Here is a 72,089-nt window from a genome sequence, read left to right as displayed (position 1 = left end):
GGACCCCTGGCTCAAAGGTCAAGGTCACAGTTGGAGGTCAATGATCAACAGTGCTTTTTTCCGGTCCAGTCCATAACTCTGCCATCCATGAAGGGATTTCAGTATTACTTGGTACAAATGAACCTCATATTAAGACAATGTGTCGTGCATAACTTTCAGACCCCTAGCTCAAAGGTCAAGGTCACACTTTGCAGTCAAATGTTTACGTTGCATGAACAGGGTCTGTTTCGTGTCCGGTCCATAACTCTGTCATTCATAAAGGGATTTTAATATTACTTAGCACAAATATTTCCCATGATTAGAGAACGCGTCATGCGCAACACCAAGAACCCTAGCTTAAAGGTCAAGGTCACACTTAGAGATCAAATGTCAAATGGTTTATTTTCCTGTAAGGTCTATAACTTTGTCACGCAAAACAAGATTTTAATATCAGCTGGCACAAATATTTCCCTGGATGAGAAAACGTGTCATGCGTAAAACCCGCAGCCTTAGCTGAAAAGTCAAGGTCACACCTGGAAGTCAAAGGCCAAAATGGATTTTTTCCTGTCCGGTCTGTAAACTGAACAATCCTTAAAGGGATTTTAATACTACTTGGCACAAATGTTTACCACCATGAGACGGAGTGTCATGCGCAAGAACCGGTTCCCTAGGTCTAAGGTCAAGGTCACACTTAGAGGCCAAAGGTCAGATACAAGAATGACTTTGTACGGAGCATTTCTTCTTTATGCATGGAGGGATTTTGATGTAACTTGGCACAAATGTTCATCACCATGAGATGGATTGTCATGCACAAGAACCTGGTTCCTAGGTCTAAGGTCAAGGTCAGACTTAGAGGTTATATGTCAAATTCAAGAATGACTTTGTCCGGAGAATTTCTTATTCGTGCATGAAGGGATTTTGATGTAACTTGGCACAAATGTTCACCATCATGAGGCACCCTTTCTTTTAGAATTACTTCCCTTTGTTATTACTATAAATAGCTTATGTTGTAACGTTTTTATTACTGGCTGTAGGAAAAATGTCAAGACCTCTTTTCTGTGGTACAACATGCATGTTACACTAGATTTTAGGTGTATTTTGACCTATCTCTTCCTAGTAAAGGGGGCCTCCGTGGCCGAGTGGTTAAGGTCGCTGACTTCAAATCCCTTTTCCCTCATCGATGCGGGTTCGAGCCTCACTCGGGGTGTTGAGCCTTGACACGTGAGAAAGCCATCCAGCTGGCTTACGGAAGGTTGGTGGTTCTGACCAGGCCTTCCTCAACTATCAAAGCTGGAAAGTCGCCATATGACGGTGCGACATTAAACCCAAAGAAATAAATAAAACTTTCTGGTAAAGAGTTTTGTGTAGAGTTATATATTAAGATTTTTTAGGATAAACTTCCCTTTGTTGTTACTATAAATATCAGTAGAGAAAATTAGGTGCCTTCAAGTAGAGGACTTTGTATTGCGTGGCAATACTTTATTCACTTGTTTTATTTTATTTTTGCTCATGTTGCTTGGTCCACTGTCAGGAGATACTCACTTTGCTTTCCGATCATTAACTAGAGAATACTTTGGCCTATAGTAGTTACATTTCATAGGATGATCACCTGTGGACAGTAGATGAACCATATTACTAAACATTTTAGGGGGTTTACCTTTATGGAAAAGGTCACTGTGACCTTCAGACTGAAAGATACTAGTAATTTGGAAAACTAGTAATTTGGAAACCAAACATAATTTGGGCCTGAATTAAAATTAGTCAAGCATCACCAGAAAAAAATGCCTTTGGTCATTTAATGATCTAGCCCCAATTTCATGGAAAAACTTAAGTAAGTGCTTAGTTAAGTCTGTTATTTCAAAATCATGCTATTGCTTAATTTATTAACAATAATGTTTTTTTTTTCTATAACCATGTATTTATAGCTAAATTATACTATGGTAGTAGTACTTATTTCAGTCACGCAAATATGATATTTCTGTTTAAACAGGATATAATAAATGAACTTCAGTATTTGCTTAGGTATATTTTTACCTCTATACTTAATTTTCTGCTCTTGTGCAAAGAAGAATCAGTCGTGTCCAGCATGATAAGAGTTTATTTAATAGTACCAAACAAGGCTTTTAGTTGTGTTATGAATCACATTTAATGATAACTCTAGTTTAAAATAGGACACAATTAATCATATAATTTGTATAAAGCAACTGGTTTGTTTGTCTAATTTACCAAAGTTTCTTAAGTTCATATAAGGCGGAGCTGTATATAGCAGATATAGTTCGACAAACCCAAAATGGCCTTGTTCAAATATAGGCACATCCCTACCACACATCTGATATTGAATAGATTTTGTATCCTTCTGTTTGATACACAATGAATTTTGTTTGAAAATCGAAGGTCTTCAGAGGTCAGTTTTTGATTTTGATTCTACATCATTTTTCTGACATTGGTTAGGTGTGCAATGTTGGTTTACTGTCAAAGAACCAACATATCATTTTTATCTTTAATAGATAAATGTTTTAACCTTTAGCCTGTTGGCGGCAATTGATTCTGCCTTTTCGACCAATGCAGACCAAGATCAGCAGGCAGGATGATCATGGTTTGCACTGTTTGCTATCCGGTCAGTGAATTTTCAGCGAACGCCCTTTTGATAAACAAGTTGTAATGCCTAAATTGAATGACGGACCAATCCATTTTAGTTTAGCATGGTAACGGTTAGTTTAACACTGCAATTCTATTAATTGTATATCATGATGATATGTAAGTTCAACATAAATTAGGTGTAGTCAGTGGAGAACTGATGATATTTTTCATCAGATTTATGTCTTTCTGCTTCATCGAATCTGTCAAAATCTTCATGTCAGTGTCTTGATATATCAATGCCAGCTTCATCGGAAAATAATGAAATTTGAATATTCAGTCATTTCGACAAATTTGTGAAAATTTCCATTGAAGTATGAAATGACCAAACCTACAAAACATTGAAGTTCCGCTGTGACAGGTGAACTGGAGTCATCAGTACTAGCAAATATTTCTCAAGGTCCTTTCAATGCAGCATCTATTAAATCATATATGTTCATATATCTTTGAAAGAGATTAGTCACCTTCTATAAAATCTGACAGTTCAGCTATGAAATGTCGGTTGCCAAGTTAGAAGCTGGCAAGAACTCCAATTATATACTTTGCTCTTTCAGCTGTTTCCTTTTCTCTGAAAACAAAATGAAAACTTGAATAAATTTTAAGATGATTACAGTTGTGTCTTATAAAGACATTTCCATTTTAAACAAACATACAATTATGTCTCATGAAAGAATGCTTTATTGCCAGACATGAAAGTTAGTTATCAAAATACCAAGATGTATGCTGCTACTTTAAATGAAAAGTTGGTGTAGAATGTTGTTTAAAGTGCGCAACAGTTGTATCATGATAAACCATGCTATATGCCAGATCTTTTCCTCAAAGTGGTATCAAAATAATACAAAGGACATGCTAAAATTAAGAAATCAATGACAGGAAATAAGAAAACTGAAAAGAAAATTGTTTGATGAGTGACCTTTGATTTTTTGGCGATAATATTTCTAAATCTATTAATTGCATTTATTACACAAAGGTTATGGAAAATAAAAGCATTTACTCAACAGGATCTTTGAAGATGAGAAGAAGGTTCCTTGCATCTTCCTTTGTCTTCTCACTGCTTATACGTCTAATGTTTCATTTTTTCCACAAGGAAATGTTGTATTTACGTTATCGTCTCGCTTTGAATGTCATTTCTGACAAAAGCTTTGTGTGGGTTCTTTTCTATTCACTTTTGTGCAGTGTTTTCTGTGTGTGTAGCACTAACCCATTCACAATAAAGCACATCAGTTCTTCTAATTGAGTCTTTACATCCCTTTTGTATATCTGTTGACAGAGTAAATATTTTTCTAATAATACTTGGTTGCAGAGATTCATTGTCAGTTACCTTTAGAACATTTTGACTGAAGTTTGTTAATTTTTTATTGGTTACACCATCTAACTGTTCAATATGTTTCTGGGCCATCAAAACCCAGAAAATTTGTAGACAGACAATTCCTGTTCCGAGTACAGTCTTCTTTATTTCTGCGTTGAAAGACTCGAACTGAAACAGCATCAAGCCTACTTCTGTTCCCAATTAGATACATATTCTGCGACATGCTGGAGATTGCGTATGTTCAGGTCTAGTCTTGTTACCAACTAGGTAACCTTTTAATTTTTTTATCATTTCTTTTTTATATTCTGACTGATCTTTCAGTGTTTTGAGAAGAAAAGGGACATAATGTTATAAATTTTGAATAACCTTAGGAGTTATCTCCTGTGAACAAAACACAGTGTCTGAACACAGACTAGTTCAGGTTCATTAAATTTTCAATGTAGATGTTAGGTGCAAATTTCAAGTCTTACCTAAGTAGCCTATAGACCATTATGAGGTCACTCTGATGTATTCCTTCAGTTAGCAATGTGTTAGATGATGAGAATGCTTCAAGTAAACATCTGGCAAAGATCCATATAGACATGGCACACTACATAACAACAGCCATGCTTTCAGTTCAGATACTTTCCAACTTTTCTGTGTTGTTGATATTTTACTACATACTCTGCTGATTCCATGAGATGGTGTTAATTACATATATTTTTCATCTACCACGTTTATATGATTACTTTTATAGAAGGGCTCTTGAGCATATTTGCTGTCGTTAGAAACGTTTCGATTTTACGTTCAAGAAAGGCATGCATGTAACCAATGACTATAAATTCCGTTTAGTTCAGTCATCCAAATAAAGAACAACACTTTTTCCCTGGAAACCATAGATGATTATTTGACCTTGACAGCCTTTCTGCTGTCCCCACTAATTTGTGCATGTGTTCTTGTCTTGCAGTTGTCAGAGTAAGGTAAGTGGTGTTTTTACCACTGACCGTGCAAAGGCGGTGCCCTACTGTGTTCCTTTGTTTGTTCGTTTTGTCCTCATGTGTTGGATATGTGTGTGTTCGCGTGTATGTGTATGTGTGTGTTTGTTGTGTGCACGTCTGCGAGCTGTGGGTTTCGTTTTTGAGAGGCTGCGTTTTTGGTACGTGGCATTCCCTGTTTGATATTTGTCTTTGTTTTCTTTTTCACAATGCCCTGAAGATCCAGGATTGGAAATTCAAGCATAGATTTATTATGAAAACTCTTGGTTGTTGTAAGTGAATTTAAGTGTATTTGAAACCATTGTAATACAGTTAAGTCATTAGTCCTTCACAATTTCTTTCAGAAAAACTGTCATTGCCAGCATCCCGACACCGTGCCATACACCAAAATAAAACATGTTTTTCTTTTGGAACCCCTGTCTTCAAGGTATTTCATTGTCTAAGAAATAGACTGACAACATAGAAACTCATGAACTTCCGAATGGCAGAAATTCATCTGTAAATCATAGTGTGAGGGAAATAGTTCCTTTTATAGAAAGGAAATTTCCTTCTTTTTTCAGTGTTTTAGGTCACCTGAGCATGAAGTACTCATGGTGAGTTATTGTGATCATGCGGTGTCCGTTGTGCGTCCTTCATCAATAATTTTATTTAAACAAAAATTCTTCCAAAACCAGTGAATGAAATTTAATGAAACTTGGCATGATTGTTCCTTAGGTGGTCTTCTACCAAATTTGTTCAAACGGTTTCACTTGGTTGGCTGCCAGAGCTGAACATAGAAACATCTTCAAATGAGTTGTCTTAATCTGCTACTCTGATTTTGAAATAATTTCAAACAAATGGTCCTTATGTAATCTTCTTTGCAATATGTATAATATTGGACACTTTAAAAACCTTTTTTGTGAACTTGCTGGTCCAATTTTAAAACAATTTCACACAAATGACCCTTGTGTGACCTTCTACCAAGATTGTTCAAGTTTTTATGTCAAACCTTTGAATGTTCCTTCTTAAACATTCACTATTTGAAAATATATTGTATTGCAGTAATATAGAGACCTTACCTTCGTGTACTTTGATTTTAGTAAATATAGTGGTTTTAACAAGTGCACCAGTAACGAGTAAAAATGTAAACAATGGACTCTGCCTAAGAATCATTGGAAAGAATGAATGAGAGTCAATCTTAATTATAAAACTAATTGACAGCCAATGCTAATGACTTCATGTGATAAAGAAAGGTATGAAGTTTGTAACTGTAATTTCCTACCGATTAAAATCCACTCGAAACTTGTAAAATATTTGCTTAAATTTGAAGAAAGCTCAGCTATTGCCGTTCACCTGCTGCCAAAGGTGCAAATATAAAAGAATCAGTGTAAGTTATATTTCACTGGTACAACCAGTTAGTAAGTTAAAAAAACAGGTCTGAGAAAATTGGGCAGTTTTGACAGATTAACCCTTATGAAGACGGACACGGTTGATTCTGATTTTGCGACTAGTGTAGATCATGATCGGCCTGCACATCCAGATCTGCACTGTTTGCCATTCAGTTAATGTCTTTTTTGGTACGTACCCGTTTTAACAGTTAATGGCACTGGCCTAATTGAAAGTGGGACAAGTTCATTATAGAAATTTAGTAGTGTAAGGCTTAAAATGTTGGCAAAATTAGATTTTTTTTTCTTTACAAGAAAATTGCCGTTAGCTAACAAAGTCAGTACGCCAATAATCCAGAGTACTCCAGGCACTTTGTTGTCCTAAACTTGTTCCAGTTCATGTAATATAGTTTGGTGGAGAATAAGGGTGCACTTACACTACCTAGCCATAGATCTGTTGTTATAGGAAAATGGTAGAGTGTCTGCCTTACACGTGACAGGTCCTTCGATCGAGTCCCGGTCAGAGTTTAAATATTTGTATTCTGTTACGGCATGTATTTCACTGTTCAAGATGTTCTATATTTTAAGCGAACAGTATAATGGAACAGCAAATCAAGTTCACTGCTGAATGTAAAATGAAATACACCCAATTAGAAAATATTTAATATAGTGTGTCCATTAAATGTTCCTGCTCTACATGTCCAAGAAGAGTATATTTCCTTGATCACAAAATGTTGTTTAATAAAAAAAATTAAATGCTCATAACTATACATGTCTGTGTAAAATATAAAAAATTGTAAATATATCTATTTTTGAGATATATATGGACATTTGCCTGCATTTTAAGCTTTTAAACTTCATACCTATGTTTTGAAAAAAGTAGGTGCTATAATCTCTACGTAATTTTGGTTACAGACATGATAGATGCTTCTATGCATGTTATGAATAAATTTATAAGAATAGTGCTGCTTCTGTAGTCTTTGACAAGGTTGTTTGACATATGAAGTTATTTCCCCAATGGACTCTTCTGTCTTTATCTTGTAACCTTGTGTCTAATATTCACACAATCTCAAGGCCTAGTAAGAGGACAGGTAAATAAAAGAGAAAAAGTCCGTTGTGTCTCTTTATGGTAGGGCTGCGACGATTACTTGGTTAATCGGATCGGATCCGATTCGATAAGTGGGTGAAACCAGTTTCAGTTTTACAAAACCGAAAATCTCAAACAATAAGCATTCTTTAGTGTATATGTAATGAGTATCTTTATTTACATGAGTAGTCCCCAAGTTGAATGATAAAATTCAGCAAAATATGACTTATGACAGCTAACAAACAATGAAGCGTTGTTCCTAATGAATTTGAAGTCAGCTGCCAGAAGTACCTAGATAAGGTCGTCAGAGAAAGGAGTACTTTCATACTGGCGGCTGTTTAACCGTTTTGAATCGGTTTCCAGTTTCCAGTGATTATCCAGTTTCAAAATTATGAAATCGTCCCAGTCCGACTTAGTGGGCACTTACGTGTATATTAGATAACAGGACATGTGCGGCTATAAGAAAACGCTATGCCGTGATTTCAAGTATTCAGTACGGAAAATATCATAACAGCTTATTCATATGGCTTTTTTGTCTCCAATTATTTATTCATTTAAAACATTTCGACCCTAATTATTTCTCAATTAAATAACATTGACCTATTCAGCTGTGGTTTATGGAGCAAGTTTTTTTACACAGTTGCAACTGCTAGCTGGCTTTTGCAATTGCTAGCTGGCTTTGGGGCTTTCTCCTTGCTCCTGCTCCTTGCAGTTTGAATATCTTAGTGTGGATGCCATTCTTATGCTCCTTGAAGTGGAAGCATATAGTCGCTGTTTCTTCCTTCTGTCAGTGTGTCCAACCATCCAGCAATTTCAAATTCAAGGTCACAGGGAACATGGAAATCCAACCAATAACCTGAGAACTATGTGACCCAGAACCTAAAAACTTCATGTGGTGATAGGACTTACAGAGTAGATGACCCTTAATGCTTTTAGGGTCACTATGTCAAACTTCATTTTCAACCTAGAACTTTCAAACTTTATAGGGTGATAGGGCTTACAGGGTAACCCCTGATATTTTTGGGGTTACTCGATCAAAGGTCAAGGTCACAGAGGCCTGAACATGGAAAACCGTTTCTGATCAATACCTTTAAAACTACTTGACCCAGAATGTTGAGCTTTTATAGGATGATTGGACATGCCGAGTAGATGATCTCTAATGCATCCAACTATCAGTGTCTCTTTGACTTTTGCTCCTGTCCCCTATTGACTACTTGTCTGTTACTACTATGCATTGGGGGAGACATCACTTTTCTACAAAGAAATCTTCTAATTGCATATACTGTAATCATATTTCGGGATACAGCCATCAGTTTTACCAGTATTTTTTCATGGATTTTAAGCCCTAACAGGAAAGAATGGTGGTGAATTATTAAAATGTTTATGTACATGTTTCACTTTTCAGTTTTACTTATAATCTATGGCATATAATATGCATGTGAATAAAACAGATCAAATTATAGAAGAGTCATAAAATCAGTATTGTACAAAATGCGGTATAAACTAAACATGTAAGACTACAAAGAAGAAAAATGAATTGGACCACCCGCACTAAACGACTCAAATATGGAAGGGAGACAACTCCAAAACTACAAATTCAAAAATAATGACAGAGTATATTCCCCAAAATACTACCTATAATTGAAAAATAAACCAGTGGCTTGGAAATACAGATGGAATCTCTATGGCGTGTAATGTGTTCCAACATTATATCTTCTATAATTATTGTCTATCTTTATATATTTATTCAATGTCTTGAAATATTTATTGTAAAACAGAAATATGTTTTCAATGTTTTCATATTTTTTTCTACGCTTTGAAATAATAATTGTAAAACTAATAATAGTCTGCAATGCGACAAAATATTTATTCGATATTTTCAATTTATTTATACGATCCTACAAAATACTTTTATGCAAAATAAAAAATATTTATTGTATATCACAAAATATTTATTCTAAAATTTAACATTTTTGTTGAATCCTACAAAATTTTGTTCGATGCAACAGTAATAATTTTGTGTAAAACGTAAATATGTATTGTATCTGCTTAAAATATTTGTTCGAAAGAATTCTTGGTAAATTGCTATATTGCGGCCAATCTGCGGAAAACTGCAGCGCATTTTATTAATATGCCCGTTTTTGAGAAAAACGGACGTATTAGCCTATGTGCTGGTGCGTGCGTCCGTCTATTCGTACTTCTGTCTGTCCGTCCGCCATAATTCGTGTCCGAAGCATAACTTTATAAACATTGACTTTAAACTTGGCATATAGGTAGATGACGATGAGACAATGTATAGAGCACTTAAATCGGCTCTTTAGGTGAAAGGTCAAGTCACAAACTGAGCTAAAAGGTCAAAACTGACCATCATATTTCGTTGTCGGAGCATAGCTAAAAAACCATGCAAGGTATTGACTCCAAATTTGGCATGTTTTTAGGTGACAATGAGACAATATACAGAGCACTTAAACCGGCTCTAAAGATCAAAGGTCAAGGTCACAAATTGAGCTTAAAGATGAAATTTGTAAGTTTAATTTCATGTTCGGAAAAAAACTTATTAACCATTCAAGGTATCGACTTCAAACTTGGGGTGTAGGTATGTGGTGATGAGACGATGTGCAGAGTGCTGAAACCAGGGTGGACAAGGTCACAGCAAGGTCAAATCTCCCCACCAAAGTTCATGTCCAGAACATATACACCCCCCAGTCCACAAAAAACATCTTTATTTTCATTTACACCTCATCCCATTCTACATTGTACCATCACCCCCAGCCCAACCAACCCCACGCCCCATCAATTATTTTGTCTCTTTATTCCCACTTTTTCAGTTAGCTTCTTGTCATTTAGTATTATGTCACATCCAAACCCTAAAACACTCCCACAGCCTGCATTTTTATTTAGTTTCTAGCTCTTAAGTAAACTGTCTCCTGTCACCAGCACCGCACACACACACATCCTTCTCCTCCTCCTCCCCTCCCAATCCCTCACATGTCCCGCCAAAATATCTTTAGATATGTGTCTTTAAATGTTGCTTCCTTCCTTCTCTAAAAAAACCTTTCGGGCGTATATTGCCCCGCTAGGCGAAGCTCTTGCTTGGTATATTTCTGTTATCGATGGTATGATCTATACCCTCTAGCGTTTTTTACTGATAAAATCAGTGATAAGCATAAAGTACATGTAATTGTTTTATCATCGAGGTAATAAGATTTGGCCGTATTACCGCAAAATAGGGATGTCCGCAAAATAGAAATTGACCCAGAATTCTTTCGAACAAATATTTTAAGCAGATAGAATGAATATTTATGTTTTACACACAATTATTACCGTTGCATCGAATAAAACTTTTGTAGGATTGAACAAATAATTTGAAAACATTGAATAAATATTTTGTCACATTGCATATCGTTTTTTAGTTTTACAATAAATATTTCAAAAGATAGAAAAATATATGAAACATTGTAAAATTATTTCTGTTTTACAATAAATATTTTAAGATATTGTATGAATATATAAAGATACACAATAATTATAGAAGATATAATATTGTAACACATTACACGCCATAGTTCTCCCTTATACCAGATATGAACAAACTAATGGAGAGTCCAATACACCAGAAACCAAAAACAATGATGCGATATAATTAACTTCTGTATAGTCATAACATTTAACTTTATACCCAAAACTGAAGCATGATAATACTTTTTGTATATATTTACATATAAAGTAGTTTCCCGAATCATCAATACGAAAAAATATCAAATCTTGAGAATGAGCTATTTAAAATTTGACATAGAATTTTACAAAACGGTGCTAATTTAACAAGTAAAAGCTTATCTTCACTATTTATGAGGTTATCAAGTTGATAAATATTAGAACGAGTAGTAAAGATATTGGGAATAAACTTCTTTCTAATGGATTTTAAATAACTGCATTCCAAAAGATATAGAGGATATTACATGAGTGGCTTTTCGTATAGAATTTATTAAACGAGTTGAATAAAATAATAAAATGCGAAGCTCTACCGAGCATTTTATCAATTTTATTCAACGAGTTTAATAAATTCAATGTGGAAAGTCACAAATGCAATATTCTTTTTTTATCAAATGTTAACCTTTCTTGTCGAAACATAAAAAATCGACTTTCTTTTACTATATAAACTAGACAATAAGACCGACGTCGCCTGCACTATAAATGACGTCGACGTCAAAACTTTATAACACTAGTGTATTATCAATTTTATTTAATGGCTTTATTACACTCCCGCGACGTCAAACATGTGATAAAATGAAATTCATCACCTAACACAGGCAGAGGTGGCAGACTGTCATAAACATCTGAACTAGTCTCAACATCAGCAGAATGCTGTAAAGCCTCTCCATTACAAACAATAACAGTCTCTTTAGTCTCAATCAACTCATTCTCCTTCCATTCCTGTATAAAACGTTCCAGTCCCAAACACCTAAACATGTCTTCTATGATGTCCACCTTCAGCTGGTTAAATATGTCGTCTGGGGTGGCAAAAGTAGTTGGAGTTTTTATACGCGCACTGAATATTACCATCACGGAAAAAACACTTTCCGGTATTTGTGTTACGACAGGTTTAAATTTGAGCCTCAGAGGAGTGAGATCATCTGTGATGTAAACCCCCGAAAATTTCATGTATTTCTTATTTTCATAATCAATTCTGACAGACCCTCGTGAAACGAATCGAACAATGCTCTGCTTCTTGTCACCACTCTTTGGCTTTGTAAAATGACATGCACTTATGACAGGTCTAATCAATACGCCTAAAGCTGAAGCAGGCTGGGATACTGAATTATCAAATAAGGATTGAGATCGTGTGGTATCAAACTCATCATCACTAACATTATGAGATGTACTGTTTAACTGCCAATCCTACCTGACTGAGATTGCAACCTTAGTAGTTTCATCCATGCTATATTTAATTAGGGGCATTTGCAATCGAGAGCAAACCAATACACTTATGTCCTTTCAAAAAATAGCAGCAAAACTTGTTTTAGATGAAACAAGAGAAACACCCACATCAATTTTTTTTAAGATATTTAACTGGATGACTTTTAATGAAAGAGTAGAATACAAAAAATCAATAATGATGTACAAGGTTGCTTACAATATTGCACCTTTTTATCCACAAAATATTTTACCTATGTATCCGAAATTCATAGTAAGTCCTTACGATCTAGTTATCAAAATAGTTTATATGTATCCAAATCTAACCTTGAAATTTTACGAAAATCCTTTACATATAGTTACAGGACAAAAACTTTGGAACTCTCTTCCAGAGCAAATAAAGCACTCAGGTAGTGTAAATAGTTTTAAAAAGAATTATCTAGAGTATAAGCAGAGGCTTAATAACAGATCTGATTCAGATAACGCATAACAGAACAAACTATGCAAACTTAATTATGGTACCGATCTACATGACTGAAATATTAAGTGTCTCAAATAATAAATTGCATAATCTACGATCAACAGCTCACAAATATCTTGTTTTGCGTATAACACCTCGTACAAATTATCTTAAAGATTCATTCTCGTACTTCAGCGTTAATATTTGGAATAAATTACCTGCTGAAATTCAAAAATAATATCAAACGACATTTGTTCATGTTACAATCCAGTGCTTAAAATAATTATATTATTACAGTTTTTACATATCATGATGTCAGTTATTTTATTATTATTTTGTTTTGCTGTTGTTCGCTTTTTCTCTTTAATAGTCTTATAATTATGTGAGTGTCTGTCGGATGGATGAATGGGAAGCTTCTAATCGTATTTAATACATTCATCATTGATATATTTATATATATATTTATTTTTTTTATTTTTTTATTTTTTTTTAAATATGATTTTGTGAAATTTATCGTAAATGTTTGTATACATGTGTATTGTTGTTGTTGTTAACTGAAGGCCATACTGAAAATAAGTTTACGTTTCATTTTCATGTTATGTACACTTAGTATGTTACCTTCATTAAATAAAGATTTTATTATTATTATTATTATTATTATTATTATTATTATTATAATGAAAAATCTAAAGACAACTTACTTGAAATATATCATCTATCGTCTACCTTTTTAGATCTACGTGGGGTGTTCCAAAAGTAATGTCACTTGTATCGGTTCGCCTATACTGCAAATGTTCTGATCATTAAAACTTGCTCTGCGCTTCAAAATACTCTCCGTCAGCCTGAATACACCTTTTGAGCCGGTCAATCCTCTTTTGGAAGCATTGTTTATACTCTTCTATGGGAACACCCATCAGATACTGATAAACAGCATTTCTCGATTTGTATCTCTTTCCAGACAGATGATATTTAAGTTTGGGAAACAGAAAATAGTCGCAGGGGGCCAGGTCTGGCGAAAACGGAGGGTGTGGAAGGACGGTAACCTTCTCTGACTCCAAAAACTCGGTCACAATGCGTGCCTTGTGAGCGGGTGCATTATCATGCAAAAGTCGGAGGTACTTAAGTCCTGTTTTGGGGCGGCGACTTTTGTAGTAGTTCTTCAATTTTCTTAGAACAACTTTTTTTATAGAATTTTCCTATGACCGTACTGCCTTTTGGTACCGGAATTTGAATGATTGGACCCTTATGAGTGAAAAAAAAATACATACAAAACCTTCTTCACCGTTCGTATTCTTTGGCAATACTTGGGCGTCTCGCATTTTTGGTGACCCAAATTCGGTTGGAATACTTCCGCTTTGGTTCAAAATAATAAACACAGGTTTCATTACCAGTAACTATATTATCAAAAACCTTTTTGCTGTATTTTAGGTACATGTTCAGAAGTTTTTTTGCCATTGTTACACGGGTCCTCTTTTGTGCATTTGTTAACAAATGGGGTATCCATCTTGCATTTATTTTTCTAGGTGTTTCTTCAAAATTCCATGAACTCGTGCTAACGACAAGTTTGTCAGTCGGGCCAGTTGCCTTACGGTGAATCGGGCATCCTTTTTTAGCAAACTGAGGATTTTTTCGATGTTACCTTTCGACGTAGTTGTTGCAGGACGATCTGTGCGAGCAGCATCTTTGATTTGCTTCTGTCAGGTCCTAAATTTAGCTACCCACCTACAAATAGTCCTGTGAGACATTTGACCCTCCCCATAAATGTCGCACACCTCACGGTGAATATCTACAAGCTTCATGCCGAGTAGCGACCTACCTTTTATGTAGGCCCTAATTTTAAGCACATTTTCAGCTCTTTTCTCAGTCATTTTGTGTAAAGTGTAATGAATACGCTATAAAGCAATATACACTGTACTAAGGTCAGTGAACGTTTGAGCGAGATATTTACCTATGTTATGATTCAGCGATCATTCTATCGACACGAGGTGGTTTTGTGTACACATGACACGATTTCCGCGAAATAAAACACAAATGACATTATTTTTGGAACAGCCCTCGTATTATAAAATTCAATTTGTCTTTCTGTATTCTGTGTCGTGTATATTGTTTGTAAATTATGTTTGAAAGAGGACCACAAGGAAGATTGAGCAAACCTCGACTGTGCTTTCCTCTATAAATAAAGTTATTTTTATTATTATTTTATTATTATTATTATTATCATATTAAAGTTTTGCATGCACACAGGCTTCTCAGGAATAATTAATCAAATGCTAACTTCACACATGTTTTACCTGGGAATTTTAACAGGTTTTTTATTCGTTAATTGTTTGGCATTAAAAATACAAAAACAAAAGTGACTTGTTCACTATGTTTACACTTTATTTCTTTTCTAATTTCATTATTTCTTCACCAATCCTAATCATATTTACCCAAAATGTGTATCTTGATTAAATGTTTAAAGGAGGTCAATCACATTTAATAAACATTTTATAACATTTGACACGTTTTGTTTGATTATTTATATATTAATTAAGGATCAAGGGGAGCGATGATCTAATGGTTAAGGTGTTGGCCGCTCAGTCCAGGGGTTGTGGGTTCGAGCTCCACTGGGGTCACGACCGTAAATTCTCACATGACACCAGTACTGGTTTTTCCAGGAAGCGGACTTGAAGGGTGGTTCCAATAAATCTGAAGCTTTCGTCACAATCGAGCTAAAACAACTTAGTATAAACTAATTAAGGATCAATCATGCCCATTACATACTAGATAGATATTATATTATATATTAATGTATGTTTGCATTTTATAGATATTTTGATATTTCAGCAGTTTTTAACTCGACTATTTGTTAGTTAAGGTTTTTATGAAATGGTAATATCTTGTATAAGATCAATGATATTTAATCAAACTTGGAACACTTGTTTATTATAACAGTCTATGGGCAAGAGTACATAACTCTGTCAGCTATTTTGTCTGAATTTTGGCCCTTTTCGGACTTGGAAATTCAGTTTTCGTACAAATTCACGTTTTGTCAAAACTATTTGACATGAGGCCTTGAAACTTTGAACACTCGCTGAACAGCATGATTTCCATCTTTTGGCAAGAGTACATAAGTCTGTCAACTATTCTGGCTGAGTTATGGTCCTTTTTATGCCTCCTTCAAAGAAGGAAGGGTATATTGTTTTGCAGATGTCGGTCGGTCGTTATGTCGGATGGTTATTATGTTGGTCGGTCCGTAGATCAATCCGTTTCCGGATGATAACTCTTTTTGTTTGTTTTGGGTTTAACGCCGTTTTTCAACAGTATTTCAGTCATGTAACGGCAGGCAGTTAACCTTACCAGTGTTCCTGGATTCTATACCAGTACAAACCTGTTCTCCGCAAGTAACTGCCAACTTCCCCACATGAATTATCAGAGGTGGAAGACGAATGATCTCAGACACAATGTCTTTTATCAAATCGTCACGGAGAACATATGCCCCGCCTGGGGATCGAACTCGCGACCCCGCGATCCGTAGACCAACGCTCTCCCTACTGATGATAACTCTAGAATACTTAAGCGTAGGATCATGAAAGTTAATAGGAATGTTGGTCATGACCAGTAGATGACCCCTACTTATTTTGAGGTCAATAGGTCAAATGTCAAGGTCACAGCGACCCGGAACTGTTAAACGGTTTCCGGATGATTACTCATGAACGCTTTGGTTTAGGATCATGACTGTAGATAGGGAGGTTGGTCATGACCAGCAGATGACTTCTTTTGAATTTGAGATCAGTAGGTCAAAGGTCAAGGTCACAATGACCCAGAACAGTTAAACCGTTTCTGCATGAAAACTCAAGAACACTGGGGCCTAGGATCATGAAAGATGCTAGGGAGGTTTTTTTATCATGACCAGCAGAAGACCCCTATTGATTTTGAGGTCAGTAGGATAAAGATCAAGGTCACATTGATCCAGAACAGTTAAACCGTTTCTGGATGATATCTTGAGAACGCTAGGGGCTAGGATCATGACAGCTGACAGGGAGGTTGATCATGACCAGTGGATGAACCCTTTTGATTTTGAATTTTGTAGGTCAAAGGTCAGGGTCACATTGATCCAGAATAGTAGAACTTTCTTGCCAAATAACTAGAGAATGCTTTGGTCTAAAACCTCAATTTATACGAAGGTCACTTGTGACCCATAATTATTGATTTGAGGTCAGTACGTCAAATATCCAGTGCACAGTGACCAAATGTTCCTTGTGCAGTAACTGAATGCATCAGGGGGGGGGGGGGGGGGGGGTGTATTTCGTGTTCTGTGAGCTCTTGTAGGACTTGGAAATCAGTTATATTTTCCATACCAGTCCATATTTTGCCTGACCAGTTTGTTTGTCATATAGCTACTTGTTACCATCATAGTCTACATATGTAGGCAAGACTACATAAGTAAAACAAGGACTGTAGCTCAGTTATGGCCCTTTTTGACATAGAAATTAGTTAAATTTCGCTTACTATTACATATTTTGTCTTAACTGTTTGATATATGGCTTTGAAACTTTGAGCACGTCGCACATTGCCAAATAGTGCAAGACTTATCCAAATTCACAAATACAGGTACACTGTTTGTCTTGTCTATTTTTCTTCTTTTATCTCTGGTACTAATTTGACCCAATACTTCCATCATTTCTTTGAATAGACGAGCGCAACAGACAACTCTTGTTAAAACTACACGTAGCTTGGAATAAATTTACCATAATTGTGCAGCCATGATCGGCAAAGGTGTGTAATAATAATTTTATTGACTTACATTTCTAATTTATTTTTATAAGTATTATAATGTTGATCTTGACCAGCAGATGACCACTTATTAATTTTGAAATCTGTAGGTCAAAGGTCCAGGTTACAGTGACCCGGAACAGTTACACGGTTTTTGGACGATAACTTTAGAACGCACGAGCCTAGAATCACGAAACTTTATAGGTAGGTTGACCAGCAGATGACCTCTATTGATTTTTAAGTGATATATGACCTATTTGTGTCGATTCACCGTAAGAACCAACTCACTCACTCTATTGATTTTGAGATCAGTAGGTCAAAGGTCAAGGTCACAGTGACCTGAAACAGTTAAACTGTTTCCAGACGATAATTTGAAAAATATAACAGATTTACTGAATGCATCAAGGGGGCATTTGTGTTCTACGAGATCTTGTTCAACTGATGTCAGTGTACTAGATTTGGCACCATACATGCACTAAAACAGTGCTTCCCTATTTCATATAACTGCTTACTTAAAAGGCATTTTAGAATTCAAATGATATATATCAGAACCAGTTTTGTGTATCCCCCTCCAAATCCAACAAAAACAAAACAAACAAACAAACAAAAATTAATTTGGGGTGGATTTGGAGTTGAGCTTGTTCATCCATATTTTCGTCTGTTCGAATTTATGTCATGCATACCGCTAAAAGAATTTGACCAAGAGTCATCAAACCTCACAGGATTGTTATTCAGTGAAGTTTTGCACATGGTGTTTTACTTGAGATCTCACACAGCCAGGTCAGATTTAGTCAATATATGCATAATAAGAGCCTATGTTTGTGTCTCATGTATGTAAGAATTATGTGACCAAGAATAACAAAACATTACAAGAATATTTTTCAGTATGTGAAGTTTTGTTACGGATTTCATTCAGTCAGACGAGAGTTATGGTCCTTTACTCAGTCAAAAATATACATAAAAGTCTTGCATGTAACTTCGGAGAATAGGGGTGGGGGGGGGGGGGGGGAGACTATTCTACTCGCCCCGGCGTTGGGGTCGGCGTCGGTGTCGGCGTCGGCATGAGCTTTCTTGGTTAAAATGTTTCGGCAACCTTTGTTTTTCTGTCATATATGTGTTACTATTGATTATATCTTACTGTAAGGTCACATAAACATTGTCCAGCATACAAACAAAGTATGTGCAGGGGATTGGCCCCTTATACATAAGGTCAAGGCCACAAGGTGTTATACTTAGGTTATTTTTAAGTTTAAAGTTTTTTTCGGCAACCTTTGTTTTTCTGTCATATTTTTATTACTATTGTTTATATCTTACTGTAAGTTCACATAAACATTGTCCAGCATACAAACAAAGTATGTGCAGGGGCTGGCCTATTATACATAAGGTCAAGGTCACCAAGGTGTTATACTTAGGTTATTTCCAATTTAATTTTTTCGGCAACCTTTGTTTTTCTGTCATATCTTTGTTACTATTGCTCATATCTTACTGCAACTTCAAATAAGCATTGTTCAGCATATAAACAAAGTATGTGCATGGGCTGGCCTATCGTACCCAAGGTCAAGGGCACGAAGTTGTTATACTTGGAATCATTTTCATGTTAACTTTTTTTGAAAGTATTTGTGATACTCTAAAAGATAATGACTTGAAACTAAAAATGTATCTTCATCATCATCATCTGCATGTGTGTTAACAATCACCGTAACTCTGGTTTGTATTTTGTGACCAAATTATATGCCCCTTTCAATATCAATGCTCAGTTTTTATGTGGGAGTAATATGCTCTCATTACATTTATGCAGTAACTAGCTGCTTCAATTAATCGTCTGTGTCGCTATTCTCTTTCCTCTTGACTGAGCGTCAGAAATATGGTACCTGTTATGCAAGCAGTTGTATAATTGTAAAATTCTCGGAAGTGTTTTAAGCCTGTTCTTTAAAACAACTTGCAGTTGTCGATGGAAAACATCTTGCGACGTCAAGAAATACAGAAATCTATATCATTTAAAGGAAACTTTCCTTTGCAAGAAACTAATTTAAAGCCTGACTGATTCCACTCCAAAATTTATCCAAAATAAACTCCACTCTAGAGACTCCACTCCTGTGACTCCACTCCAAAATTGAGTGCAGACTCCACTCCACCACTCCACTTCACTCCATGACTCCACTCCATATTTTACACGGTACCTTATAATTATTTATTTTTTTTTTGTTTCAAATCTGTAACTCTTTTTACTCTTATTTTATGCAGAATCTACATGGATGGTTTTGGGGAGTGTTTTGAAGCAAGCACCGTATCAGATTTTCAAGAGTAACGTTTATTTACTAAACATTAACCATATGCAGGCTTTATGAGACTGTTTTGGGGAACAACAGTTAAAGACCACACAAATAATTTGGACTACATGTCCAGTTTCCTTCACAGCATTTCTTACACTTTTTGGTGTTGCAGTCGACAGCCATATAGATTGTAAATTTAAGATTTGTATAAAAATGCCTAATATTGACGGTTTTCCATGCCAGAATTTTCTTGCAAAATATTGCATGCTATGTGATAAAACAATCGTTAACGTTAGAGTTCTTTTTCTTTTTTACTTTTTTTCTACGATGACCGTCTCCTAGGAGCCTGGTTATTCGATTCACCACAAAATGAGCATTTCATTTTTTTTTCATATATAAATATTATAAATAACCAGTCCTGTCAATCAAGTACATCTCGTCATTTCATAATATTAATCGAGCACAAACAGCGCGGAAACTGAAGCGGAAATGTAAGGCTGCGGTTTAACGGTTTTTATTGCCTTCGGCAGCACAGGTATAAATTGTTCGTTCATATGTGTTTCGCAGTTCTCGGATTGCAATGCTGCAAGGTAAATGAAAGAGAACATGTAAGAACCGTTTTATTTTATCACGTTAAATTTATTATTACAATGTGAACTTGCCCGATTAATAATTTTAATATATGAATATAGTAGAACCCATGATGTATAGTGTTTGTCAGTGAGCGAGTTGGATTTTACAGCGTATTAAACGGTAAAAGTCAAGTTAAAAACATCGTTAAAATATTGTTTATTTAAAACACGTAGAATTACGTACTATGTATGTTTCGTGTACATGAATTTAGAAAAGTGAATTTTTATGTATTTTATTGACATTACGACATTTTTACAATTGGACGCACTGTTTTCATTTACCGATATGAGGCTAAAAACTTACAATGATGTTTCAGTATGAACAATCTGTTACTACAAATTCTAATTTGTAATGTAGTCAAATTTTTAACACGGTGTCAATCCGTAAAGGATATCTCGTAGCGCATTTTACCGTGCCCAGCACCTCGAAGCGCAGGGCACAGGAACCTCATAGCTCAAAACAAACTAGGTATGATGGACTCCGGTAAACATGTTTATAAAGAAGGTAATACGATTTATTAAGACTCTCGCCATGTCTCATGGAACTTTTGATACGTTTATTTTTGTAGTATGATATGCATTTAATGCAACGAAGGGCAAAACAACGTTCTCTATCGAAAATAAATTGCCCAGATCACGGCGTATTATGTAAACCATGACAAATATTTGGTTAAAGTATAGTAGTTGCAGTATAAGTTTTTATTTATTCAGTGTAAAAGAGTTAAAAACAATTAACACAGTCCTAAATGACCATTCACACAAGTGCTCCATAAAACGAGGAAAAGGCGTATTTTATAAGGTACCTGTAATTTTAAATGCATGGGATACCTTTTCGCAAATGCAAATTGTTCAAAATATATTGCACAGGACTAGGTGTATGACACATGACTCCTTTAAGCTTCACACACAAAATTGTATAATTGTACACATAAATATTGACTTGACGTTATATGTTGTACAGAAAAAGTACTTACATACGCGTTCCTGAAAAATAAAACACTGATTTTCATATAAATATCTAGTACTTACATACTTTAAATGCGTTCTATATAAAGAGAAAATCGTCTTACAATTCTCTGTTTTTTTCTAACTTACAAAATCTTTGCTTCTGTAGCTGTTTTTTTATGAACTCATGTATTATACAAGCGCTATTTGGGTGTGTCCAAACTCTAACATACTGAAATAAACTTCCTCGAAAAATATAGATTTCTCATTCTCTAACAATAAACATTGTTTTATTTTAGATTAAATGTAAGAAAACGAAGTCCATTCTTTGGTTGCATAAACCAAAAACAAATGTCAAACTGGAAAAATAAACAGTTTAGAACGAGAAAATAGCTGTACGCAACCTATGAAAAGAAAAATGCAAAACCCATACAGTCGATGTATTTATGCAAAGTATCCTAAGAAAAAAATAGCATTGAAATTACTGAAAATACTTTCAAAAATTAACAAAACGGAAACGTTACTTCCCTCATCGGGAAGCTCTTGATATAAGATTTATATTAAATTATTCGTTTTTCAAAAAGTACCGATAAGTTAAGCAAATAACAAAAAAAAAACCTGAGTGGAAAGGGAATCTTATTATGGCTGAATACAAATTTAATGTAAATATGGACCGTTCTCCAGCAAAACCGGGCTTATTGACGTTCGTGACGTTATTTGGAAATTCCAGTTTAAAGGTTGACGTCATCAACACAGTGCGTCATCAACTTTTCAGAAAGTTTACAAACAACACGTGTGTAAATTAAATCGATTGTTTTCTTGTTTTTGGATAGATCTAGTTAATGATAATTAAATATGGATGAGGAGTTAGAGGTAAGAGTTTTCTTCTAAACCAATAGTTCACTAATAATGATTTGTGCATTGCTTTGTGCATTTTAGAAATGTGTAACTTACATTTGTTTACTTTTGAGACAGAAGTGACCTCAGAAAGTCGGTATCAGAAAACCCGACAAAAAGTTCAAAGATGAAGACCTAAGAAAGGAAGAAAATATAATTTTGTCCCGCTAGATATATCTATTTAGAGTTTTTTTCTCATGATTTAGCGTAAAGCATCTCGATCTACATCAGATTTCTACGATTCCCGGTGTCCCCACCCACTATATAAATTGCATCGTCAAGTTTCCGTTAAACGCTCGATGCAATTTGAGAGATTTATTTTTCATACAAAGACACCAGCTTATATGTTGTTGAGATCAATTGGCACGGCAAACATACAAAAAATAAATAAAAAATGTAAAAAGCAAAAATTTAAGCGGGCCGTAGCTGCCTTACGATATATTATGGTTATATACAATAAAAATCAGTTGCATAGCATCTACTGAGTCACTGGCCGAGCGGTCTAAGGCGCTTGTAATTACTGTTTCTTTTGGTAGTCAGACAGGCGTGGGTTCGAAACCTGAAAGAGGAATTTGTTTTAATTCTTTTTTTTTTTTACTCAATAAAATTACGATATTTCTATTATTCGAAAAATTGACTTTCTAGAACGAGAACTTTAAAAAAAAACAAAAAAAAACTCAATGAATGAATTTAAATAATTTACCATTTTTGGATATAGATTGGCTCGTCATTTAGAATCTAAATTGAAGTCATTCTTTTATCATCCGAAATTACATTTCTCTATAAGCACTATAACTCTATATATAGGAAAACAGTATTATGGTGAGTTATAAATCTTGCATCAAATTCTTGATCGATACAGTAGAAGAGAAATAAAGATTGCGACTAGATTGATTTACAATTCCTTGCTTATTGCACCAAATTATCACTTTTGTCCGAAGAAATAAAACACATTGAAATATATTCAATCATTTTCAGGAGCTGGAGAGTTTGTTTTTCCGAACATTTGGGCGGACCCCGAGTGCTACCCCATGTGTCTCACAGATGAGTGATTACAGTGATGAAGAGGAAAGTGATTTCGATGAACATATTGAGTTGGGCAGTGTAGCAGATGTTGACCAAAGAGTAAGGCAGTATCTGGATAGTTTACCAGCTAGCCATTCGGATGAAAGTGAGGAATCTAGCAACGAGAACGATGAAAATAGGACATCGCCATCGTTGGCTCAAGCTGACCCGGATTTGATTAGGGTAAGACAATTTAAGTCAGTTGGTTGTGGTTGCCAAAGAAACTGTCATGCCTGTTTTGAAATAGATGAGTTGCACGGACACATTCTAAATATTAGAGAAATGGAAAAACAAGATAAGGAAATGTACATAATGGCAACATTGGCTGATAGCAGAGACAAAGAAAACACAAAGAAAGGGAGGAAACGTGTTAGATTTAGACATGACTTCAAATTCCAAGGCAAGTTTGTGTGCAGAAAGACTTTTATGCTTGTTTTTGACATTGGAAAACACAGTCTACAGAACATTATGACACATGTAAATAAGAATGGTGTTGCTCCAAGGATACACGGAAATACTGGAAGGAAAACGGCAAAATCACTCGTTTTTGAGGACATTAAAAGATTGGTGCAATTTGTATCTAATTATGCAGATGACTATGGTTTTGCCACAGCCTGCAGCACCACGAGGTGGCGACAATATAGCACCAATTTATCTTACAAGTGAAACAACAAAGATGAATTTACATGAAAAATATGTGAACATGTGCGCGCAGTTAGAACCACCCTGTCGTTCTGTGAAGTATTCCACGTTTTGTAATATATGGACACATTGTTTGCCACATATTAGGATTGCTACTCCACGAGATGACGTGTGTGCCACGTGTGAAAAGATGAGAAAGGCCATTGTGGATTCGGTTACGGAGGAGGAAAAGATACAATCAACAAGCAACTTTCAGAACCATGTGATATATGCACAAAAAGAGAGGCAAGTCTATAATGACTGCATTAAAATGGCAAAAGAGTCCTACCAAAATGAAAACCTGGAAAAGTATGTACATTACACGTTTGACTTTTGCCAGAATGTTAGTATCCCTCACCATTCCAGACAAATGGGCCCCTTGTATTTTCTCACTCTGAGAAAAGTGCAGATTTTTGGTTTTCGGATCGATGGAATGCCTAAACAGTTGAACTTTCTAATAGATGAAAATGAAACTATTGGGAAAGATGGAACGTCAACACATGGGCCGAATGCAGTTATATCCATGCTAGATTATGCCATGAACTCGTACAGTACTGGGGAAACAAAGTGTGCCATACATGCTGATAATTGTCCAGGTGAGATTGTTTTACATATCAGAACGCGAATATCGGTAATAATAAAACAATATTAAAGGAATAAACGCATTTAAATCTATGTGAAGAAAAAGTTTATAACCACTTTTCAATAAACAGTAGAGCTACAGTTTTCAATGATTCACTTAGGTCTTATAAAGCTATACTAATTAGATTGATAATGCTTTATTCACGTACGGTGGCACAGAGGTGACATAGATGTTTTTTATATTAATACGTGCTTACGTAATAACTAATACGTGCGCACGTACTAGTACAAAAAACATCATCGCACATACTATAAAAAACATCTTCGTACGTAACAAGTAATACGTGCGCACGTACTATTACAAAAAAAAATCATCGCACATACTATAAAAAAACATCTACGTACGTATAAAGTAATACGTGCGCACGTACTAGTACAAAAGCATCATCGCACATACTATAAAAAAACATCTACGTACGTATAAAGTAATACGTGCGCACGTACTAGTACAAAAAGCATCATCGCACATACTATAAAAAACATCTTCGTACGGATGAAGTAATACGTGCGCACGTAAAATGTTTTACGTGCGCACTTACTAGTTTATAAAAAACATCTACCTACGCATAAACTAATACGTGCGCACGTAAAACCTTTTATTTGCTCACGTATTACTTTATACGTACGACAATGTTTTTTATACTAGTACGTGCGCACGTATTACTTATACGTACTAAGATGTTTTTTATAGTATGTGCGATGATATTTTTTGTACTAGTACGTGCGCACGTATTACTTTATACGTACGAAGATGTTTTTATAGTATGTACGATGATGTGTTTTGTACTAGTACGTGCGCACGTATTACTTTATACGTACGAAGATGTTTTTTAATAGTATGTGCGATGATGTTTTTTGTTCTAGTACGTGCGCACGTATTAGTTATTACGTGCGCACGTATTAATATAAAAAAAACATCTATGTCACCTCTGTGCCACCGTATTCACGGTAATTGATGTTGCAATTTAAGTTTTGAACATACCAAATTGACTTTCATTAATAATTAATGATTTGCATTACTAAAAATAACATTCTGTTCAACCGTTGAAGCCTTAAGCAAACGTGCATTAATGCAAATAAAAACTTATTTCCATGCTTTATTATTTCCAGGCCAGAACAAGAATCAGTATGTGATTGGATATTTCATGTGGCGTGTCATGACAGGAAGACACCAGGAGATCGAATACCATATGCAGATTCCTGGCCATGCACGCTGCCTTGTTGACAGCGGGTTTGCTTCTTTAAAGAAGCTTTACCGGCGCACCGATTGTGATTCCCTTGTTCAGTTGCAACACGTTGTTGATATGTCGTCTGCTACAAATGAAGCTGTTCGATATCCTGCTTGGCAATGGCGTGACTGGAAATCGTTCTTGGGACCTGTTATCAAACCAATGCGTGGGATAAGGTAGCTATGATATTTTACAAAGCCACTTGTGTCCATAGAAGCAGGCTGTATCAACGAAATGCTTATTTTGCAAAAAAAATAATAATTTGTACTGATTTTGTCCAAAAATGCTAGGTAATGGTAATCACGTTGCACAAGAGTGCGTTACAGAATAAGTAATTTATTGCAAAGCTGTATACATATAAAAAGCAAAGCATTATTTGTTTTCGATGACTACTTCATTTTCTTCTTCATGCAGGAAGTACCAGTACTTCAAGATGTCTTCTGACAAACCTGGTGTAGTAACTGTGAAAGAGAACAGAGACACAGATGAAACGGCTGTAAACGTGCTGCGGTCTCAGGATCGTGTATTTCCAGCAGACGACTTACCAACAGTTATCCCTGCCCATGGACTTACACGAGAACGCCAGGATTACCTTTATAAGGCCGTCAGACCTTATGTACGCCCAATGCACCAGGATAGCACGTGCCCAGCGCCTAGTGATCAGTAGTCGTTTGACATTTGTAGACACTTGAATTGGAATATATATGAGCCGCGTCACGGAAAAATTTGCCTTCGGGAATCTTCGAGGCTTTGCGACCAGCGTGGACCCGGATCAACATTAATTTTTGCTGTTATATTTACGTTGTTATTATAACAATATGTTTAAATATAATGTTAAATAGATGTGAAACTAGACAGACATTGTTTCTTTCTTGAAAGGGCAAAATCTATGAGACTCAAGAATTTTATATACAATTAGTTTTACTCCCATGTTTTGAAAGGGACTAACCCACACATTTTTGACGAAAATATTTTTCTTTCAAAAATCAGTATGTGTTTATTCTGAAAGTTGCTAGTGGCACAAACTAATTGAGATATGAATTTGTCAAAGATGTCCTTATGAATGACAAAATATATTGTGAAAACAGTAGTAAACCGTTGCAACGCTTTTCAAATAATGTAAACAAATACATTATTTTTGTGTTTTTACGGATATTTACTTCTTCTTTTCACCAACTTTATCATTTTTTCAATGTTACATATTCATTTTATTTCAAACTTGGTGAAAATGAATATGTTGAAAAAATCTTGGACAACTGTGGGTTAGTTACTTTAAGATCGCAATGATCACTAGATCTACATGTATATCAAAACGAAAGACGAATTACCATATATGTATCTTATACTGAATAAGACGTTTATTTTGACAGAAGAAATGTTTTCTCCTATAGTTATAGCCTGCAGAATAATGTTGAATAGTAATTATAACTGACACCGAAACACATTTTATAAAGCTCTTTACGACGTTATCATGACGTCATAACAGCGCATTTTTGACGTTCCTGCGCATAGCACCATGTAACTTTAAAACTCTATAAATAAAAAACTTATTTACATAGAATAAAACAGTTTTCACAGTCATACTTGTTTAAGCTTGATAAATTGGAAAATGTCAAAACCTAAAGATCGAAAAAAATGTCATTAAGCCCGGTTTTGCTGGAGAACGGCTCATATACATATCTGTTTTTACATTTCCGGTTCGGGAAGCTTTGAAAAAAAATATAAAAGTTAAATAACAATTTTGTTATGACATTAAAAACTCGGAACGATAGAAATTTAGGTAATGTATTTGACGCCATTTAATGACGACGCCATGTATACTCTGATGCACCGGGCCATGTGATGGAAGCAAGTCAAAATTATGACTTCGCTTCCCAGACGGGAAACAAGTTACTTTATACAGTAACAGGTTTCCAGTTCGGGAAGTAGGGAAAAGCCATAAATTGATTTCCCGCAAACTGGTTATAATTATGGAATGATAGGCCTCGCCACCACGGGGTTATTACATACAAAACACCATTTATAGCAACATATGAAATTATATGAAATACACGTCTTCTGTTGCGTATAAATGACAGAGGTGGTGCTAATGAAATTTAAATAGTTACGTGATTATAACAAGAGACAAAGAAATATTGAGTGTAGGAACTTCGCTTATCAATTTTTTGTAGTCGAAAAAACAACGCAACAGAATACAGTCAGACAGGGATAGCCCACGAAACAAATATAGCAAAATTGCATTTTCACAACTGCTAAAAAATAGAACTCCAGTGCACAGTTTTCGTCATTATGCACTGCTTATGATAATTATATGCGACCTTTCTGACGTCATTCAAGTTTGTAAAATGCATTATGTTACAACAGATGAGAAACTTGCAGTTTGTCCTTTAACTGTCAAATGTTTAGGGCAAAAACGTCAGTGCATGTTTCAAAAGAAACCAGAAAATGAATGACAATAATAACTTTGGCCAAAATGTCCACAATGCATAAATATCATCAATATCAAAACACTTGTACATTACACGCTTAAAAAGGACTCCCATACCATTGCCATTTCGTTTGAATTCAATTTGCATCTTGCTGTAGCTCTTCAAATGATAGCATGGATCGTTTATTATTAGTTAAGTATGTATACCGGGAAAAGCTGTCAGCACTAATGAGCTTGACGAAAACGTGACATGCATCGAAATTATGCGGAAAAATCTGCGTGTTCTCGGCTACTTCAGCTTACACCTGTCAATTGTTTTCACTGTTTTATGAAATTGAATTTTTAAAGTTTCATTTTAGCCATGTATTCATAAGAAATATGTATAGCTAGTTCCGTATAACTCCCGGACTTTTATTGTGAAAATACAGCAAACTTTTATTTACTACGTCTGTGGTTTTTGACAACTCGCTTGTTAGCTCACCAGAGCACAAAGTGCTCAGGGTGAGCTATTGTGATCGCTCACCGTCCGGCGTCCGTCCGTCCGTCCGTCCGTCCGTCCGTCCGTCGTCCGTCCGTCCGTCCACACTTTCCTTTAAACAACATCTCCTCCTAAACCAACAGACCAATTTTGATGAAACTTCACAGGGATGTTCCTTGGATGGTCTTCTCTAAAAATTGTTCAAAGAATTGAATTCCATGCAGAACTCTGGTTGCCATGGCAACCGAAAGGAAAAACTTTAAAAATCTTCTTTTCAAAAACCAGAAGCCCTAGAGCTTAGATATTTGGTGTGAAGCATTGCCTAGTGGACCTCTACCAAGTTTGTTCAAATCATGACCCCGGGGTCAAAATTGACCCCGCCCCAGGGGTCACTTGATTTTACATAGAAAAATCTTAAAAAATCTTCTTCTCGAAAACCAGAAGCCCTAGACCTTAGATATTTGACATGTAGCATTGCCTAATGGACCTCTACTAAAGTTGTTCAAATCATGACCCCGGGTCAAAATTGACCCCGCCCCAGGGTCACTTGATTTTACATAGGAAAACCTTAAAAAATCTTCTTCTCAAAAAGCAGAAGACCTAGAGCTTAGATATTTGACATGTAGCATGCCTAGTGGACCTCTACTAAAGTTGTTCAAATCATGACCCCCGGGTCAAAATTGACCCCGCCCTAGGGGTCGCTTGATTTTACATATGAAAATCTTCAAAAATTTTCTTAAAATAAACCAGAAGGCCTAGAGCTTAGATATTTCACGTGTAGCATTGCCTAGTGACCTCTACAACATTTGTTCAAATCATGACCCCAGGGTCAAAATTGACCCCGCCCCAGGGGTCACTTGATTTTACATAGGAAAATCTTCAAAAAATTTCTAAAAATAAACCAGAAGGCCTAGGTCTTAGATATTTGACCTGTAGTATTGCCTAGTAGACCTCTGCAAAATTTCTTCAAATCATGACCCCGGGGTCAAATTGGCCCCGCCCCATGGGATTACTTGATTGTACATAGAAAAATCTTCAATATTTTCTAAGAATAAACCAGAAGGCCTAGAGCTTAGATATTCGACATGTAGCATTGCTTAGTGGACCTCTACAAAATTTGTTCAAATCTTGACCCCCTCAGGGTCAAATTGACCCAGCCCCAGGGGTTACTTTATTGTACATAGGGAAATCTTCATAAATTTGCTTAATTATAATAAACCAGAAGGCATAGATCTTAGATATTCGATATGTAACATTGCCTAGTCGACTTCTACAAACTTTGTTCAAATCATGACCCCCGGGGTAAAATTGGCCCCGCCCCAGGGGTTACTTGATTGTACATCGGAAAATTTTCCAAAAAATTGCTAAAAATCATCAGTTTGACATTTGAAATATATTACTCTGGTGAACGATCCAGGGTCATCATGACCCTCTTGTTATAATTATGAGTTATATAGGAAAAAATACTTCAAAAATTATCAGATCATATTTCCTAGACTGTTTAATTATAATTACCTGATGACCCTAAGTGATGAGGGATCACTTAACTGTGACCTTGACCTACTTTCTTGTTTTTTAAGATACAGCCTTGAAATTTGGATGACATGTACCGTTTTGCACACCGATCTTAAACCCGACTTTCAGTTACCATGAATGTGACCTACTGACCTACGTTTTTAATATTTTAGCATCAGTTTGCCATTTGAAACATGTGGCTCATATTACTCAGGTGAGCGATCCAGGGTCATCATGACCCTCTTGTTTTTAATTGCGAGGCTCCGGTTCCTACGCTTCGGGGTACTGGGCACAAAAATTGCGCTATGAGGTATCCGTTATGAATTGACACCGTGTTGTCTGCGAGGTACAACGTAGTCGTGAGCCCTGAAATTGTGCATTTATGGTAAGTCATTGAATTTCACGTTTACATAGCAGGTTCTTTATTGATATGAAAATATTCTGTAAAATATAGTAAATAGTTATAGCTATTAAATCGATTTGAAAATATGTACCTGATACCGGTACGAGTAAAATATATTTAAACTATGTTTAGAAATTTCAGGAAGAGGCCGAATGCATTAATAAAACACTTCATCGCATGCCATTTTAGTCTGGTTATACAACGAATCTATGACATTACATCTTAAAATAAAATACGTATGTCCGCAATTCGTCTACTTAAGAATTCAAAGTTTATTTCATGACATTGGGTCGTTAGCAATATTAATGAGATATGTTTACAACATGGACCACCATGTTGTTTGGAGATGGGATTGAAGTGTATTAAAATGTTTGGGTCAATGTCAAATATCTATTAACAGAAAAGGTTTATTTTGCTACTTTGAAACTAGATCCACATACTTTTTCTAGGTTGAATTTTACATTCATAAATGGAACAGTTTAACGTTACTTTCTGCGATCAGAATTGATATACGGCAAATATACGATACTCAAAAAACAAATTGGAAAAAAAAACTGCTGATCACAACACATACAGGAAACTGTAACGAAAATGCTAAGAACGAATAATGTGTTGACGGCTAAGCACAGTCGCACAAAAGTAGAAATTGACCTACTGCTTTTTTGATGAACGAATTGGAAACGTTATTGCAAGCAAGCATATACAACTATTTAAAAAAATAGTTTTCATGTTCTATGATATTCATCTTGAATCGAGGTCAGCTTATTATCTTCCCTTGAAACGGACACTTCATATTTACATAAATGTTTGGGTCGAATAATTGACTTTTCTTCTACCAGGCCTGTCCTTTTCGCAAATGAGATGAATCTACACGTCACTTTTTCTGTTTTGACCAAATTGCGACTCAGGTAAGTATTTTTCCCCGCCCTTTTCTTTGATCTTTATTCTATTAAGTCTTTTTTTATCTTTGAAGTTAAAGTTAACTTAAATATTGATTTAAAAATACATTATAGCTATTGTTAATGTATAGTTTCAAGATAAATTTACATGACCAGTTAGCTTCTTTAACAATTAAATTAGCTGAGGAATCATAAATTATGGTGACTGCCATTTCAAATCGGAATAGGGTATGAGTAAGGTGAGTGCGATTTGCATTTTTTTTTTTTTTGATTTTTGGTTGCGGGATTTATCCTGCTACCAAAGTTAAGTGTATTTCTGACAATCATGTAGTATCTTTATTTGATTCCAAATCACATCCAAAGGAAGGATGTTCATGTGCTACACAAAGTAGTCCCATTCATGGACAATGCGGATGAATTATCAATGATCAAGTAGTTCTTATTCATCCTCTATCCATTCACACTGGTCATTTAGATTATATAAGATCTGTCAATGATTAGGTATTCCAGCCCATGGTTACATCTCTGACTTCCAGCTGTTCATGTAAGGTCAGGCAGAGTTTATCTTAGATATGAGGCACATTAGTATTTGTTTCTTATACATGTATATTTATAGATTTGCATTTTAAATGAAAATAATTCCTGCAAAACCCGCAACCACCAGACATCTCTCAAGGCTTTGATTTATTTAAGCATTCTACGTTTTTTAAAAAGAAATTTACTCTATTTTTTCACGATCTTGTTGTCTGCCTGGACGTGACTTGTAATTAAAAATCTGTGTTATTGTCTTCCTCATTTATGAGAAAAAAGTCTCCTGAGCTCGTTTTCACCAACATTATAAAATAATAAAAAAAGAAACATTAAAAGATAACTTGAAATTTTCTTTTCTTTCATATCATTACTGTGTTAACTCATATTGTTATACATGTCAAAACATCGTGTTTAATACTCTTGAACATTTACAGGCTGCTCAGAAAATACTCAGCATTATACGTATATTATGAATAAGATTAAGGCAAATCGAACATTTTGCAATCGTAAGTGTAAGTCAAAAGTTTATACATTCAACGGTCATATGTACTGACCTACCGATCGATTAATAGAAAACCGATGATTTTCAAACCTCGTGAATGAAATCGCGAGAAGACAAGTTCTTAGTGCATTGGTTGTGTATTAAAAAGAAACTTAACTATTAACTGACACATTCTGAACAGGAATATCAACAACAACACGTGTAGCGTTTGTTAATAGATAATTATTAACTTCCAACGTTTCGGCGTTAAGCTTGCATCAGGGAAGAATGACAATAAAAACAACGGACGTGACGTCCTTAAAACAACGTTGCGTGAAAAGGCGGTAAAATGTATACAGAGTTTAGATCTACATTATTTACAATGTTAACTGAATTCAAAATAACGTTTCTTTAACCAAATTTAACAAACATACCTAGAAATCGTCGGATAGTGTTTATATGATGAATGGGGCGGGGGGAGAGGAGGGGGGGGACAATTACGTAGTAGTGTGCACACTTAAACAATAGAAAGGCTGACACATTCCTCCTCCTCCTCCTCCTCCTCCTCCTCCTCTACTACAACAACAACAATGAGTTGCAAAGAATCCAAAATCAATATGAGGTAGTCAAAACAGAATGTTCGTTGTCAATTCTATTTCGTTTCATAAGAAGGGAAACCACTCTTGTACCGGTATTAACTCATTTCTATGGAGGATAAATACTTCTAACTCAATTTCCAAGGAGGAGGGACCCCTTAATTCACTAATTTTTACTCATTTTCTAGGGAGGAGGAATCCCTCAATCCCTCATTTTACCTCCTCCCAATGAGGAGGGACCCCTCATTCACTCATTTTTGCTTATTTTCTAGGGAGGAGGAACGCCTTATTTACTCATTTTACCTCCTCCCAGGGAGGAGTAGGAGTCCTTCATTCACTCATTTTTACTTATTTTCTAGGGAGGAGGAATCCCTCATTCCCTCATTTTACCTCCTCCCAGTGAGGAGGAATCCCTCATTCACTCACTTTTACTTATTTTCAAGGGAGGAGGAATCTCTGATTCAATTACTTTAAACTAGTTTTGACCACATTGGTTATTATTTCAAAAGACTGGATGTAAAATTGTATAAAGGAAATGCAGTTAATCCACCATACAAACAAAAAACACGCGCTTAAAAATCTTCAACAGGGCTATCATTCAATGCTGTTAAACCGCAACTTTGGTTTTATATAGAAAATAGCAACTGGACAAAGTGTTAAGGTTTCCATTCATAAAATTGACAATGTTTGTTTTGACCATTTTTCGTTTGATCTGGTAAAACAGATGTGTATTGGTTCTTATAGCACAGATATGCATAGGATGCTATTGTTGTGGTGACACACGTGTGTCACTCTTTCTATTGTTTAATTATACACATTTACTGTAAACTTGTTTGGGAATCTCTGTTGATAAAATTAATCATGCTACTGTTCAAGTAAAACAAATGTGTTAGCTTTTCTTTTATTTTTGGTAAAACAGTTGTACATCTTTTACTCAAGTAGAACACATATTTAAACTTTTTTTCTATTGTGTAAATGAAGCAGTTGCTCACATAAAGCTATTATTCATGTAACACAAGTGCACGGAAAGCTATTGTTTTGGTGACACACGTGTGTCAGCCTTTCTATTGTTTAAGTGTGCACACTATTACGTAATTGCCTCTGGATCCGCCCCCCCCCCCCCCCCCCCCCCCCCCCCCAAACATTCATCATTTATACATAATTTCCTATACTTATTTATATAAAAACAGAAATAGGAAGAAACAACAATATACTCGGCATTACCTATCTCTCTATACAAATAGTTAATTGTTCAGTTAATATCAAATAAAACTTTAGAATTTAAACCATCTGGATAGAGCGTTTTCAGTTTATGTATCCACACTGTTTCTTTGCAGAGACGATCAATGTCATTTCTTACAACATCGATAGGCATAAAAATAAGTCCTTTAAGCAATGATCTTGTAAATTGAAATGTGATGCAACCATTGAGGAAAAAGTAGAGTCAGTAATACTATTAATATCAAATAGGTGACTGTTCATGCGTTTTAATACAGGTTGCTTAGTTTGTCACACATACTGTTTGTCACATTTTTTTTCTGACATATTCTGAACACTCTTTGAAACATTTTTGAAAAGATCGAGCTCTATAGATCTACCTTATAATGTTTTATTCTACCTGTTCTTTTATGAACATCCCGGATACATGTTGGTGGACAAATTGAGCACGATTTCAAACTGTGTTGAAAGCCGTATGTTCATGCATACAATTGATGCATTTCATTTCTACAGATTTTAAGCTGAACGAGCAAAAACACTTGTCCAGTAGATCTAACAAGATCTATATATTACCTACTTTAAATTCAACGTTTTTTCTCGTTTCTTATATTTTTTAACTATTAGAATCTAGCTCTAGTTAATGTTCTAGGAATGGCAAGGAATCACTAATAATTAGGTCGATTTATAGATGTGGCTGAGTTGGACGTAATACATAAAAGTGATAATTACGTCACGTGTTGGACTAGGTTTCATGCATTCTGTTACAGGGATGTTATAGTGATTGTCACAAGTTCGTACAAATTGTTTCAAATGCTTTCAGTGTTTGTACTTCTAGTTGTGATAACAAACGGTTGCAGTGTGTGTCCGGTTAATCGCCGTTTAGTTCTTTCTGCTAATTGGGGTAACAGTGTATGCCATACCATCCACGGTTTCATGTACTTTATTAAAGAATCTTCGCAGTGTTTTTCTGTTAGTCGCAGTTTTGTGGATTCTGTTACAGGGTGTTTTCAGTGTTTGTCCTGCTAGTCTCTATTTCCTGCTGTAGTACTACGCCTCCAGGAAAGGGTTATTTGTATGACAACAGATTCTATCTCCCCTATAATGCACGAAGCCTACCTCGCCCAACCCGAACTCCAGTTACAACACCAGCAAATCCGGAAACCACACCGACGATAGTGAGACCCACCGAGGAGGATGAAAGACTGGCCAACGAGATAGGTGTCAAAGTTCCACCGGATGATTGTGTCATTTCCTGGGAAGATTTCATAAAATATGTAAGTTTAGTAGTAAATCATCCTTAGATAGTAAAAATCTAAATTTTCAATCAAGTACAAAATGTAGTGTCAGTCCTTTGTAAATTTTAACAGATACTAGAGCTGCTTTTGAGAAAAGCGCATGTCTCCCACATCTGCCTAATCATGTGAATAGTAAGTCTGTCTTTATGTACTCTTTACTCACAGAAAATATACCTTCGAAAGTTTTGGAGTAAGCGGCATGTCGTATAAGTGTTGGAGTAAGCGTGTTGGAGACAGAGTGACAGACACACGCACACACACACTGACGGGAGTAAATCAGTATGTTTCCCATACCATTGTGTTGTGGGAGGCAAAATAACTAAAATGTTAGAAATTCCTAGTTAGAACAACAACGCATAAATGAATAGTAAACCGTTCTATAAGCCTTAGAAGAAAAAAAATGATTTAAAACAACATTTTTCCTTTATATTTTATCAACAGAATTTAAACATGGTTGAATAAGGCATAGCATATTTTGTTAGGATCAAGACATGTGTTGTCTATATATAGTTACAGACTTTTTCAACTTTACTACCTATTTTAATATATTATTCTAAGACTTTATATATCATAATATCATGTCCCAAGGAACTAATTGACTTGTTTGCCATTTCCGTTACCTTTACACTTGCTTTACTATTTCGAACGGTCCGCAAGCTTAATATGTCATTTTCGTGCCACTTTAATAAAAATCAGCTGTGTCTCTATGTCTATTTATTACAACAATGTTGTGAGAAATATTTGTGTATCTGTTATTATTAGGTCGTGAACAGAGATTATATAGGCATATATGGTATCAACGATGACGACGCTCTTAACCCAGGAGTACCCTTTAAAGCCTCGATAAAATGGAATGTAGTAAACGAGACAACAATGCGAAGAAGAGTTAGTCTCTGGTAAGATTATTCCTTTTAAAGATTAAAACTAAATGATGATGTATATATTTAATATATATATCTGCATGTTATTATAGTACGTTGTATCTTTAGTTGTCAGAATTCAGAGTGTCAAACCATACCTTAGCAAAAAGAAAATTCAGTTTGAGTTGTTGGTTCCGGTGGATTTATGGCCATTAACTGAACGGTTTACATAGTCGTAATTAAAGTCTGAACAGGGTATATTTTTAACTTTTGAGTTTACCTATGCCACATTGTGAAGTCTGCAAGTGGCCTACTAAAATACATTCATCAGATCATGTGTAGAAATGAATGCATTTTACGTCTCAGTAAACTGAAGTAGTAATTACATAACCAAATTGCTCTTTACTTACTATACAACAAATATTGCCCTCATGAGACAAAATGACAAAATGTCTTGAAATTATTGTGATAAACTCGCAAAACTTTACGACTCTTTTATCCAACCTGTACGATGGCTAAATGGAATTAATACTCAGAGAAGTGTTTCCCAATAAATCCCTTATATTATGTGAAAGCGTAGGTTACCAATGGTACTTTTTCAGTTATATGACCTAACTATATTTCATAGTTATGGCAAAACTGTATTCCAGATACACAGCGCAAAGTTAATAGAAGTCTTGTGTTGACTCGGGTTTACTTCGTATTACCAGCACTGTGTCATAATTTTATATTTCTAGATTTAGTTGTGGTACTTTATGCATTTCTATGTAACTATGGGCTTATGCACAGAGTATATGTATTAAACAGTCAATTTGCTAGTTTTGAAATACTTTAGATAAAAATTATCTTCTGTATAATCAGATTTCCAATATTGCCATTTTTATTCCCACCAATCTATTTACATTTGAACAAATCATACGACTCATTTCAACAAGGCAAAAAGGGACTAGTATCAGATTTTGGCTAAACTAATTTTTCTTAGAATAAAAGTTTCACTATATTATGAACATAAAAACATGCGATTTTAAAAAACGTGAAATCAAGAGAAAATCACGACCGAGTCGTGAATCGAGAAACATTTTCCTGCCTTCTTTACCAATACACCACAGAGGAACATGTACTTATCCATGCTTAATATAAAGATTTATAATTTAAGGCAGTTTACCTCCTGTACCTCTTACAAACGCTTTTCAATTCAATACTAATAATTAAAATAAGAAAAAACAACTAATTCTCATGTTAGACGGTTGGTGAAAGCCCCGAGTAAAAATCCGTAGGCATTTCTAGTAAAATATCATGCACCAAAATGTTTGTTTGGATAAATGAAATTCAGTCAGAGTGGATACCAGGCTCAAATATCCATATTCAAGTTTTCGTGAGGCCCAAAAAATGGGCACATGATCAAAATAATAATAAAAGTAAAATGTTGTTTAAATTACAGATTAAGGTGAATTTTACTTAAATATAAAATAGAGTGGGAAAATTCAGCTATATAATTATACCCCCACAAAACGAAGTTTGGAAGGGGGTATATAGGAGTGATCTTGGCGGTCGGTCGGTCGGTCCGTTGGTTTTTGTGGTTTCCGGATTATAACTCATGAAAGCGTTGACCGATTTGAATAATTTTGGTACACAGGTGTAACATCAGAAAATACAGGTCAAGTTTGACTTTGGGGTCTGTAGGTCAAAGGTCAAGGTCACAGTGACTCGGAACAGTTAAATGGTTTCCGGATGATAACTTGAGAATGCTTGGGCCTAGGATAATAAATGTTGGTACACAGGTGTAACATCATGAAATACAGGTCAAGTTCGACTTTGAGGTCCTTAGGTCAAAGGTCAAGGTCACAGTGACTCGGAACAGTTAAATGGTTTCCGAATGATAACTTGAAAACGCTTGGGCCTAGGATCATATGTTTTGGTACACAAATGTAACATCATGAAATACAGGTCAAGTATTACTTTGAGATCAGTAGGTCAAAGGTTAAGGTTAAGGTCACAGTGACTTGTAACAGTTAAACAGTTTCCAGATGATAACTTGAGAGCGCTTGGGTCTAGGATCATAAATTTTTGTACACTAGTGTAACATGCTAAAATACAGGTCAAGTTTGATTTTGAGGCTAATAGGTCAAAGGTCAAGGTCATAATAACACGAAACAGTTAAACGGTTTCCTGATGATAACTTGAGAACTCTAAGGCCTAGGATCATGAAAATTGAAAGTGAGGTTGGTTATGATCAGCAGATGACCCTTAATGATTTTGGGATCAGTAGGTCACAGGTCAAGGTCACAGCGACCCGGAACATAACTTCAGAACGCTTGGGACTAGGATCACGGAACTTAATAGGGAGGTTGGTCATGACCAAGCAGATGACCTGTATTGATTTAGAGTTCCAAAGGTCAAAGGTCAGAGTGATCCTGAACATTTAAACCTTTTCAGAACAATAACTTGAGAACGCTTGGGCCGAGGATCATGAAACTTCATAGGGATGTTGATCATGACCAGCAGATGACCTCTATTGATTTTGAGGTCAGTAGATCAAAGCAAAGGGCAAGCAAGTTCAGCTTTGACACTGGCTTAGTTCTAGATCTATGACAAGGCCATATTGTGAGGGTATAATTCGTCACTCATGTGACAACTCTAGTTTAATTTAAGGTATAAATATATTTTCAAGTGAAATTAAACACTTAGAGGCCCTAAATTAGGGGTTCACCTTCCGACATTTACATGATGAAGTGACGTATGCCCTATGTTAAAATGTACGTTACATTCGTCTTAACATAAAATTGTGAAACGAATGTTTATCCTCTATTGTATCCAGTGCATATAGAAAACTAATGCTCATTCCACTTCCTTTGAATTTTCATACATAATTCATGAGGCCCCAAAGGGAGTTACACTCAAAATGAACATTTTAACCGGACATGCTACATATCATTTTTTTGCGATCAATGTAATATTCAATGAAATAGATATACTCACGCAGTCTTATAATGAAACATTTATTGTACTTAAGGATAACATGGTGTAAAAGCCATATTTCATATCTTGTAACTGGATGGTAATATTTAAATGAAATTTGGTCACTTTAAAGACATTCAAAATTAAAAACGTTTCACCGAGAGATTTTTCAAATTTTATCATTTTTGGGGGGAGATAATCAGTATTGAAGTTAACATGATGCCTATGGGAAATATATAATTTCTTTGATTATAAGAATCTGAACTTGAGTTTTGAGAAAATTTTACGGTAGAAAGCTGCATTATATGATTCTGATAAAAATATCAAAAAGAAATCTAAAATTCCCCGTAGGGGAGATAACTCATGAAAAACCAAAATTATCGGGGGAGGTAATCTAAAGAAAATTTTTGAGAACTTCTGTCACTATATAACTTGTCAATATGCACCTTATTTCTATCGTTTGACACTTTCAAAGCATACATTATCAAGGTGTATGTACGCTTTTGGTAAAATTTAGGACTATTACGGGTAGTCATCCGTAAACCTATTGTTTAAAGTAATTTTATTGTTTTTATTATTGCAACATCAATTCTTATATTAAGGTCTGAGAACACTAAATCCGAGACATTTGCAAAACGCATTGAACCAAGTGTGACGTAGCATTCCCTTTTGAATATTCATCCTTGTTCCAATTTCCCCTCCAACTCCTCCACCACCCCCTTTCTATCCTTTACCGCTTCCTCTCCCCTCTTTCTATATTTTGCATAAAATTAAAATGTACTTAAGCTTGTTCGATTTTTGAAGCAACTCGTCTGTAATATTTTTTCGTTACAGCTTCTTTTTGTGGGTCTACTTTGCAAATGTGTGGCTCTGGGCTGTGTTTATGGTGCTCTGCTTCCGATAAATCTACCCTTACCTATTACCAAAGAATAAATAATTGAGAATTTCAGGGAAAGGTAAAGCCAAACTAGTACACATACATGTCACTTCACTGCATTTCATTTTTCCTTATTTTCATTTAATTGTTACTACAATAAGAGTGCGTAAAATATCGGTTTAATTGTACTACTTTTTGAGACAAATATATAGTCAGATTGCCCAAATATGGAATACTGACCGATATATACACTCAAAAAAGTGAAAACGCAATATCATTTTTTGACAAATATTTAATTTTTGCAAAAATGTGTGTGTAAATATTTGATGAACATTGATACACATATAAAATTGCCAAACTTTTTAAAATCCAGTGCATTCGAGGAATAGTGAGAGCTATTCTTTTCATTGGTGTCGCCTTTGTTGACATCCTCATCTTCATGTAAGTTTTTATCTTAGCACCCAATGTATGTGTTGGATTAAAACTTTACATAAGGCCTTTGTGTCATCATAACTATTGAAAATAAAAAAGTTAGATAAATTTTGGCTGAATTTAATACAAAATATTATTCTTTTTCAACCTAGAAACTTTGGTAAAAGTTTAGCATGTACGTAAATAACAAGCTGTATTTCATTAGCTATAGTACGGTGCCCCTAAAGTGACATGTTACGCACTTTTTTTCCACTTAGGTAATGTGAGACTTTTTTATTTCGTTTAAACGAAATCATTTCGTTTAAACGAAATAACTATTTTGTTTAAACGAAATCATTTCGTTTAAACGAATTAGTTAAAACGAAATGATTTCGTTTAAACGAAATAATTATTTCGTTTAAATGGAATAAAAAAAGTCTCACATTAGTGGAAAAAAGTGCGTTACATGTCACTTTAGGGGCACCGTACTATAGGTATTTGATTAAAACCTGACATAGTGCTTCCAGACATCAAACCACATGAAATGACCAAGATGAAAAATGATGTTTATGTTTTGGACTGAAGAGGATTATACCAAAGGTCATACTTAGATTGTCCTAAAGAATGCATGTTGCATCTTTACCTTTTGAAAGTATTTTCAGAGTATAAGGCTAGACACAAAAAAATCACAAGACAAATATTCATTCTTGCATAAAAACTACTTTTTTTCATTGGATCCGCCCATGTATAAACGGGAGAAAAATCGTGTGCAAACAAGGCAATTCACGTGCTGTTAATACATGATATTTATTTTTGAAATGCTTTGACAGGGACATATGTATGTATTTTTGCGCACACTGATATTTGGCATCTGCGTCGTTTCTTCCAAAACAACCTCTTCTTGTAGCATTATAGATACAAGGTAATCCATAATGTGTTTAGCTGTATCAGTTTCCAACCCCGAACGTACTGCTCCCATCAATGTACGCACTAGCTTCTCTTAGAGTTCACTCCCTTTACGAAGCGTCTGTTCAGTTATTGAAAATAACTGTGAATAAATAAGTATCGCGTGTAACTTGTGCTATTGTTCGCTTTTAGGTATTATATTTATGATTTTTGTTAGTATCAGTCGGTATGTTTTTACCTGATTTTTTGCAGAATTCATATAATAAACCTTGAAAGCTAGTCACTACCCTCGTACTCATTCGTACTCTAAATGTGTTCGTACTCAAAATAGTTCGAATGTAAATTTATTATTCTTAAAATTGTGATCCTGTTAATCAAATTTTTAAGTTATGTGCAAAATTATGGGTAATATAACGTTTGTAATAAATAAAAATAAGAATAAGATGCTCAAAAATCTTCAAATCACGCTTTTGGTAGTGTTGTTGATATGTGTGCCCTGGTTATGGATATTTAAAACATGTTTACCGTTTAAAAGAACAACCAAATGGTAACTAAAAAATGTACCGGAATCGTAAAGTCTGAAATCTAAAGTATGAAAACAATGCATTAAGTCGTCGTGTAATGTTTTTTTATGCAAGAATAGCGACAATACACTTTTGTTTTATGTATTAACGTCTGCAGAAGCCCTTGGGATATGTTTGTGACCTCGGCCTCAAACAATCCCGCGGGCTTCTGCAGACCTTAATACACAAAAAAACGTGTATTATCCCTACATTAAGATAAGCTACTTCGGAGAAAATACCTCCCCCTCAAACAAAAACCCCATATCAGTGATTGTATGGGTGTGTACATAATAAATATTGCACTTAATATACATGAACAAAGTAAAATATATCGACAACGAGAACAAAACGGACACACAAAGGAACAAAGTGGAGCACAGATTTGAAACTGCCCGCTCGTGATAAATTAATGCACGGAGGGGCACCTGGTCTTCCTCTACCATTAAAGCTGGAAAGTCGCCATATAACCTATAATTGTGTTGGTGCGACGTTAAACCGCCCCCTCCTAAAAAACAAAACAAAACAAAACAACAACAAAAAACAACAACATATTTCGGCAATGATTCTGTTAACTTATAACTACTAATCAATCGGAATGATCATGAAATGTGAGTAATTTAAACCCCTTTTGAGCCTCATTATCGTTTTTCTTTAGTAAAAATAACTACATAAGAACAAATATTTAATTGCTGAAGAAATTATTCCGGTACATTTTATGGTGTACAACATATGGAAAAGTGGGCAATTTACCAAAATTTTTCGACGAACTTTTTCTTGACAATTATTATACAATAAACATGTCCCCATAATGATGCATTTCCATCATATTGTGTAGTAGAATGTCTATTACTCACCTGAATCTTAGATTCGCAACCTTACTGTCGTGGATTTTTCTAAATTAGTGTAAAAGCAATATACTACTAAATTATGGGATACCTATCTAAAATTTCAAATATGTTTTCAAAAACCATGTATGGGCCTCACTTTCCAAAATAATTAGTGTGATGAATATGTTTATTCATATTACAGGACATTTACACATTTTAACAAATGGAATTTTTCTTTAATTTCCCTTAAAATGGAGAAAAAATTAATTGTCCCCTTATGGGGCCTCACAAAAAAATAAAAATGGATTTTTGAGCCTGGTATCCACCCTGGTTAAATTTAAGAAACAATAACAAACGTTTTGAGGTATGATACCATATTGTATTAAAAATGCCTACGAATTTGATAACCATGCCTCTTTTCCCAGTAAGCCAACTGTCTATGTCTTTCTATAAGCTTCCTTATCAGATTTATAAACCCGTACGTGATATTCACATATACAGAAAACTGGAATCCCAGGTTAAATATAGATTGTTTCAACTAACTTCTACTTTGACTTTCAAAATGTTGAAAGCAAGGATCTGATTGGTGAAAGTGAATCTCAAAAGCATGTCGTCATATCCAATGCGTAGCGTTAATTGGATTTGATATTAGTCTGATTAGACTGTTACTTTTCCTAATCGGTGTACCGATAATTGTACCGGTATTAGAACAGAATAGAAATTGTGTCAAAATTGACCATTTCTTACAATAAAATACACAATATAACATCAGAACATGAATAAAACCATGAAATGAGGTGAGGGATAATCCTCTATGCAAGAAGAGTTCTCGAAAAGTACGGAAAACGCACCCTAATTTTAGAAATATTTTTAGCGACAATTATAATAACTGAACAAGAGGTAGTTTGATGATGGCGGCGTTATCTACGAGTACAAATAGTTTGTTATATAAAAATTGGAGAGAAAATGAAACTATACTCAAATACATTACATTTTGTATACCTAGTGCTAAAACGATTAATATTTAGAAAGGAAATGAGTGCATATAATTCAGGAATGAAGCTATAATTTTGCTACTAAATATATAGTCACGGAAACCACAGTCTAGATTTATTAATGTAGAAGATTAATTGATGCTGTAAAAAGACATAAATCGTCTGTACCCTATATTAAACAAGTTAATCTTAAGTAGTATTAAACAATTATTACCAACTGTTCAGGGAAGAACAGAAAATTACAAGAGAGTTTTTGAAAAAAGAAAAAGAAAGAAAAATATTTCGAGATGGATTCGAATAATGCACCGACATATTTTGTGTATAATATATAAATTGCAATAGAATACTTACCGTCTTAGCTACCAATCGACGTGGTGTTAATGATCATAATTCATATGTGTATTGCATAAACCAATATATCATAACCATCCAATAACCTAAATAGTCTTTATATTAAAGTGCAGTCACGGCAAACAGGGACGAACTATAAAACTTTAGTAAGGGATGCGTTCTTATGATTCAGCATGGAACATAGGAAGCTTCGTGGAGACCGATAGACGCCTCCATGTCACTTGCTCCAAGATCAGGGTTGCTGTATTAAAAAAGGGTTTTATCTTCTTTAGACGCTATCATACTATTTAGGTAACTTGCACTGAGGTCAAATGTCAGATGCATTTAAGGCGGCATTGCTTGGGTCAAAGTCATCGTTACCAAATTGGAAACAAATGTTTTAGCTCATTACTGCAGTCGGGAATGAAAAAATATATACCAAAACATTGTACATAGGAAGTTTGCATAGAGACTCGATGATTTTGTTGTAGCATTTTGTCTAGCTTAGGCTAATGTCATTATTATTAAATATAGGTAAACAATTATTACGTAGTTTATTAAACGTTAACGTTCAGTCATGTTTATAAGTTTATAAATCATTTAATAATGTGAAACATATTATAAAAGCATTGCGGTTGCCGAGGATCATGCTGTCATTTTCAAACAACCACAGAGATACGAAATACATGGTGTTTGATTATTAGCGAAAACTTGGGGTACTATTGCTCTTAGACTACTTTTTCTGTTTACATTGTTCCATAAACGACCGAAATTAATTAAGGAAAAACAACAAAGAGCAAAGTGGTCTAGAAGCTAGTTAAGGCTAAGTCAATACAAGACGACAAAATATGAAAATATATGTAATATTATTATAATATCAGTTTTAGATCAACTAAAATTTAGTGTCATGCTCCCCTATAATAGTTAAGCAATTTAACACCCTGTATAAATTATTTTTTTCACAATTTTTACCTTTTAGCTCTTTTCAGCTGTTTATTATTTTCAGTTTCATACACAGAGCTTAATACTTATCTTACACTGTGAAAATATAGTGTGATCTAAAGTTTAGTAAATACAAAAATTACTGTACATATTGCTAAACTAATTCAATTATATATTTGGGTATTAAGCGCACTATCTTGACCTCTACATGTCACTGTCAATCTTTAACAGCAAAGTACATGTATAAACTTATAATTCTCAATTTTCCTATGCAAATCATACCATTATCGAAGCACCAGAAACTATAGTTAATTTGTGATGGGTCTTTAAACAAAACGTAACGACGAGTAATAGGATGTTAATTGAGCTATGGCAGTTGTAAAATGGTTACGCTGAAGTAAAAGTCGCTTGAGTACTTGTCATAATCTGGTAAGTAGTACCATCTGCAGAATTAAAGAACGCGACCAACCTTACATTCATCAAGAGATAGACTACAAACTCATTCGTACATTGAACATATTTTGCACGTGTTCGTATGTAGGTTATCAGATTTAAATAGAGAAATTAAATAGCGTGTAAATTTAGCATCACTTGACAGCGATAACACAAAAAGTGCAATATTGATTGCAAAGTTGATAAATATAACATTGTGAAGAACTATAAATGAAAATGGTTCTGTTGGGGATACCATAAAAAGATGTTCTGATATTTCTACATATATTGTTTGTTTCAGGGACTCGGGTACAAACAAATGTTTGTTTGCTGATGGTCTGTTTAGGCGAGTGGATGAGTCACGTGCAATATTTGGTTTAATAAGCGGTATATGTATTTCAACTAAAGTTACAATAATAGATAAAAAGCAGAATGAAAATATATGTAATAATTCAATATTATGAAGTGAAACCAATAAACATTATGACTTCAGGATATACTGAAAATGAATATTAATAAATAGCGTCCTTGTATTGTAATGCGAAAATTAAGGAAATACAAAGAAATTACTTATATATTTTTCAATTTTTATATATCTATTTCAAATTTACAGATAACTATTTTATCTTTTAGGAAATATCTTCGCAACAGCCAATAGAAAGGACTATTTAGTGTGTGGAAAGGATTACATATACTGCATCTTTTTCATTTGCTTTGATTCACAAAACAACAGACAAGGCCGGTGTCATATTTCACAAACGGTATTATTGGTTAGGGTTAGTACCTTACTTGTCATTTCGCACAATCAATAAGAAATAATAGTCAAACATTATATGATTTTGTTAACAGTTATTAAAAAATATAACGTTGTTTCATTAAAAAGGACAGTCAAGTCATATTTTAAAAATGCTAATTCTGTATCTTCAAAAGTAATCTTGTGTTTTGATTAGGATCAAAGGGATCAACCACCGAACAGTGAAGGTGTTCGAGAACAACAAATCAGACTGAATGACATACCATGGACTAACATAGATAACGACTTTCAAAAGTGTTTTGGACAGACGTTTGTAGACGACAAGGATCCGCAAATTTTCTACACTTGGAAGAATCCATGTATGTATAGTTGTTGCATATCTTTTGCAAACTATTCTATTCATTAATCTAATACAATTTGCACTTTTCCTCATTAATATTCAATACAGTTTGGGACCGCCATAACTTAGGATGAATGCACATTATACAATTTCAGTATTGTGAGTTTTCTTACGTTTATATCTGGATAAAAAATAGGAGTGTGATCTGACAACGAAGCCGAATAACCTTTTTAGCACAATACATGGAGTATAACATGTAAATTTAAAGTGCAATATTACTGCTAGAAATATTCTAGACAAATTCCGTCGTTAACGTTGATTAGGATTTCTGGATGTTTTTTTTTCTTTGAAAACTGTAAGTGCTTTAGCTTTGAAACTTTGCTCCCTTGAGTTTTATCATCAGATTAGTTAGTTGACCAAGAATTTACAAAATTTGCATTATGTATTCACTACATTTCTTTAGTACTTGAATACTTTAAGCTATATAGCTTTGATACCTTGCATCTTTATCCATCATTATCATTTTAATATTATGTGTAAGAAGATTATGGCTCATCCGTTCAATGAGTCAGAATTATGACCCAGTCTGTTCTTAAAAGACTTGTATTTCTGGGTTTAAAACTGTGTTCAGGTCCTCTTTTCTTGAATACGATAAAAGGCTTACCATTGTTGATTATTAAAACTAACAGCCCTAATTTAAAAGACTTTTCCCAGAGAAAATGCTACTTCTCTCGCTTGCAATTTTGATAAAGCATTTTTTTACTAGTTTCATTTTAAATAATTATACTATGTGGACCTGTGACGAAGTTTGTAAAACCCTTTCCTTTTTATTGAACAACATTTACGTCAGGTTTGGAAATGCAGTTTTCAGACAAGTAATTGGTATTCCCATGGGAACAAATTGTGCACCCCTTGTCGCATATTTGTTCTTATATTGTTATGAAAGAGATTTTATGTTGGGCCTTTCTCCAAGTACACAGGCAGACATTATTACTACATTTAATAGTATATCACGCTATCTGGTTGATATACTTGATATTGATAATCCGGTTATTTTTTCTCAGTTGGTTGATACTATTTATCCCCGAGGGCTGCAGTTAAATAAAACTAACAACTCGGATACTACTGCTTCATTTAAGAAATAATATATCTCATCGGTGATTTGTCGCTGAATAAATCACTGTTAGGAGTTCAGATGCGAAGGAATTATATCACGAGGGCATAGCCCGAGTGATATAATGCTACGCATCTGAACGACAAACAGTGATTTATTCAAGAGCAAATCACTAAATGAGATATATTATTTCGATTCTAGCACGTTATCAAGGACTTTAAAGTACACCTTGTCGGCATGCAATAGATATTTGCCTGTTTTCAATCGGGTTCTTTTCCAGCGCGCCGTTACGCCGCTTGACGCTATGACGTAATAGTTGTGACGTCAGAACAGTGAATTGTTGTTTAATAAATCACTGTCTCCAGCCTTCTTTGTTTAATAGGAAAATGAATCGGATCGTGTTAGAATTCTAGATTTACATCTCTCTATTTACGACAATTTTATACATACCAAAATTTATGACAAGAGGGATGCATTTAATTTTAGTATTGTAAATTTCCCCCATTTGGATAGGGATGTACCCCAGGTTACATCTTATGGAATATATATTTCTGAGTTAATTCGGTTTGCAAGAACGTGTAGTCATGTTGAGGATTTCAGTGAACGTAACCAATATATTACAAATAAGCTTCTTAAACAGGGCTACCGTTATTATAATTTTTTTAAATACTTCGCTAAATTTTACAATTGTAATTCAGATTTGGGTTTAAAATAACAATTTAAAGAAACTTCTGCGTGAAGCTATACCCGTTTTTTACAGGGATGTGGTTTACAAACTAGGTCAGATTTTGAGTCATGGCAGTTTTCGCATTGTATTTAGTCATACATATATATATATATATATATATATATATATATATATATATATATATATATATTGATATGTATTGATTGGCAGATCAGTACCGTAATTGTTCAGATCATTTCCCTACATATGACATGTATTTACTATAGGTTTACATAATAAGAAACTTTCAATATTTTCACCTCTGAAGCCATAGTATAAAAGAAACTTTGAATATCTTCTTCTCTTAATCCATGCTAACCACATCATTGATATTTGGCATACAATATCAGGGTTCGATTCTCTAGTACAAATGTTCAAATTATTGCCCTAGGGTAAAAATGACTTAGTTCCCGAGTGTGACATTTATATACTATAGGCTCATATTTAAGAGATTTTGAAAAAAATTCTTTGAAACCTTAATACCTAGAGTTTTGATATCTGGCATTTGATATCAGGGATTGACACCCTAATTGTTCAAGTTATTGCCCCGAGTGCGACATGTAACGCTATGCTTCTTCATACTTTATTATTTCCAACATTTCCTCAATTAAAATGAATTGTTCTAGCTCTTGAAAAAAAACAGTTTCCATCGACCTGAAGTTGAAGAATATTTATTGATTACATAGATATGTTTTACTTAATGAATATTTGATATAACCTTTTACACACAGAAAATCAGGAAAAAACACGAAAACATGTATATCAAAATGAGAGAGACATGAAGTTGTGTATAATATAGTTTTACGATCACTTGAAATACCATTAAAATTGGTAAAATGTCATTTAATGTTTTCATGGGGATGCATGTTAGAAGTCAGGAAGTTGAATGGAATGAGTTAGACACAACGACTTTTAAGTTGTAAGATAGGAGTTATGACGTTAAAGGTATTAGTTCTGAAGTCAAAATTACTGAATTTCTAACTTATAACATTTTTACTTCTATCTGATACTTCATCACTTCTGACTTCTGGCCTCAAACTTTATAACTAACAAATGCAAATTTCAAACTTTATTATTTCTGATTTCTGATTTCCCACCTCAGTCTACATTTCTTTCGATTTTTATCTTCATATAAAAATCTAATATAACTTCCTTATCCTGTCACTTGCAGTATTTTCGACCCGATATCAGGGTGCCGTATATCTTTCTTGATATACCGTCAGTTGATCATGTGACCAGTGATATACGGTCAGTTGATCATGTGACCTTATGATCGATATTGTTGTCATAAGAAAATTTGCAACGAAACCATCATCATTGTGTTGGAAATGTCCGAACTAAGAAAATGAGTGGTCAAATAATGAGTTTTTATTCAAAAACGAAGAAGTTATTGCGATTTTGCCGGTAATCACGTCATTATATAAGTGACGTCATTACGAATATGACGTCATTAAAGCGGTTGTCGCACACTTATTTTTGTAAAATAAATTGCCAAATATCGGAAAATGAAGTAATGACAAGATAAATAGAATAATAGGTTAGTGCCTAAGATGGAGAAAGTTTATCTGGCTCGGCTCCGGACGTTATCAGGTTCGCCTTCGGCTCACCCGATAACCTCCTCCACCTCGCCAGATAAACTTTCTCATCTACGGCACTAACCTATTATTCTCCATTTATTCATTTTCTTTACGTTCCAAGCATTCAAACACACTTAAAACAATATTCTGTAAAAATGTTTATATCAGTGTTATGTTTTTATAGATTCTCCACGTGTGGATGATTGCGTAGTTTTAGAAAGGCTTACTTGATTATTCTGTAAAATATTAATATCGGCTTTTATGACTATATAGATTCATCATCCATAATGATTGTATAGTTGTATAGTATGCTTCGATATCAAATCAGTCGAATGTTTTTTTAATTTTTATAAAACTTGAACTTTGAAACGTGGCAAATCAGACGAAAAACTACGTATTACTAAGGGCTTTGTATATCTAATCAATCTACGTTTATTAAGATAATATCACACTGCTTTATCATTATCAGTAGGTTTAAATCAGTCGTAAAAAACAATTTCACATTTATTTCTGTTCAGCATGCGCAGTACCTGGAACAGCCCAGTTCGACGAGGGAGTCTTGGCAGGATAAACGTGACAGAATCGAAATAAACAACACAAACTATATGCAGGAACAATTTTAACCAGCCACATTGTCATTTAAAATGCACTATGCTGTAGTACTTTACTTTCCTGTGTAATAAAGGAATTCAACAGACATGTTTGATGTGATATGATTAAAATAGAAGTGGAAACTTCAATGGTCGCCAAATACGACAAAACAAAAATATTGCAGGCTAGGTTTGCCTGACGGTATTGTAAATGCTGTTTTCCACCCATGCCCTCTAGTCTAAACATTTACACACGGTACTGTACATGTACTAAAATGCAATTTGTACACCTCCGCATGTGTGTTCATACGCTGATGTGCTTGGAACCTTTAAAGATATACTAGAGTACAATTCCATGAAAAGCGGCGTATGATCCCTAATTAAAATAATTAATTACCCATAAACGAAAAAGGGGCCTCCGTGGCCGAATGGTTATGGTCGCTGACTTAAATCACTTGCTCCTAATCGATGTGGGTTCGAGCCTCACTCGGGGCGTTGAATTCTTGATGTAAGGAAGCCATCCAGCTGGCTTACGGAAGGTCGGTGGTTCTACCCAGGTGCCCGCTCGTGATGAAATAATGCACGGAGGGGCACCTTGGGTCTTCCTCCACCATTAAAGCTGGAAAGTCGCCATATGACCTATCATGTGTCGGTGCGACGTTAAATCCAACAAACCATAAACGAAAAAGCAACAATGCCGGAATCTAGAGAAGGGGTCCGATAGTATGGATCCTGCGTATCAATAGAACTACCTAAACATTGAAAAGCAGGCGCCATATCTAAAAGTCAGATTGGTACCACCCATGCAAACATTTGCAAGCTGGAAACGAAATAGCACCACTGACAACATAAATGCCATGTTGAATGATCTGAAAAGATTGAAATATTAAAGCTCTGATTGAATGTATGGGGAGACATTTCATGGCTGCCACAAGGCACAAACAACACTGCTGTTATAATGAAACAGAGATTGAAACTCCACAGGTCGTCCAGAAACGCTTCTGAAATGAATTAAAATTCCAAATTGTATGTACTAGCAATACTCTCGTTTAAGCAGCTGCCGAGATTGAAACTCCACAGGTCGTCCAGAAACGCTTCTGAAATGAATTAAAATTCCAAATTGTATGTACTAGCAATACTCTCGTTTAAGCAGCTGCGAGGGCGTCTCGCGAACAGACGCAATCGAACTTAAAATTTTCTAGTTTGTATTGTACACTGACTTTCTATTCTTCCAAAGGATCTTCTCATATGTCTCTTTCCCACATTATTATTCAATATAACGAATTTACAGCTTGAATAATAAACACATAATTTAACTGTTTGTGTAAACGATATTTCTCCCATTTTGTTGGCATACATCAAAAAAAATATTTTTCTACGTTTATCTTAAGATTTTGCGGACTTTACATAAATAGATCTATGCCAGATTATGATACACTTTTAATCATTGCCATAAATACATTTTTGTATCAATTAAAGAATGTCTTCGGAAGATCTGACTTCAATCTGGGATGTCTGGAAACTTTATACAGTTTCAGTCAAAATACCCCATCCCACCCATTAATCATCGTGCACCTTAGTTTCATTATTCTCTTCGGAATGACAAGGAATATAGTTAAGGTTCTGTCCAGTCGTCCGCCCGTCCTGGCAGTATTTAGGACATGTCAAGAGTACTTAAATATGACCTAATAGAAAAAGGGCAGTACTTTAGTGTCGTCTTGAGTAACGCAATAGTTATGACCATTATTTATTCAAATATAAATATATTTTACTTTCCAAACAATGTAGATCCATTTTAGCTGAATTATTTCAGACAAGAATGAAATATTTCGCCCAAACGTTGTAAATACCCAATTTTCTTAATGACACAAGTTAGAGTTATTGTCAATGAATTGAACTTCTTCATGACGGCCACTGGTCCTAGGAAAGACGTGTTTACATGAGATAGTTTGTTTTGAGATTAAGGTTCAATTGCATGTTCGGTTGCATCGGTCAGAAAGAAAACAAAATGAGATTTACTCAATAACTTCATTTATGAATACTACCACATTTGGTACTAAAATGAAAAAAGGGAAGAAAGAAATATAAAATTTTTCAAAGTAATTACTTGTTAATGTTTCAATGAAGCAATCATTTACCCTGGCGTATCTACGCACAAGCTGCTCTTCACAGCAAAAGTATATATTGGTATTTTGTGAAAGTGCCGAGTCATTCCCTAGATTCCCCGGGTACACTACAATATACCATAGGTTCAGCTTGGTGGTAAAAGTTTCTGGGCAAAGTAAAGATTACAGGGCGATAGGTTATGAGTCATGCTGCGTTTGATTTACATTCTTTGTATCAGATCAAATTTAAAATCCCGCAGGGTCCCGGAAAATGACATAAAAATTACGAATGCATTGGCGTTACTTAAACCTGAAGTAGTTTTATTTACTCTCTCAAAAGCTATCTTAAAGTGCCCTGTAGCGGCCATTACAAATTCCCCCCTTACTTGGATTCAGTGTTATATTTCTGGTCATTTGAAATAAAGGAGTCAATTCAATCTCTATATTTTAGTAAAATGATTTCCGCTTACACCATTGCTAGGGGCTTGAGGGGTCTTGAACTTTCCTTTACCTCTCATGAATAATTAATAATTCAAACCAATTTTGCTTGGTTGCCTTTTTACTTCCAAAAGCATTTCTTATTATAGATTTTATCATGTAAACAACTACTGGAAGTCTACTGGACTTTATATTTATTTTTGGTAAATCTTACTTATTTGTTTTGTTGGGTTTAACGTCGTATCGACATAATTATTTGTCATATAGCAATTTTTCAGCGTTGATGGTAGAGGATAACCACATGTGCCCCTCCGTGCATTATTCCATCACGAGCGGGCCCCTGATAGAATCACTGACATTCCGTAAGCCAGCTGGATGAGTTCCTCACTAAAAGAATTCAATGCCACATGTGAGGCTCGAAATTACATCGATGAGGGGCAAGTGATTTGAAGTCAGCGACGTTTGGTAAATCTTTGAACTTTAGTGTAATTAAACAAGTTCTATATTTTTTAAAATATGGTATACTTTAAAACGTCTTATAAGAGGCAGATTGTTTGTCTTCCAAACAAAAACAAACCAACGTGTTTTATTTTTCCTAAACTTCTTTTAAATATTGATTGTGGCTGAAAGGTTCGACAATTGGTTCGCGAATATGTCTGCAGTGACATGTTAATTGAATCACATTTAGATACATAATTTTTACTGATAAACCTTTAAGGGGACGCATATTGCTACATTCACAGTTCATACAGAAATGCGGAAGGGGTGCATATTCAAGAAATCGATGGTGGGAAAATAAAAAACATATTCCTAAACTGATACAATACTGATGGACACCTGTAATATTCAGTAGTTTGTGGATAAGGATGTGGTACTATGAATGTAATAGGAAAACAGAGGTCTTTGTGAAAGTACAGTCAACACAACATATTAAGCTTTTGTATAAGGAAAAAACAGGTTTTTTACAATAACAGTGTTCCAAATAATGTTGAAGGGATGAGATTTTCTTTCTAACACACCAGGTTTGCTTAAACATGTAAAAAACGCCACGTCATTTCAGCTCGGGATGGACGCCATATTTCTCATTGATAAAAATGTAAACAAAAAAATTAGAGTGGGATTAGCATTGCAAGGGCATAACATGACATTCTACACAATGAATACCTTAGAACAGATATCTAAGATGCTACACAGGTCAGGCGGGTTAAATGCATAATGGCGATCACTTGAAATTTATCTTGAAAAGGTGGTTAATTTTAGTTTATTTACATGGTTTTTAATTTTCCCACGACTTCTCGGCGATTCACTGCAAATGTATTACTGCGCCGGACGAAAGGTAACTCTAATAAACAACGGGAGACAACTCAGGTGTCAGCACGTGTACGATTTTTAAAAAAAACATGTCGATGATTATAATTTCTTATCAAATAATGAATCCTATTCAGATATTCGTCTTTAATATTAGAAAATTATTAATTTCTGTGGACATTTGTCAAAAAATATTACTTGCATTGGACTACTTTGCGCATCAAAGTGGTTTCCGCTTCAGTTGTGAGGCACTTCCGTTATACTTTTTGACAACAATAACAAAACACAAAATGAATCAATAAAGTCACTTATAAACCGACTGCTACTTAAATCAGTGTAAGTAAAGTTGTTATTACAACATTATACATGTTCGTTACGTTATGAGATAAAGTTTATCTTGAACTGCATAATCCATTGATTACGTTTAGATGATATTGCATTTACAACTTATTTGACCCCATTTTTTACGTGAATGACAGCATTCTCGTGCAACTCGTGCAAACAGAGTTATGAAAAGTATGGTGGAGAATTCAAGGACAAATTATAAATGACATTAAAGTGAGGATAACTGTATATTCGTCCAGTTTTGATCATTGACATGCCTGCTGTGTATTAGTAACTTTTGTGAACAAGATTCGAATGTTACTTTTGTACATATACACATTGATTGGACATCTCAACCAAATTTCATACCTTATTTTAGGGATTTTTAAGACAATACATTTTCAAAAGTTTGTTGAATGTGTTTTGATATTAAAGTGCATTGTAGTTCATGAATACCAAGTTAAAAATTAATAATGGCAACATTTCTAGGCCCTTATTGTAAGCCACTAGACTTCTGTAACGATAAATGTTTAATGTATTAAGGGGAATATACACTTTTAGTTTTGGAATGTGGCATTCCATGAACACCGTATCTTTTCTTATGCACTACTTTGTAAACAAACTAAATAATGTGTTTAAGCTTACATATGTGAAATGAAAAGCAAGACAGTGACCATATTTCACATTCTTATTTTAAATTAGAATCTGTAGGACATTGATAAATGTTTGGACAAGGTGAAGCACTATTATTTTCGCACCAAAAAGTCTTAATTGTTGACTTTGAATGTACACAATAAGTCTTATGTAATTCAACAATAACTTTCTTGTTTCAGTTTTCTCATTTTTATTTTAGTGAGCAATCCTTTATGTACTTATAACAGTTGAAACAGTATCCATTTCATGTACCAAAACCTTGTACTTTTTTGCAGGTAAATTTTATCATACCCCACCCACTTTTTTCTAATTTCAAAGTATGCGTCCCCTTAATTACAAATGAAGGGTCTTGAAAACTTTTTCATTTATGTCTAACAAAGCGGCAAAGGTAACTGACTTACAGCTTTAAGTAACTGCAAAGACAAAGTTAATTTATAACAGATAGCCGACAGTTTTTACATTTCTTCATATTACTACTTTTAGGCGATGTATTAAACCTGCATGTCGTTCGGGCTGTCCGTTTTATATTTATAAAATGATCACAAAATTGCACACTTCGAGAATATTCTGCTCTAGAGTGTAAGTGCCAGAGTGTATCTACTATACCAGTGCACACTATAACAATAAGAAACACAGAAACAAATAGTCATATGTTAATCGTTTTTATTGCCTGCTCATTTTAAAATTCCCTGATATACCGTTAAAAGTGTCTGTATTAAACAATACACCTACAGCACCGAGAAAAAATCCAACCCCGGCGCCCTTTTGCTGTTTTGTTTGTTTAGAGAAAACTTCAGAGCCTGGTGCGAATAGAAAATCATTATAAACAAATACAAATACAATATATTTATAAAGCGTTAAAATTATAAAATATTATATTGCGCTTTACAATTATATAACACACATTTAAAACATATACATGTACGTTCAAATATGAATAGGATTCTAGAACTTAGATTTAGACATATATAAATACTATTCTATACCATTACTGATATTTTGTATTTAACAAGGGTACACTCATTGTTCATGAAACTGACTAAACAAATGTGCTTTCAGTTTTAATCTAAAGCTGGCTTCAGACTGAATGTCTTTCAGGTAGCTAGGTAGATTGTTCCATCATTTGGGACCAAAGACGGCCATAGATCTGTCTGCTAATTTTGTTTGCCGTCTAGGGATGTTAAAGTTAGTGTTACTTTGTGATCGTAGTCTGTACCGTTGTCGAGTAGGTACAAACATTTCCCTCAGATATACTAGAGCTGTACCATAGATGACACGGAAGACTATCACAAGGATATTGAACATAACTCTAGCTTTAACTGGAAGCCAGTGTAATTCTTTCAGCAATTGATTGTTCATCAGCATTCATGACTACTCTAGCGGCATGATTTTAGACTCGCTGTATTTTGTTGATTTGGTAGGCTGGAATTTCGGTAAATAAACCGTTGAAGAAGTCAATGTGGGATAGAACCAATCCATGCACTAATGATTCAGTTGACTTTTGTGTGAGATGTTTCCGTATAGCCCTAAGGATTTGTAACTGTACATGAGCTATCTGAGACTTTTTCTAGATGTGATGGTCAACGTTGAGTGTATTGGTCATGGATACACCAAGGTCTCTGACATGATCGACGCATTTTACGTCACACCCAGCAAAGTTTAAACTTGTGATGTTCATTTTCGCTAAACTGTTGTCTGGTTCTATACAAACTAATTTCAGTTTTAGACTGATTAATTTTCAGTTTGAATGTTGTCAATCATTTTATGTTTTCATTAAGACAACTGTCAAGTTGTTGAAGAACAGTTGTCTTATTTTGAGAATTTCCCACTTGAATTTTTAAAGCAATCTTGTGGTCATCCGCGTATTCATAGAGATCGGCTAGATATTTCTGCACCACTCGGTCGAGAGCCGATATATACTGGGTAAAGATCACCGGTCCGGCACAAGAACCCTGCAGGACACCGAACCTCAGTGGTTCCGTGTCAGATGCTGACTGTTCAACTAAGACTTCCATTGTTCTGTTCGTGAGATAAGATTCTATCCATTTCAAGGGAGTGCTGTATATACCAAATTCATCTTGAAGGATTTGAATTAGTATCGGGATGTCGATGGTATCGGACGCTGCACTCAAATCGATCATGACCACGATTGTTACTTGATTTTTATATATGGTTTCCAAAGGAACATTATACATTTTGACCATTGCTTTTTCAACCCCGTGATATTTTCTGAGGGCACTTTGGTAAGCTGGAAGGAGATTATAAGCTTCAATATGCTTACTGATTTGGTTTAGTGCAGCTTTTTCAAGAATTTTGCGGAGGAATGTTAAGTTTGACATCGGACGATAGTTATGCAGTTCCAGTGGGAGACCTTTCTTCTTCAACAAAGGTTTAATATCAGCACTTTTCCACTCCTCAGGGAACACACTAGATAGCAGTGATCGATTTACAATTTCTGTCACAACGGGAGCAAGTCTTGAAAATGATCATGTTGTAGACTTTGATGCATATACAAGTTTCAAAATTTCATTTTCGGAAAGTGGTTTGAACGCAGTAAATGTATTTATAACCACAGGTGATTCAAATAGGAAGAATTACCATTGCTGGGTGTTTCAATTGGTATATTGTCAAGTTCATTTCTCAACTTTATTATTTTTTATCGACAAAGTATCGTAGGAAGTCATTTGCCAAAGATACTGCGCTTAGTAATACAGCTGTAATAGTCGTTTAGATACTGTCACCATTGTAACCAAACGCCACAAAATCATTCATCGTGCATAAAGAAATTTAATACATAGTATGACCCTTTCCTGAGGAACAAGAGCAAATTCAAGTGACATAATCTGAATGCGCGTCTGAACGTTACGTATTTGGTGTATTTTGTGTCTAAATTGTTAGGAATACATACCAATTACAGGTCTAATCTAGTCAGATTGACCACATTAAGAGCATCGCAAAACTTAATATTGATCAAATAGATCGAACTAAATCGTTGACTCGCTTTTTGTGCAAATAGTTACTTTACAGAGAAACATCGCATAACTGTATGACAGTCGTATTTGGTGTATTTTTGTGTCTAAATTGTTAGGAATACATACCAACTACAGGTCTAATTTTGTCAGGTTGACCACATTAAGAGTTAGTTTTTCGATGCTGGATCGCAAAACGTAATATGAATTAACTGAATCGAACTTAATCGTGGACTCGCTTTTTGTGCAAATAGTTACTTTGTAGAGAAACTTCACATTACTGTATGTAAGGATTTAAAATTGTAGCACGCCTTCTTTGTGGTATCGTAATGCAACTTTCGTTTTTTGGATGATGTTATGTAAACATTTTTCCCGAACTATCTATTTGTCAGTGTTTTTTTTTTTTTGTATGTAAAGATGGCATAGAATGTTAATTGAACTGTTGAATTTTTAAATTGTACCATATATCAAAATATCAAGCTTGTTAGTTGTTGAAAATAATCATACATTAGTGTTGATGATGATTAAATATGTTAGCTCATATTGTGCTTATCGATGCTTTGCATTGTCTAGAGCAGCTTTTCCTTTTTATTTAATCATTGTTTGCATGAATACTTATGTGTGACAAGCGCATTTGAATACTTCATTAGACATAAATGAACAACAGAGGTAGCTCTAGCGAGAGCTAAATACCCCTATTAGGAAATAATAATTCTTACTTACAGAAAGTTATTGGAAGATATTAAATTTTTATTGTTTCTGTTCGGACAGTATGATAAAAAATTTGGTATAATGATGTACTTGCCGAAGGGTGAAAAAAATGTGCAATCAGCCTGGAAATTTAGTAAGAGTGTTCTACTAACTGAGCTTACTGACTGTCGACGAATACCCAAATGTCGTAAACCACGCACAACCCACGCTATATTGAAATTTATGCTAGCATTTCGGGTGTGTTAGGAAACAATGTCAACTTGAGTTCGAAGCATATACAATTAAGGTCGAAAATGTCACACAGTAAGAACAATATAAAGTCAGTCAGGGGCTCGAACTCAAGACCGCTTTGTTACAGGTTGTATGTTCTATCGGCTAAGCTAACAGGCTGTCTTACACTTATTATTAATTTATGTGATTAAGTCTGTAGCATGCGGCCCCACAAAATGGAAAAAAAATCATCCTCGAATTCTAGAACGATGGAACTGAAAATTGTCTTTGTATTAAAATAAAAATCAGATTGCAATAAGGTTTTTTTTTCTTTCCCTCCTCTCTTCCCACATTACTTACAATACTTAAAAGAACAAATAAACGATATTCATGAAATGTTACATATGTTTCGTAACAATCTAAAACTTCTTGCATTTCTTTTTATATTTGATTTACATTCTGTGGTTTTGCATCCAATTTTCTGTTTTAATACTTTGTAACTTATATCCCGAATTATACACAACTTTTCTTGAAGTCTGCTGCTGTTCAGTCAGCAACTTGTCACATAGTCTTCCGGCAGTAAGTAAATCTCTTACCGTTAATAATTTATAAAGGAATTCGTTTATCAATACTTACCTTATGGATAAACAGCATGATGTAAGACTAACGCTATACTATAATGGTTTTGCCATTAGTAAATGCTTATGACATGGCTTTTCATTATCATATAAAAGAATTTTATTTTCCATCAAGAACTGTTTTAAGAAACATTACAACAACATATTTTCTTGTGTGTTCCGAACCTCTTTGTTAACGCACTAGTGGTGGAAATCATCATAATATCTGAAACTTAAGAAAGTAAGTAAAGCGATCGGCATAATGGCTGGGACGGTAAAATGTTCTCTAACATTGCAGTACGCGTTTACCTGAAGCAGGTCGATGTTGATAACCTGCAATCTAAAACGCCAATCAACACTTTTACCTTGTATCGATTGTAACAATTGATGACATGCTAAACAAGGGCTGTTCCGAAAATAGTATATGTACTATCTTTGCAAAAACTAACTGGAATAATGTGTAAGATAGACCAATGGAAAGGACCTTTGTAGTTTAAAAATGATGTGATAATCAGTTCTCTGTCTCCATGCTGTATTAAGTTATAGACGGACAAATGTCGCAAATATTAAACATGGGTTAAGTAATTTTTCATTTACATGGCTTTTAAAATGTAATATGATACATTGTTTGTTATTAAGCTGATTTTCATCATATATATAGTGTTGTTAGAGTAAAATGTCAAATAAAATGAAAACATGATATCTCTGACTCGCATGTTCTACGTGATTTTCTTAAAAGTAATAAACACACGTTTGGATTGCTTGAAACTTAATCTAATATTATATTTTAATTAAAAGAATAATTGCTGTTGTAATTTTGCTAGGTATTGGACACGTATAATATAGCAGTTCTTATATTGTCGTTATATGGATTTGGTTTAAAATTAGTAACATTGAAATATTCTGATTAATCGGTGAATTACCGTTATAAATAAATGAATAACGGTTTTTATGAAGCAACATATGAGCTGCAACACGAGATAACCAACATAGAGCGTTCAGAGTCTATTGCAATTACAGAAACCGTTAGCGAACAGCATGGATCCTGACCAGACTGCTCGGATGTGCAGGCTGGTCTGGATCCATGCTGGTCACAAATGCACTATGTTGGTTTTCTCATGGTACGGCTCATATGTGTTTTTGCTGCTGTGGATTGGCTAAAATTCAGTGCATGCAACATTGCGACGATTGAGTAGCTATAAATCTGTGCAACACAGAGATGCATACCCTTTCTAGTATTGTAGCTTCCACAATATAATTGAGATACAGGTCAAAAAGATTTCCTGCGGCCAGAAGCTATACAGACAAGAAATTGTTATTGATGTGGTGTATGCTTGACCACTCAGCCCAAAATGTGACGTATGGGTGAATATATCGAGCTTGTTTTTTATTATACCATAACGCTTTAATGGAGGAAATATTACTCAATTCTACATGTTTTACAAGCGGATCTATGAAATATGTATTTCTAAATTCTGAAAGTTATTGTTAACAGTATCCAACCTTTTTTTTACTATATTAATAAATTGTTGCCTTAAAATTATCTATGCCAGCTATATTGCAAACCGGCGTTCCATAAATACGATAAACCAATCGCATATCTGTAAACAATCACATGAAAACACCCACGTGCTACACTACCTTTTGCTTTCCAATATCCCAGGCCGCAGGTAATAAGACCAGACCTTGTAAGGAGAAAACGGTCGAGATTATTAAATTAATTTATAACAAATCATAGTAACAACCATATTAAGAGTCAAACGTACAAAAGCTGACGGAAATATAGGTATTTTTAGTTTGAGATAAATTGATATATTCTTGCACAAAATCTTTAATTTTTTTTTCATACTTCAAACATTAATATTAATAATAATATAATTTGTTTTTGTTTTTGTATTGAACAGGTTATACATATAGAATGAACATTTATTGATGTCAAACACTTGTTATTTTAGTCAATATAAAACATTGGATGAGAGACAAGTATGGACTTGATTTCAAAATATAGAAAAACAATTCATTTTTTTTTTCATTAGTCATTTCAAATTAAGCAGTTATTTCCGTTTCAGGTGTTCAGCTTTTTTTCTGAAAATGTGTTTGTAATTATTCGTGAGCATTGACGTAAAATAAATACAAGTTAAGTTAAGTGCGTACTTATCATTGTTTCAGCCATAGATAATAAAGAGGTGGGGATAGCAGAAAAGGATGCAACCCATTTAACTCATTTTCATTATGGGTTATTGTTGTTAACAGTCGTACTAAAGGTTTAAAGGTTCGTATGATAACTCTCCGTTTCTTAGCATGAGTATATGTTTGTGTACTGACTGGTGCTTTCTGTTACCAATGTATTCACTATTTTTAGTTACCGTCCGATCTAGGTAAAAGATTCAACCTCAACGCAACCACCAGTCACTTTCAAGATACTTTTTATGGATTTTGGGAGAAATTTTTTTTCGCCTAAAATGTCTGAATTAGTCCCTTTAAAATATTGTCTTGGTCTCCTTTGTTTGACTGTAAAATGATGTAGATACTTGCATTTCTGAGTTTTTCTATGGAACTCTTGTAAAATTACCATCATCGAAACACAAACGAATACAGTTATTCTGTTGTGGGTCTTAAAAAACTTTGTAAACTGTGTCGAAATGTTTACATCAATGCCATTCAGTAATTGTAAGAAAAAAACTTCTATTCAAACACAGATGACGCTCCTTGAAAAGCTGTTTTACTCATTAACCAGTTATACTACGTGTGCAGTAATGATTTCGTAACATGCTGTGTACATCAGGTGCGGATTGCATCACTATACTTTGATGCGTGAAATAATTTGCATGCTGTTTACATAAATATGTACGCCTCTTCAGTAATTACTTCCGCAGGTTGCATACGAATAATACTTTGTGACATGGTAAACGTTATTCATTTCCTTCATATTTAAACCTCCAGATCGATTTCCAATATTACATTACATGCTGTGTTTAAGATTAAACAGTTAAAACTCTTAAAACCTTGATGATTATTCAATATTTGACAGCTGCCTGTCAATACCAAATACAGGTACCGAGGTTAAACATGAATGTAAAAAGAACGGCAAAAACAGACACCCCGTGCAAGTTCCAAGACAGTCAATATATAATCTATAAATGTAAAATATAGTTTCTTTCAACTTGCTTAATAGTCACTGTACTGCCCGTAAACCTTCGATTGTTGGTGCTCTTGCTTCAGACAGTTATTGAGTACATTTGTGTAATAATGCATTAAAGGCACTGACCTCCAGATTTGCCTAAAAATAATCTTTCTCTCAAATTGAAGTTTGGTCATATTATGCACATTAGAGTTTTTGTTTCTAAAATATTATAAAAATTCCAAATAAAGAAAAAAAGATGACCTCGTCGGGAATCGAACCCCGGACCACCGCGACAATGAAGACGTTTTCCCGTCGTCGTAACCAACAGCGCTATTACGACTTCAAAATAGAGATATTTATTATCGAGTCAGTTTACCTGGAGTAAAAGCGTTACAAACGCTTTTCAATTTTCATCGTAAAAAATAGTACAAACAGCAAATTCTCATGCGTTTCCGTAACATATTGTCAGTAATTAAGTTTTAAAGCATTCTTAACAAATATAGCATTTATTTTCAGATATCTGAAAAACAATGTGTGTGTTGTCGAACGTTCTGGAGGCCAGTCCCTTTAAACGAACTCTTTTTATGATTTACTCTTTATAATCTGGTATTTTGTCACTAATGTCAGCGGGGATTTATTTTATTTACTGACTTGTCTAAATTGTTAAGGTAAGTAGGAGGTTGGCATACCCTTAACACGTTTAAACTCCCAGTTTCCCTTATATACGTTACTGACCGTTCCACGAACGGTGCCCTTAATTTCACCTTTCGTATTTCAGGTTACGCATATTATCTTGTTTTTGCTGGTGTTTCTTCCCTCTTCTTGCATTTTTACATTTTTACTACGAGCAAGCTTTGGTGCCCATTATATTCTTGGCCACCAGCTGTACCTGTAGTAGGGAGAACGCGGATTGAAAGCGCTGCTTTCTCTGTTGAATATTCATCCTTGCTTTCTTCCGCTTTCCCTAACACCCCTACCCTTTTATCTACCCCTTAAAACATTTTAGTAGTTTGAATATCATTAAAATGTACATGTTGTTGAATTTTTTGAAGCAATCCGTCTGCTATGTTTTCTCTTACAGTTTCTTTTTGTTGCGGGCCTACTTTGCGATGTATGGCTCTATGGCTGTTTGAGGTGCTCTGTGCTTCCGGGAAATCTACCCTTACATTTTTTATATAATTTCATCTAAATAATAGATATTCCGTCGATACATAACACTATAGACAGTTTCTGATAATAAGGTCAGCAATCAAACACATAGTGAAAAGTGACCACGCCATCTAAAGGTCATGTTTTTGACGGTTTGGAAATGATAGAGAACCATCCAATGAACTGTTCTATGAAATTACTCAAACATCGGAACAGCGATTTAGGAGATGGTGTTAAGGATTTGTCTATTCTCTTGCTATCTGTTTGTGTCATTTGTACACCTAAACGGGACATACAGGCCAAATGTTACCATTTTTTATCGAATTGTTTCAGATAAGATGACGTTAGAAAAGAATGTGAACGGACGACCGGATGCCGCTGACAATGGGCATCAGACGGTAAGAGACACAAAGGCTCATCTTGTGCAACTTGTGCTCTGGTGAGTGAAAAACAATAAGATATGATTACAAATACAGTCATGTTATACATTTCAATTCTAATTTCAATACAAGATAACGAAATAATACTTTTAAATTATTCATAAAATAAATAATAACGATTGTATATTTACACATTTCATATGTTACAAACAAAATACTGACAAAATATACTTCTAAACACAATGATTCTAATGATATGATAATATGGCATTGTGAATGTTCTGAAATGATAACTCATTGCTTTCTATTACAACGCTCTATGCCACCTCAATTAACACCGATATAATTCTCCTTACAGACCACTGCAGGAATAAGAACATCGATATAATGTAAGACTGCAGCATAAGGCATCCCTGTACACATGTTGCATACTTTTTACGGGTATTGGTCTGTCATACGAAAATATAATGAAATAGACTCATACACAGTAGGCAGTATTCAGATGTAGACTCGCACTCATACTTGCTAAATGATACAAATACATGATATTGCAAATAAGGGTTATAACATTAGCACACCCTGATATTCCGTGATTCAATCTAAATCTTCTATAATGTTCACAGTATTTTGGATCTTTTTTGAGTTCAGTTCTGTCACAATACCCCACCACGTATGCTACTCCGGATGATTTCTCGATCTCGAACACGCTTATCATGGCATCGACAATGTTTGGTGCTATGTAAAAACTGTTGACGAATGTTGATATCACACATATGCACAGTCCTATCAACTGTTTGAAAGAAAGAAAAAGTATCATGAATACGATATTGAATACTAGAAAATAAATATGTATCTTTTAATATGACTCTTTTGGTGATATACCACCTCATCTTTACTTTTATAGTACAGGTGATTTGAATGAGAAATAATAAAAAGTCAAAAGATTTTTGTGCGCATGAAGATTGAGTTTACCTGTTTTGTTTCTGATGACGTCATTGATGAGTATGGATATTGCACTATATAGGTTAACACAGTAAGGCATGATAGGACCAGTGTTGCTGTAAAGTAAAGTGGGAACATTCTACTCTGTAAGTGGCCGAACATGATTCTAGGCAGACTGAAGAACATCGCAAAACCTGAAAGAAATAATTATTTTACTCATCATTGAAATGTTAAAGTTTTACTAAAATAGATTAAACGTTATTGCATTATTGATTTTATAGTTAAAACAATATGCGTCAACATCTATAATGGTTGTTGTTTTTTCCTCATAGTGCGGCTCACATATGTACGGTAAGATAGTTGTCCCGCTGGACGCATTCTACAGTGAGGATTTTTGAGGCGGATTTACCTGCTTCCAAATAATGCTACTTTAATACTTATTCGGGAAAACGTTGCAGAATTTGACTAACAATATCCGATTAACATATCTATTGATAGTTTGCAACAGTTTAAAGAGATAATATTCCAGTGAAATTACTGGTAGTTTATTAGTACACCAAGTTCTTTTAGAAATAACATTTACCTGCTACAAATGTTACCCAGCATTGTGCTCCAAAATGCGCAGCAAAACTGAGTAGATGCAGGAAGACGATGTTTGTAGATCTGTTTCCCGTTATTTTAGTAGATCCATAAATGATTGATACAATCAATGCCACAACGGCCGTCAGGGATAAATAACGTCCAAGCTTTGAACTGTAAGCAGAAGGATATATATTATTGCAGTTTGAAAGAAAAAAGCACCTAAAGTTTTCCTTTGCATATAGGTTGATCTGCAGACTACAGTTGGGTTTAACGTCGCACCGACACAATTTTAGGTCATATGGCGACTTTCCAGCTTTGATGGTGGAGGAAGACCCCAGGTGCCCCTCCGTGATTATTTCATCACGAGCGGGCACCTGGGTAGCACACTACAGTATCTGATGTTTACATTAAATAGCGATACTAAATGTGTAAATGTCGATTATGTATTTCATTTCAGATGTTCTATTATATTAGAAAGTAGTGTGTTTATACTTTCTAACATAAGCAATTTTTTTCGATATTTTCGTCTTCGTATACGAAATGAAATTATATAATCTACTGCTTTACAACGCATTTTGAATCTCATCACCTTTGAAATACTTAAATATGAAATATATAAAGTATTCATTTTAATTTATTATATAAGACATATTAAAAATAAATATTTAAAGACGAACTCGTATAATGAGATGAGTATTAAAATAAACAGTAGCCAATAATAGAACATAATCTGAAAACTAATCTAGATAGAAAGAACATTGCCTTCTCTGAGACACATTTTTAATTTGAATATGTATTTTTATAACTATTTATAATTAATTTTAGCATGAATTTGTTTACTGACCATGAAGTCTTTGGAACGCAGAGACTCTGCTCTATTGTTGCCGCTATTTTAAGTCCCATGCCACTCTGTTCACTGTTCTGTTACTTTTCACTTAACTAATCCGCCGATAATAAGAACAATAAAAGTCTATGCAAGAAACACAGCCTTTAAAATTAAAGAATTGTCCAGTAATTGTAAAACAGCCTTATTTTAAAACGTTGATAACTTGCTCTTCGCTTGATCGTGAATATGCCAATTGAGTCCAGTTAAGAGTATTTATATACGCTCGCGTTGTACGTAAATGCTATTTTAAGTAAAATCTCTTCAGGCGTAGAGCGTTAAATGTCAAGACACACAGCTGGTGGTTTCATTATAAGACAAACTTTTGACCTATCATTGCGTGCTGAATATCACGTACATACTTGCTGTTAAATGTCTGTTTAATGAAAACATTTAATTTTCTCTTTTTTTTCTAATCATTGCAGCCGATTGTTTGTTTTCGATAAGCATTTAATTAAATACGTTGCTACATCTCAAATAGCTATTACAGGAATAGAAACTGACAAGTCTTAGAGTTACAAGCAATCTAATAAAAGTCGCTTTATATTAGAGTCATTGCTAATGTGAGTGTGTAAATGAGACACAAATGTCCGATGTTTAAGTAAGTGCGTCTTTTTTTTTCAATGCACTTACTAGTATTCGTTTTTTGGCGCCGAGATGACGACAACTGGTATATTCGAACATTAACATGGTCAAAACATGTTGATAACTTTATTTATATCAACTAATTGACATAAGAACCACAGCCTGAGTTTCGTAAATATGAAAGTTTTTTGACGAAAGGTGTGTAAAAATAAATTGTAAAAATGATTGAGACTAAATTTATTTATTGTATGTCTCACTGATGCCCATGCTTACTTTATAAATTAACTCATCTAATTTAGTTCTTCACAGACTTTTGACGCTTTAATATATCAATGATAAGTCATCAATAAAATAAAACGCTTTTAAAACTGGTTACCGCACATTTCGCGCGAATATTAGGCAATTTTAGTCATAATCAATTTAAAACATGCAATGCTGATGTTCTTATTTTAGATTTAATTTACTTTTTAGTGTGATTGTTACATTATTTGTTTTGCACTCTGTTTGTAACTGACAACATTACACCGGAAATGAAAACACGTTTGACTTTTCTTCAGTCAAATGAAAGTAGGTGCATATCTGTTTATAAAATGTTAATTAATCCTTTACTGTATGAATATTACACATTATTTATCTTAAAGATAAATATTATGTAGATGTATATTATATGGTAAGTTCAATCTAATAAAAGATAAAGAACTTCAAAGGATGTTAAAACTAAATTTTTAAGTTACTGGCAATGAATTAGACCATGTAAAATACACCCTTACAGAGTAAGCATTTGAATAGTGACACTGAATAACGCAGTGCAAAAAATGCAATTATCCGGTCACTTGTTGAATAGTGACAATGAGTAAAATACGTCCATTTTTTATTAATGAAAATTGCTTTTTGTACCTGTTAAATTATTCAATTTTTGTTTATATGATTTAATTAGTAGAAAATATAAAAAATATCGAATTTTTCGAACTGTGTCATTTATAATAAAGATACTTCCTATGTAACTTCTTATAAACATTAAAGGTATACTGGATTACAATTTCATATCTAAAACCATGAACAGTTACTTCATATAGTTTACGTAAACATAAAATTAACAAGGTTATGTGCTTTAAGAGTAATATGCATTAGCTTTAAAGTAGCACACACTATACATGTATAGATATACACATTATAAACATGTACTACCACTAAAAACTGGCTGTTTTTAACAGTCAATCGTTACTACATGGCATTCAGTCTGATGAGGATTTTGTACATTTGAATTAAATATCTAAAGATAAAATATTTTAGTGAAGATGCCCATTGTATATCTTTAAAGTCGGTTAATCAGACTTTGGTCGAGTGCTGTCTTGTGAACGTCTGTACATTTACACTTTGTTATGTTTACTGAGTGCTTAAATCATGTAAGATTTTCCTATCCTGTTTGCCCATCCAAGAGTTATTTTAGCAAAATACAAATTTGATGAATTTGCATAGTCCAGGGAATGATATGAATATATTAAGAACTATTGTATTACATTTGTCAAGAAGTTGTCATTGCAACTATATATCTACTGAAATAATTAAATGAGAGTTTGTAAAATTATTACCTCACTTTGCCTTGAAAACAAATAAATTACAAAGTTATACACGCAGCTTAAAAACTTAATTTATTGTTTCAGAATTCTGAAATATCCTGATGTCTATCAAATTGGAATATAAAACTAGAAATAATATTGAAATCGAAACAAATACCTGACTTCTTAAATACTTATTAATATCATAATCATGTGAAAACAATTATGTATTTATCTAAAGCGATAACACACATTTAGGCTAAAAAGCCCATCATGACATAAATAGTACATGATACAAGACATACAGCAAACAGTGGTGAACATCACGATATAATAGTTACTGATACAGAATTATATAACATGAAGACGAGCGACAGAGAAGACAAACTCACAACCAAAACACAAAAAAACAAAAACGGAGAAGGTCATTGTTTTGACAAGTTTACAAGAGTTGTACTACTTGAAATAGATCTATACACATCAAAAAGGGAAACATGATTAATGCTTAAATATGTATCTTCAAATACAGAAGCAATAAACAAAACAGACAGTTTATATATGGATCGTCTAACAATACATTTAAATAGCAACATGTATAGAACAAGCCTTGTCGAAACGAAATGCAAGAACTGAAAGAACACACAAATTTCACTACATCCGTAACATAAAACACAATAATATAAAGTAGTACACAGTTTAAATGCATTAAATGCAAATATTCCTAAATTCTATATTATATTCTTAATTTCGGATTTCAAAAGTTCTATAAATTTAAACATAGTTGGTCTAATCCAGGATTTTCTTGGTATATATTGGTTTTCATAAATCATTATACATATGATATTCTATTATATTATAAGAAATCGCCATATGACCTATCATTGTGTCGGTGCGACGTTAGACCAAACATAAACAAATGAAATAATACGATAAGATATAGTCTCTAATAGGGAGTTAATCATATGTAATGGTCCTTGTGTTATTCCATGAATCAATTTCTAATTCAATATAATATTTTGTTTTTATTAATATACGAAAACTGAAAAACATCATAAAATGTTGCTTAAATGCCACTGTCCACCTTTAATGAAAGAAACGCTTACCTCTTACGCAAACTGGTATAATTGGTGTTTTCCATTTTTCATTGAATACTTGTACTCTCTTTTTTAACTATAAAAACATAATCCATAACGCATTTATATATATACTGCTCACATGACATTTAAATGACCACCTGTGATAAAAGTCACGAAAAGGCTACGTGCATTATACCACTGTTTTTCCAATTGCGTTCTAGAAACAGATTTATATTACAGGTAAAACTACCAGACTCAGAAAAGAAATGATACAGCAGGAAGTAGTCTAGAATAATGTTGTTGTTTTTTTCGGGAAAATCAGTTACTTTCAAAAGATATAGACTCGTGGCATAATAAAAGCCACCATCAGACATTAATGTAAAATATCGGTTAGCATTCTATGAGTAAACTGATTTCTATCTTTAATTTCCGTTCAAGTTTATTTCTGATAGTATACGGCAGTAATTTACTTTTATTTTATTTTCCTATTAAAAAGCGTATTTTCTTGTTCAAAAACAAAACTTTTTTTGTACCAGAAATCATTGATTTAGTTTTATATTCATTTTAGTAATAGCCATTTTAATATATTTATATTTATTCAGTTAACATCTCGCTAATCTTCTAACCTCTTCATAGGTGGCGTATTTGAAGAAACACTGGCATGACATGGTCGTTTTTTAACGTCAAAAACAGCAATTTCATGATGGGTGCAATGTGAGGTGAAACATACATCTAAAGGAGTAATTAATGTATATGTACTTACCGCTATGTGAACACAGAGACGTTTGGTGGCTTAGACAGTTACAGCTGCACTGGAAAACATAAATCAAACGGAGGCAATTTTTCGAAATTGCGGCTATGCTTCCAGACATGCTAAAGAAGATGAGGTACATAAAGTTTCGTTCTAGTTGGATGGAAACTACGGGAGAAGCTAAGTACACAATGATCTGATGTTGTTTTAATATTTCAAGAACCAAAATGCGTGCCCTTACTCGAGGAAAAAACTAGAGATGAAAGTTACGAGAGTATGTGCATGTCCACTTTATGCCGATGATATACACTAAGTTTGGTTTCAGTTAGACTGAAACTGCAGGAGGAGTTGAGTACATTGCTCTGATGTAGTTGTTAAAATCAAAGTCCAATAAGGGCCACAACACAAGACTAAACAATAAGACACAAAAGTCCCAGCAAAATGCGCATGTTCACTTCATGTTGATGACGTATACCAAGTCTTATTTAAATTTGAATAGGAATTGTAGGGGTAACTGAGTACACAATGTTGTGATAAAGTTGTGTTCATTTAATCGTTTATTGCCACATACCAAGTTTCATTTCATTTGGACGGAAACTGTAAAAGCTAACACAAGGAAGCGTGAAGGACGAACTGACGGACATTTCAAACACCACATGCCTCCTGAGGCATAAAAATCTGAGATACACCAGCTCTTGAGTAGAACATTTAAACTGTAATTACGGAATGATTCAGTGAAACTAAAGCTGAAACACAACCATGTCTTGTCTATGTTTCTTTAAATGTAACGCAATTGTTGGTTCACCGCATATCAAACACGAATCAGTACGAG

At 34.4% G+C, this 72,089-nt stretch overlaps 2 protein-coding genes across 3 annotated transcripts; one reads left to right on the top strand and one right to left on the bottom strand.

The window, feature by feature from the left end:
• Nucleotides 1-20,277: 20,277 nt before the first annotated feature.
• On the top strand, nt 20,278-50,997 carry LOC123540829 (uncharacterized). The gene is made up of 7 exons (XM_045326143.2): nt 20,278-20,360; nt 35,393-35,666; nt 36,450-36,583; nt 46,090-46,175; nt 46,422-46,564; nt 46,739-46,901; nt 50,819-50,997. The coding sequence occupies exons 1-7, from the start codon at nt 20,347-20,349 to the stop codon at nt 50,869-50,871; spliced, it is 867 nt and encodes a 288-aa protein (XP_045182078.2). The 5' UTR covers nt 20,278-20,346; the 3' UTR covers nt 50,872-50,997.
• Nucleotides 50,998-64,963: 13,966 nt separating this feature from the next.
• Nucleotides 64,964-70,671, bottom strand: LOC123541014 (transmembrane protein 205-like). Of its 2 annotated transcripts, none has more exons than XM_045326355.2 (4): nt 70,534-70,671; nt 66,405-66,574; nt 65,852-66,015; nt 64,964-65,669 (listed from the first exon to the last, which is right to left on the bottom strand). In XM_045326355.2, exons 1-4 carry the CDS (start codon nt 70,566-70,568, stop codon nt 65,358-65,360), a joined length of 681 nt encoding a protein of 226 aa, XP_045182290.1. In that variant the 5' UTR covers nt 70,569-70,671; the 3' UTR covers nt 64,964-65,357. The 2 variants fall into 2 exon arrangements, with proteins under 2 accessions (XP_045182290.1, XP_045182289.1); XM_045326354.2 differs by lacking the exon at nt 70,534-70,671 and adding an exon at nt 67,248-67,689.
• Between the last annotated feature and the right edge of the window lie 1,418 nt (nt 70,672-72,089).

The sequence above is a fragment of the Mercenaria mercenaria genome, chromosome 16 (assembly GCF_021730395.1).
Source record: "Mercenaria mercenaria strain notata chromosome 16, MADL_Memer_1, whole genome shotgun sequence".
Classification (NCBI taxonomy): domain Eukaryota; kingdom Metazoa; phylum Mollusca; class Bivalvia; order Venerida; family Veneridae; genus Mercenaria; species Mercenaria mercenaria.
The sequence above is the reverse complement of the archived record's forward strand: the minus strand, read 5'-3'. Positions and strand labels throughout refer to the sequence as shown.

Excerpts from the sequence above, each read along its gene's own strand:
- LOC123540829 (XM_045326143.2), top strand. Across the intron at positions 46,176-46,421 it reads AATATTTGGTTTAATAAGCG|GAAATATCTTCGCAACAGCC; the intron begins GTATATGTATTT and ends TTTATCTTTTAG. Across the intron at positions 46,565-46,738 it reads AAACGGTATTATTGGTTAGG|GATCAAAGGGATCAACCACC; the intron begins GTTAGTACCTTA and ends TGTTTTGATTAG.
- LOC123541014 (XM_045326354.2), bottom strand. The coding sequence starts at position 67,306 with ATGGGACTTAAAATAGCGGCAACAATAGAGCAGAGTCTCTGCGTTCCA. Across the intron at positions 66,016-66,404 it reads CTGGGTAACATTTGTAGCAG|GTTTTGCGATGTTCTTCAGT; the intron begins GTAAATGTTATT and ends TATTTCTTTCAG. Across the intron at positions 65,670-65,851 it reads CGTCATCAGAAACAAAACAG|TTGATAGGACTGTGCATATG; the intron begins GTAAACTCAATC and ends TCTTTCAAACAG.